The sequence below is a fragment of the Corvus moneduloides genome, chromosome 1 (assembly GCF_009650955.1).
Source record: "Corvus moneduloides isolate bCorMon1 chromosome 1, bCorMon1.pri, whole genome shotgun sequence".
NCBI lineage: Eukaryota > Metazoa > Chordata > Aves > Passeriformes > Corvidae > Corvus > Corvus moneduloides.
The window spans coordinates 123,965,317-124,037,405 of record NC_045476.1 but is presented as its reverse complement, the minus strand read 5'-3'; the positions used below and the strand labels follow the sequence as shown (position 1 = coordinate 124,037,405).

The window sequence follows — 72,089 nt, the reverse complement described above, 5'->3', positions numbered from 1 at the left end:
GCTTTTATGTAGCTGCCCCATAATCATTTGATTTTCTCCATTCAAGTGAAAAAAAGATCTGTGATCCATCTGTTAAGTTAGAGACCATAAGCTCCCATCTGTCATCCATGGACCAGTGGTGGTCCCTGGAGCACTCTGCCTGTCTGCAGAGAGCTGGCTGCTCTTCTAGTGCTTCCTTCTCCTCATCTCCAGCTGTTAAATCACATTAAAAGATGGGTTAAAAAAATGCAGAAGTAAAAAACGTGAGTAACATTACTTTTCCCTGTAAACAACTGCTTTAGCTGCAAAAGGGATGTTATTCAATTGTGAATGCACGAGATATCTGCCTTTCTCAGGGGCAGCTTTGTGCACCCCAACCCCTGCCAGAAGCTGCAGTGAGGGCTGTGAGGTGCTCCTCCAGAAACTCAGGACCCACATTCAAGGGTCACACCATAAACTGGTTCACTGCTGATTGCTTCAACAGAAATATCTACCACTTTAGAGATGAAAGAGCTGGTTTCCCTTGAATAGGCTGGATCAGTTGTTTTCCCCCTCAGCTGTTCATCTGGTCCTGCACCTGAAGCACCAGCTCAGACCACAGCTGAGCAGTCTTGTGACAACTCTCCCATTTCCACAATTTACAGCCTGGGGTAGGAAACACCATTTTTGTTTACTTCTATCTGTTAAACTGATGTAGTTCAGTAATTGCTACAGATTACACTCCAGGAGATGAGGAATTAGTGGTGCATTTCAGTCATTCCAGTTCATTCTGACCCCACGCACACGGTGACATTGCCAAGTACCTGCTCCTCACTATGTCTGACAGCCCACAGTGTGGCCACAGCAGCAGTGGTTTCATCCCCTAACTCCACCTGCCCAAGGCTCCCAATCCCACCCACACCACAGCTGAACGTGCTCTCCAGCCCATTCACTCACAGCCCAGTATGCAAACCACTGCGCCACCAGTTTTGTTCTGTTTTAAAATAGCTCAGACCTTTGAATGCCTCATCCCCAACAGATGATCTGCCAGGGTAACTTCTTCAGCTATCACACCAAAATCTGACTGAGATCCTGAAACCAATAATACAATCCCATTCTTTCTCACAGATACTTGAACCCATCCTGTCCTTCAGTCAGCACCCTCCAGGCTCTGCACACAGTATTGCCATTACATATCAGGCTGGAAACTGAGGATGCAAGAACATCTTAACCAATCAATATTTAATCTCACCTAAGAGTACCTGAAAGGAAGATGGGTGTGGCAGTGGATCTGTTACCAGATTTTACTCATATTTAGCAGAGTGACATTGCCCATTTCAATGTGTGCCAAAATACCTTAAAGAGTTCCTGTGCACCGTGCCAAAGAAATACAGGCAAGACCCACTGGCAAAGGCAAGATTTAGGTGTTTGTGGAGTTGGTACATGATGTTTATTCTCCTCTGCACAAGAGAGACTGACACACATGGGTAACCACCTGCAGCCCTCTGCCCACCTGAATCTATTCCAAGAGCACACCATAGAGTAGTGTGGCTGACACCCATCATGAGTTCTAATAACCCAGCACCAGTTTACTGCTGGGTCTGGTGGGAGCATCCTTACACAAACAGCTGGGATAGGGCTTCAGTTCATACGTGTGAATTTACACAGAGCTCTGCTGTCAGTCCTCACAGCAGCAACGTGTCTAAAAACACACTGATGTGGGAATACTCTGACACAAAGTAAAAATATCGCTTACTTAACTACTCCCAAAAGTACTATTTCAAACCTGAAGTTCTCATTCTTGGAGCACACATGCATCCACTGACTTACTGCCTAGTAAAACCAGACCTACTGACTGTATTCAAATTACTCCATGAGTGAAGATGAATATATTTGTAGATGTCCACAGCAGTAGCCTCTTGGGGTCCACTGTGCCAGAGTCGAGGTTCTTTGGCCACTTCAAATTCAGCATAAAGTTTAAGCACTTTATACAGTTTAATTCTGGATTCATAGGAAGCCAGAATATTCTGCACACTAAATATGTGGAGCAATTGACAGCCGGTGCTCTCAGTGTCTCTCAGTTATTCACTTAGAACAAAAGGCTGTGCTTTTCCTGGGCTTTATGCTTTGCTAGCCTGGAATTAACTTTTTGCCAGCCCCTAAAGCCCAAATCTGATCTCATCCAAACTTAGGGAAAGAAAGATCTGGCACCAAGCCCTGTATTTCAAGGCCATCTTTAATCTAGAGCTAGCAAAGGGTTGGGAGTTTTTATGCTAATTCCATGCTTTCTCATCAACTAATGGAACAAAAAGAAGGAAAAACTATCTGGGTCCTAGGAATATTATCTTCCCTTTCTTTTGGAAACAGATGATGAACCAATCAGGCTGTGAATGATAAACAACCGCTTTAAATAGATAAGAAGCAAATAGGCAAAGAGACAATAAGGTTATTAAGGGATAAATCTGGGAAACTGAGTGACAGATGATTATCTGAACTTCATTTAATTTCAAATTTAGCATTTCTTTTATGCTCACTGCTATAATTTTTCTTTTCCCTTTTGTTCACATTCACTTTCTGGGGGGGAAAAAAAAGGTAGATTCAAAATTTGTCATCATCTAAAGCAAAAATTAAATGACTCACAAAAAATCTTAGTACCTTGCCACAGGTCTCCAGGATTACATGTAGGGGCTTTCATGGATAAGCCAGCAGTGGCTGATACAGGAACAGTTCAGTGCAGTTGGTAAGTCCTGCCCTGCGTTCCTACTTTTGAGACTTGCTCTGGCTCTGTTCTCTGCAGCCCTGGAACATGGGCAGAGGTAACGTGTGGTTTTCTATCCCAATAATGCAGCCATCACTTCAGAAACTTTTGCTTGAAAACACAAATGTAAAGATAAAAAGTTGCACTTTGATTTTTTTCTTTAGTTAATAAGAGGAAACTTACTTGTGAGACAGTTCATTTTGCTCTTCATTTCCCCCAGAGTAAACAGGAAATTTGATTAACTGAGATAGTCTTAGCCTCATAGGCCTGATTAGTGAGGTTCTCTTTTATCTGCATACACAGGAAGGGCTAAATGCTCTTATGAATGATCTTGCTAGTTTCTGGGCACCAGGGAAGAAAGAAGGGAGGACCAATTGTGCACCAAAACCCATTGAAGGAGCAGCAATGCCCCTCTCATGTGGAAGCTGCCAATTTTAAAACTGCTGACCTGCATCTCCATAAATCTCTCATACACTGCTCCCGAAAGAGCTGACCCCAAACCTTCACACAGTTCTCTCTCCTCTTCATTTGGAGACCCCAAAACCATCAGGTAGCTTCCAATCAAAAGTACAGAGCACCCTTTGCTCTAAATTTTATCACCCTAAGCAAAAAGAAACCCTCATCATCTTCTTCACTATCTTCACCTTACTCCACAATGTTTGTCTGTTCAGGGATGAGTAGCTTACAACCTCATCAGCAAGCAAGCTGATGTGAACAGCCTGCTGTTCATTATCCTCTTGAGAAATATGTTCAGACCATCATAGCGCCAGAGATATTGAAGAATCAGTAATGCTTTGACATGTCTCTACATTATCCTGCTTACAAAACAAGCACTGTTCTTACTGCCAGTGAAGCTTGGAATTACATTTCCAATTATTCACTTTGCCTACCAGACAACAATAAGGTAGCAGCTTATTACTGTAAAGCTTGTGCAGAACTAGTATCTAGTGTAAAACTAAATCATGAAACTACAGTATTATTTGTGCTATGGAACTACATTTTCTATCAAGTACAGGTACAGGAATGCAAAGAAAACTAGTCCATCTGCTCTCTATATTTAATTAATATAGCAAAAAGTCTAATCTGCACATTTTGGTATGAATTTTACTTTTACCCTACCATGTCTTTGTAAAAAAAGCATACATCTGAGCCCATATGAAAACCAAATTTGAATTAATTTGTGTTTGATAGATGTCTTCCGAAGAACCAAGCCAATGTATGGAGCAAGAGCACCGCTCATACGCCTCTCAACATGGCTGCAAGCAACAGGAGTGATGGTGGCAGTAGTACACAGCAGAGGGAATGCTACTGAGCCATGCTTTCTTGTACACATACAATGTGTGCAGCAGTCTTTAAAAATATCTCAGCCCAGAAGAAGGAAAAGATGTCTTCAGCTTCTAAGCATATAAACAAGTACTTCAGAAAGCAGATAAACAGTTGCATGATTAAATGCTGTTAGACACATGCACAACTTTCCCCCTGTACTCCTAAAACAGCTCTTGTATATCCTCCCAACATTCACACCCATGACTTCTTAAGGCAAATAGGAAAGCCAAAACTAATGAAAACATCCCTATAAATGTTATAAGAGGAAAACTTTTCTGTATAAATCCATGGTCCATCCACACCATTAACACAACACAGTTCTGACCTTCTCATCTTTAAGAAATATACAGAACTGAAAAACTTTCATAGCAGGGCAGGAAGGGGAATCAGGTTCAAGATCAGTTTCTCTGTGAGGAACTGTTTTGTAAACCAATGTGTTTACATTTGGGAAATGAAATATTAATGGAGATACAAAAGAAAACTGCAAAATCATTAGTGATCTGGAAAAGACAGATAGGATTCAACTGTTCACTGCCTCTTCTCATATCAGAACTACAAATGAAGCTGCTAGGAATCATCTTAAAAAGGGATTTGGATTAGGGGAAGCTGGTAGTCCCTTATATGTGGAGTAACATATCTGCAGAGCTCCTGAGAGATGACCCTGTGAACACTAAAAACTGATAAAGTTTCCAGGGAAGCTGCTCATGTGAGAGGAGTCCTTTGCTATGGGACACGCAGGAACCAATCCAGCTAGGAGGCACCCATGCTGAAATAACTAAATGCTAAGAAAATATGAGAGGGAACTATTACAAATGCTTGGCCTGCTCTTACATTTTCCTAGACAGTGATGTAACTGAGTACTTATGGACACAGTGGGATACTGGATGTTGAACTAAATGGGTTGTTAGTCTAAGCCAGAACGACTCATTTTATTAGGATGAGAGAAGGAAAATGGTTTTTTTTTTCAACAGGAAAAAAAATATCCAAAAATTAGCTTGATTTATGATAATGAATTCTTGTGCTTCGCTTTAACAAAGAGAAAATGCATCAGTGTCTATCCAGACCCCTGCTCTTTTTTAAAATTTTTTCCCATCAAAATGTCACCAGTATTCAGGTTAAACACCTTTCTAGTTCAGAAAACCAACATTTCACAACCACATCTTATCTTCAGCTCCTATTGATTTCAAGGGCTCAGCAGTCTTGAAATTCTGATTACAGTATTGCAGATGTAGGAGGCAATCAAGTTATTTTCTACGAATGTACTAGAAAAAGAATAATTATCAAGACTGTCACAAAATAGGAGTTACTTCATCACAAATCTCTACAAACCACAAGTATTTTCTGGCCACCCCCCTTCGAAGAATAGAATATAGATGCATAGAATATTCTTAGTTGGAAGGTACCCACAAGGATCATCAAGTCCAACTCTTAAGTGAATGGACCATACAGTATGTTGTGATACTGCACTTTGAGAACCTTTCTCAAAACCATTCTCCATGATTGTTTCCTTTCTCTCAAAGGGCTGGCTAGGGAGCACACAGGATGCTGCATGTCCCAGGCTTTAAGACAGATACTGTTCTCAGATCAGTGAAGTTCATTTCCTGAGTTGGTTTTGTTCAATATAGAGAAGCATTTATAAACTTTCTGCATTTTTCATCTCTCAATGAATGCTATAAGCTTTTTTTTTTTAGTATTTAAGTAGCAAAAACTGTGCTTAGGATCTTTCAATCTGACAACTGTGTAAAATGATTGTGTAGAATGTTAAGTACTTGGAATAAAATCATTAATCATCTTGTTAACAAGATAGCCATCATCTACCTGGACATGGTGCCAGTGGATCGGCATAAAAGAGAGCTTTCAATGGGCTGGGGAGAAAGAAACAAGAGAAATACTCAGGCTCTGTTCTAATTGCTTCACTATTAAAATAACTGCAAAGGGAGATGAGCATGAGTCATTTTCTTTGGGGCCAAATTTTTCTAATTTCGAGTCACGGGCAGTGTGGTGCTGCATGTGTGGTTCTGAAGAAATCAGTGCAAATCTCATCAAATATTATTCAGTGTTAATCAGAATATCTGCAACTGGCTTGTAGAGTTTGAGAGTGAATTTTGAAACTAGTTTGGGATGAAGAAATACATAGAAGCCTTTTTCTCCTTTCAGTGCTGGCATCAGAGAGGGTTCATATCTCATTCCTATCTCTGCACTTGCTTTCTAAACTTGCAGATTATCTGCCAAGTTTTCACATAATTTAGATCATCTTTCACAAAAAGCCATCCCTCTTCCTGCCCTGAGAAAGGGGTTTTGACACACTTGATTTTAAGACATTTTTGGGAGAGGTGAAGTGTTGAAAGAGGAAACTAACCACTTTTTAAGGGAAACTTGGAATCTGTAGACAGTTAAGCACTTGCCATTCCCAAGAATATTGGAGTGGGAAAAAAAACCATTGGTTATTTGATTTATCATAAATATTTGCTGGAGTTCCTGTTCATGCTAGAGACAGGGAGAGTATTTCTTCAGGTATGAGCTGAAGTAATTGCAGATTCAATAGAAAACTAAGTGGCATTGACCAATAAAAAAGTAGCTACACTTGTCAATGTCACAAAAGAATTATGTCAAAAAGGTCTTATTTCCTTCTTTAACATAACAACATTGATAAAGATCAGTGCTGGAATGATTTGTCCACTTCTGGGATCAATGCTCTCTAAAGGCATTAAGAAAACAAAGAGACTAAAAAACCTCTTTGAGAGTTGGACAAAATCCTTTACTGTGACAGACCAGACAAGACAGATCTTGGTAACTCATTTGAAAAAGTACATTTAGAAAAGATCTGATTATAGTGCATAAATACTACCTTGGAAAGAAAACATCAGACAGAAAAGGCTGCATAATATGCAGAAGGAAGATTACAAGGATCAAGAGCTGAACCCTAAGCAAAACTAATCTAAATTAAAAATTAGGCATCGCTACTTAACTATGGGGAAAGAGGTTAATTACTGGAAAAAAACTTTGAAAATAATCTGAGCACTCTATCCCACTGGATACCATTACAACAATATGCTTCTTCTAAAGCCAAGGTGTTGGCCGTGTTAACAAGACAACTGGGTGAAGTTGACTGCCTATGATGACAAGAAGGTAGGATTAGCCTTAGTAGTCAATTTTGGTCTTAAAAACTGCAGAAAATAACAAGAATAAAAATTTAGAAAGCTGAAAAATGTCCTTAAGAATTACTCTGCAGACTTGATGGAATCCCCACTCACCCACACAAGCGCTGCTATTGAAATACCACAGTACTTAGGAGCAAAGTCATAGCCTGAAGGGCAATCTGCTGTAGTAATGCAATGCAGAAAAAGCAAACAAAAATGTTTTTGTTGTAAATGTAAACAAGTTCCCAGATATTTTGCAGGGCTCACCTTCAGAATAACAGAATAACAGATTTAAAAAAGTTAAATAACTTGCATTCTGAAGTCCTTTCAATGAATTTATGCATCCGACTGACAGTTCTTGATGGATGTACACAGGAGTGGAAAGTACTTCAAATAGAATCTGAGTCTTTCTAGAACTCAGGGAATTGAAAGAGGAAATTTAAGTAGACAGTTTTGACTATATGTAACAAGATGCAAAAGGAAATGACATGGAAAGTCATTTCACAAACCCCAGATTTAACACTTGAGGTTTTTAATGAGGTTGTGTCCAATTTCATTTTAACAAGACAACACATATGCGCTATTTTCATGGAATCTACTGGAAGGATATGATTCAAGCAGATACTTATTAGACCTTACCATTAATTTATATGATGATTATTCGAAAATAAAAATTTCTATGCTTGTGATAGCTTGAAATGTCATAAATGTGACCTTTTTATTATTGTTAAAATTAATCCTTCCTGATATCTATGATACGAGGACATTGGGTGTTTTTTCTTCTTCTATTGCTATCATACCTCATTTTAAAAAAATATGACTCTTCATCATCTGACAACAAAAAATAGGATGACTTTGCTTTTCAGGGCAGAAGAATGAGGGTTGAACTTAAAAGAGAATCTAACATTTCGATTTGGTATTTCATAATGAAAAGGACTTATTGAGCATGGCTTTAGCCCCATTTATTTAGCAGCTGCAAAGGCTTTGTGTCTTTAAAATCCAGCTAGTATGAACTGAGCTGAACATGGGATTCAAATAAAAATGCAAGAACTAACTCCTTGGTTTAATACCTCCTTCATTAAAAAAGAATGTAAATACCTTTATGTATATTGAATAAAGATAATGATGGCAAAAAGCATTAGCTGAACACAGGGATGTGTGCACTGTTTCTTCAGGGAGCAGTATACAACAACCAGCCACAGACAGTTCACACACAAGAGCACCACCTCACCCATGGACTGCATTTCAGAGGGAGGAAGTAATTGCAGTATCTGCAGCACTACACAAACAGAACTGGATTGGAATTTCTGGCATATTTGACATAAACTACTAAAATCTATGAAAACTAAATAGAAGTTGGATGAAACCTAAATTCTTCATGAATTAGAAATGATAAAGATGCTCCTGAGCCACAGAACTCCACAAAAGCACAATAATGACCATTAAAAATGCTTTAATCTCTGGGTGTTCCTGCACTTTCTTTGTGCCTGCAAGCTGCCGGGGCTAGAACAACATTGTTTGGCCACCATTTCTTTCTGAGCTTCCACTAAGTTGTGTAGAGTATCCTCTGCCATTTCATCACTCCAGCTTACAAGAAGCTTCCCTGGTGTTGGCTCAAAAGCGGCTTGTTTCACTAAGCAGCCTGAGCAAGTTGTGGCTTTTTTAACTTTGTCAGTGGCCCATTTATTCCAGCATTTTTCCATGCCAGCAGGACTGAAGAGCTGTTTTCTTTCCTACATATTTGGATGAGACAGGCAATGCTATGTTGCAGACTTCCAGGACTGCATTTGGTTTAAAGACCCACACATGATGAATAAAATAGATTCTCATCCCTTGAAAGTCATCTTTAAAATAAGAATAATCAACATATTTCTGTGACTGAGATTTTTATTGTTAGGCAAGACTTAACAAGATAATGTGCTGCCTAGATCTAGGTCACTTTCCAAAGGTTGTTTCCTTATTGACCTATTTACTCTACAAAAAATTGCTTTTCAGCTTAAGGAGCACATACAACAGGCTGTGATGCGCAGACTGAAATGGAGGAAAGCCATCCTTTGTGAAAGTAACCCTACCTTATCAAATCTGTCTTGCAATAAACCAAGATGCAGGGAGTGATGGATGAGAAATAATTTACTGCCAAGATAACCTTAGCCTGACTGAGCCTTGCAAACTGCAGCTCCAAATTATTCATCAGACTTTACGGAGTTTGTCTTGGATTTGACAAATGTAGACACGTTAGGCAAAGGTCTGATTGCTGTAACTGAAATCTGTAATCACATATATTTATTTTTTACTTCATCTGTTTTGCTTCCTGCTGCCTCTCTGCTGCTTCTGCTAAAATGGAAAAGTTTAAAAATTGTGTTATGAAAAGTTTGTATTTTCTGTCTCCCATCCCTGAGCAGTAAAAGACATCATTGTCTAATCAATGGAAATAAAATTTCATATCCATGATGCTACCAACATTTTCTTGAACATAGCTCTCTTGTATTCATAGACAATTCCAGTGACAGACAGTTAACATTTCCTGATCATTAACTGCCATTACCTACATTTTTCAGACTTTTTTACAGAATTGCTTTTGAAACTTCAAGAAATTGAACTAAGATTTTTCCCTATCAACACGAAGCATGAGGAGTCATCTGTAAGAGAAGCAGTAAAGCTGGAGCGTGATGGAGTAAAACTCAAGCAACAGAGGGCTATAGATTTCTTTAAAATAAATGTAGATACCGATTTCAATATGAAAAATTGCTTTGCTTGTTTATGTATATTTAAAATAAATACACCACTGCAAATTAGCTGAATTAAAATTCAGCAGAATCTGTAGCACATGTATTTTGTGTATAAGACAACCGAAGTCCTCGAAATCTATGCACATCCACACTTAGAAATGTGGCCACATAAACTGTGTTTTGTCAGCAAAGGAAATCGTTGTCTATTCTATAATGCTGTCTGAGATGCAGCAATGTAAATGTTAAATGGGAAATGTCATTCAAGAGGACACAGAAAAAGGAATCACAAAATTCTGGTCGTCTCACTACTCATGAAGGTACAAACCTGAGATAACAAAGAAATGTCAAATTTTTGCAGATGTCACCCCTGAGAGGTTTAGTAACCTGTAGTCATTCTTCAGGTGAAGGCTTCACCTCCCCAGTATTTTTAAGGACATTAGAGAAAATTGACAAAGTAGCATCAGAAAAGTTCAAAGCATATACACAGAAGAAATTATTGTTATATGAAGAAAATTCTGGATAGTTTATTAGGAAGAAAGCAATTCAGGTAACTCACATCAGTAGGAATTACATTCACTCCCAAACCACATAGAGAGTAATGCCATTGTAAGAATGAGATTGACTAAATCAAAGCCTTTGAGATTCTTGGATGGGATGCCTACGGATTTAAAAAAAATTATCAAAATTGTACTGAATTTTGAAAGAAATCAATTTTTTTGTTCTTTTAAGATCTTTGCTGATATTAACAGAATTAACAAGTTTTTCAAGGCTAATCTTCAATGTATAAATATTTATGTGTTTATAGGTACATTCTTATTGAAATAAACTGTGCATCAGAGCATCAAAATAAGAATTGGAGTGACCTTTCCTAAACATCCTTAATGCACTGATATACTTTTCCCAACAGCATAATTAAATCAACTGTCTTAAACCAAATCAAGCAGTAGGGGTGCCACCACTTACCTCATATGCAGTTTAATTTTGGGGGACAATCATTATGTTTAAAGGTTTTCTTGAAAAGTACATCAGATGTTAGCTCGGTTTAATGTCAGTGCTCACCATCCTGCATCTCTCTTCTTCTTTCCTGGTGGTTTTTCTTTATAGTAAAGTAGTTATAAATCATTGTCTGCAATGGAATTAAATCAAATAATGCATAGCAAGTAAAAAGATCACTGCCATAAAAACTGGAAGACTGGAAAAATATTAACATGAGTACATGGCACATAGACAAGAAAAAAGAGTTTTGAACTTCATCAAGAATACAAAATATGGCAGAACTGTAGGTACATGAATTTGGACCCACCAAGATGCTGGCAGTGATTTCTAAAGGGTGACACTTTTTACTCCTCAGACATGAAAGATTCCTCATGGGACTGAGACGACAGATCTTAATTGTTAGGTAGACATTAAGTAAGATTAGGCAAGGAGGTTGCTCTGAACAGGTAGGGAAAGTGGAGTACTGAAAATTTCTTGTTGTTTCATGGGTTATTTTACTAAAGAATTAGTTAAATGCTGATGTTTGGGGTCCACTCAAGATAGCCAGTAGATTACCTGTAACCCTTTCCTCACACTCAAAAAGAAGCAGAACAAAAGGGAGCACGCTGGAGAATAAATATTAGCAGGAGTACTAATGCCATGAGTTTCTTTTCTGTGCTGTAATTGCTGTCTATTATAATATGATGTTTGAGAAGCAACGATCCATAGAAGTGGCAATTATTTAATACTTAGATCACTCTGCTTCAGATACTATTCCCCCACAACTTCCATATGTTCTGATTTGTAATTCAGGTAACTGCACAATAGACATTAATCACAACTCAAGCAAAGTGAAGAGGTTCTTTTCACAAGATCAAGGAGGCAATACATGTTTAAAAGCAAACCTCTGTTTACATGCATGCAAGTCACATTGGGCATCCCATCTGCAACTCTGTTCTGAGTTCAGATATGGTCTTAACAGAAGAACCAGAAGCTCAGCTGCCGAGTGTTCCATCATTCTCCTAATAAAAGCAGAAATGCACCATGGAGAAAAAGAAATTGACACCTCAGATATATTTAGAAGGCAACTGGCCTGCATATTCTGCCAGTGATAAAATCTGTTTCCCTGGCAGGAACCCTTCCACTGTCAGGTAATCCTATATGTTTCTGCACTGCCTAAACAGGGGTAAAATCAATGGGCTAAGGCTCAAAACAACAGCTAGCTCTTATGTATGGGATTAAGTATACACATTGCATCTCCAAAGGGAAGCAAAGCACCTGTGAGACAATACACAGCTCTATCCCCAAGGGGTGAAGCCAAGAGCTGCACAGACAGATTGGTGACAGTGGTTAGCCTTGCCTAGAAGCTCCCAGACCTCTTTGAAAGCCTTCCACCTCCTCCCACTGGTTTGCAGTGGTATTTTTGATCAGTTGAGCAGCAGTACACCACTGCATTTTTGGAGAATAGTCCTCATTACAGTAAATGCTTTATGTCTAGTCACAGAGTGCCATGATAAACTCCACCCCACCCTGAAGATATGGGTGAGGATGAAAGGCAGTTACCAGGATGCTCTCAGAATCAGGTGGAGTGTCTGCCTCAGGCACTGATCAGCACTGCTGCCTGCAGAGAAGTGGCAAATGCACAGCAGGCAACAGCGGAAAAGACAGAGGATGATAATCAGCCTGAGGAATGTTTAATGACATAAACTAGCCTAATCCCATAAAAACTTCCCGAGTGTGACTTTCCCCATTCTACCTCAACCTAGACTCCAATTTTCTCTGAATTTCTGCTTGCAGTAGTCGTTATCTATACATAAGGTGCTGATGCACTTGAGCAAGCTGAAGTACAACTTGTTACTGCTTAAAATACATTAGTATTTTAACACTGTGAGAGTTGTATTCTTTTATATTCCGTCTTTTTTTTCTGAGATCTTAGCACACATCATTCTGTTTACCTTATATGTGTCTGAACATATCAGCTGCTTAAATCCTAGGGTACCACTGTAGACAAGGGATACTCCAAAGGAAGTTCAACTCCCTAAGCAAAAAGTGTGAAATACCTGATTTTTTTTAGTCCTGTCTCAGAGGTATAAATACTATAACTCACACTTTGAATTAACTCAGTCAAAGGCTATGAATTGCATCAATAGCTTTGCCTAGCAAGATGCTGCGAAGCTAGTTATTATCAGGCCCTAACTGGTAGCAGTTACTTTACGTTAGAGGGAAGAGGTGAACTCACCACTTTGAGGTGGCACAGAAAGCTTTTGCCAAGACAGACAATGCTGGTCAGCTGTGTGACAATGTTATTGTGAGCATTTTTATATTAAAAATATCCTTGTATTGTACCTCCACTTTAGCAGTGATTGCCACCCTAATTTTTCAAACTTTCAAGCTGACAAAGGAAAAGCTAGATATCATAATAACAAAGACATAGAACAATCAAAATGCAAGATGTCCCTTTGCAAGTTGGGAAAGGAGTCAACCACAAGGCAATCTTCTCCAATGCATTTATGTCATCTCAAAATAATCAAAATGTCTTATCACATCTGTTTGTTTTCCTTTCTTGTGCACTGTCACTGCACCTACATTTTCACTCAATGTGGTAACTCTTCTGCTTCCAAAGCCATCTTTCCAACTTCTCTTCATTTCAGTCTTCAATCTTCACATTAAACCTAGACCCCAGTCAAATTCGTTGCTTCAACCTTCATGAAATATTTTCACCAGTTCGCTACAGCAAAAGCAATAAGGGCTCAGCTGGCTGAGGTCACTTTTTAGCTTTTGAAGTGTTCAATTATGCAGCAGGAGAAACGAAATTACTTTCAAGTATAAAGCAAGCAGCTTGGAAGAAAAGGAAAATAATCTGAGGAGGGGAAGGTCAGAGTTCAGTTTCCAGGTTTTTTAATAGAAATGCAGAGCACAAAAAGGTACAAAAAATGGCCAGCAGAACAGGTCAAATATGTGTACAATGAGGGAATGTGATGATAATATTTCTTATTTCATTTTTAAATGCTCTCAGGATTCTTTTTATGTCAGCGTCTTCTTCCCCTTCCTAGCTGGATAACTCAATAAATTGAACCTTTCCTTCCCTATGGAAAATAGTTTCTGGAACATATCTGGGGGCCAAATTCGAGTGAAACAACTGAAAATCATTTACCTTGAAAGAAAAATTATGGATGTTTGATACGGTGCTTGTGAGAACCCTGTGTTTTATGCACATTTCCCACTCCATTTTTTCATGAATGTCATCTGCTGGAGTATTTCCAGTTCCATGGGGATTACAACTGGGACAGTAGCTAATCTAGAGTGGACTCTATCTTAAATGAGTGTAAAGTTGCCTTTGTGTCTGAGGAATTTAGCCCACTGTTAGACCAAGTTATGTTGTAAGAGCACAAGAAGCTCGAAGCTGCTTGCACAGCCACGACAGGCTCTGTGGCAGATCCCCACCATGGACAAGGGAATTTCCAGCAGAGGTATAACAAAATGAAGTACGACCCTCATTGGTATCCCAATCACCTCTGTGGGATCCCTCCAGCAGAAGAGGGAGAGCACACACTGCCCTTTGCTGCTCCCTTCATGGCCCGGAGACAGCACAAGAGAGTTCGTGCTCAGGCCCTTGTGGGAGTGGAAAGGAGAGCTCAGTGCTTGGCCAAAAAACACTTCGTGTTGTGCTGCTGGAAATCACAGCAACCACCAGCACTGTTTTAAGCTACACTTCTGAAGCGCCCAAAACACGCGAGTTTCAAGTCACCTCTGCCTGCCCTGCAGCACCAAGCTGTGGCCCACGAGGAGAAACCCAGCCAGCCTTTACCTTGTCTGCATGTAAAGCATCAGCCTCTCCTTACAGCTTCAGTGTGCAAAAACAACTTGCTTTGGATATTGTGCTAAACTGTGAACATAGCACTCCCCAACTGGGCAATAAAATACTAGCAATGAAAATGTAAGGCTGGAACTGGAGAAAAAGCTCCAAGATTCTGCTGCCTCAATGTGAATAATGAGAAAATAATTGAAACTTGTGCTCCAGATATGTTGTTTAGACTCTGTTTGTTTGCTTTTCTTAATATGACTGATCAAAATCTCTCATTTACAGTTTTCAGCTAATCCTTCCACATATGCAGTAGACACTGCAATCCTTTTCATAGATGGAGCCTAATACTTCCTTTGTAATTCATGAACAAGTTTTCTTAATTGAAAAAATTAGGATAAATCGCTCCACTTATGTGGAGTAGTTACTGTCTTAAATAATAATCACTGTGTCTGGATTCCATCACAATTTATTCTGCTACCGAGCACCCTGTTTTCCTCTTATTTTATTGGAAATGTCTCTCCCACGGCCTCTGTGGAAATGAGAAAAAAAATGCTTTTAGAACAAATACGTTTAGAGGGGTTTTTTAACAGTTTGTTTTACTCACTCTGCAGCACATTCTACTTACTGCAGTTCAGGCCTGATCTCAGAAATCTTGGAGTGCACATATCCGTGTGTCTCTGAGAAACAGAGAAGCATGTTATAAAGTGAATCTGCATGTATTTCCATAGAACAGTATAAAATTATTTGCTTCATTCTTGCCTTGTCTGATACAATCACAGGTAAACAAATGCACTAAAAAATGGATTTGCTGCGTGCTTATACTGAATGCATCACTCTTTATTTCACTCAGATAAAGTAGCATGAAGCCTCCTCCTTCATTACAAAGCTGCATGGCATCAACCACTAGACAGGGACTGTCAGTGCTCTTTCAGTGAAAATATCACCCTATTGCCACTAGATCTGTTCATGGGTTTGCCTTCTAAAATAGGTGTAAATTGTTCAAAGGCAAAAATATTATTAATGAGACCCAGCTTCATCTGAGACACAAAGTTTAGCATTCCACTTCTTCACACAAGATAGCCTTCACCAGCTCTGAGCAGGAATGTCTGTGTCATTGAGATCTTTCTTACTTCTTCATATCTTAAATGATACACCTAGACATTTATTAAGGAATACACGGATATCTGGGAAGTACTGGAACATCTCTGTCCTGTAAAGGTACATTTTAGGCAATGCCATAGCAGCTGTAATTGACTATCTCTCTGTATTACAGTTCCTCTCTGCTTACATTGGACATAATTTAACAAAGATATTTCAAAAGTAGCAACGCATGTCTTGTATATACAGATTAATAACCTATGTCTTTTAATGACTTTGATTATATTTGGTATAGGAGAGTTGACCTGCAATATCTTTCTTGGCTGTGATACCAGTTATATACTTTTCCATTAAAAATTAAGCCTATTTAGGCTGAGGTAAATGAACCTGACTGTCTGATCTTAAGAAATACTGTGACCTTTTACACTGAGCTAAAGAAAATAATCAACGTGCTGCTTTACATTCCCTATTCTTCAATTCTATCAAAAAGGCTCTGTGTTGTGAGAAGGATTGGATGAGGTGCTAAAAGCATGTTTATTTCGTATCTATAATAATTAATCTTCATTTAATGACTTTGTAGCAGCTTGATTAGCATGATGAGTATAGTTTGGAAAGGAAAGCTGGTCCTGCAGAAAAGATACTGATGTGAATTCTAAGAGAGACTTCATTTCAAACTCAGCTGCTCATTTTTTGCTACACTTCAGAAATTCCTTCACATTGTGTTCTCAATCAGTAAAATGAAGATGATTTCATCTTTGCTTCACCTCATTCTGCCTTAAGTCTGGGTGTTTGACAAACCATAGGGCAACAGGGCCCTTGGCGCTGTAAGCACGACTGTTGTAAAAACAGTTTTCTTTTGGCTGGTATATTTTCATGACAGATAAAAAGCAGTTGGTGTCTGTGGTAATTCTGGATTACACAAATGCCAAAGTTTTTATCAATACCAGGACATTTTTATTATAACATTAGTAGCAAACAACAAGCCATTGTCTTTACTGCTGTGGAAAGTGGTTTTTTCTGCCTCCCTATTGCTTTGTTTCGCCATTGCTGAGGAAATATTACCCTCCGTGCCTACAGTGAGTAATTTTCCTTATGTAGTTTTTTCTCTGTATTATTTTGGCAAAAATTGCTAGATTCTCTCCTGGTTTCATCTTCTCTCTGCAAAGAATACTTTCCCTTTACAAAACTGAAATCAGACTGGGAATTACAGAGCTTTCATCTGCTGACACTGGAAAAAATGAGCTCCTCAAGAAATATCCTCTGCATTACTCCTTTCTTGTATTGCATCCTCGGTGAATATTAGTATGTTTCAGGAGGAAGGAAAGGATTCTATGTAGAAGGCACTATGGGAAAGGGTAAAACAAGAGTCCAGCTGGCACTTTCTTCCCACTCTCCACCCAGTCAGGCCCTGGGGACCCCTTTACAACCTCCATAAGGATGTAGGATGAGGACCAGTGAAAGAGAGGAACCAGCTAAAGATGCAAACAACAGATAGGGAGAAGCAGATGAACCAAAGAATCAGAGATATCTGTAGTACTTGCAACAGCCACAGCTGGATTTCTTCTGTCCAGTCCTGGCTGTACACGAATACCTCTGCTCTCTCTCTCACTTGCTGCAAATGTCCTTGCAGCTGTGCATTTCACACTAGATTCTTTACATCTTTTCCTCTTCCCTGTTTCCCACTATCAGCCAAAAGGCTTATGCACAGTAAAATAACCCTCTTCACTAGTTCACTTCTACACAAAATTTACAAGCCTTTTATTTGGTCCTTTTATATGCTTTAGTCTTACTTCATCCTTTATCTTTTCCTATTATAATCTGTATTTTACCCACAGGGATTACCTGCACCTCTGTACAGAGGGAGATTCTAGCACTGGCTGGTTTTCATCACGAACAGATTAAGCACGATGGGTGACATTAAACAGAGTACTGAAGGGTATGGCAGGCTGAGGAGCTGAGTGAGCCACCTGAGCACAGATGCTCTTGTGCAGAATGATGAAACAGCAGCCTCTTAGCCCAGGGAGATGGGATGTATGCTGCTGGCGGAACAGTCAGGACGCCTTTGGGGTGTGTGTCCCGTCACACCATGCTGACTGAGTGCAAGCCAATAAATGATGGCAGGGCTGAGAGTCAGTAAGTGACCCAGAGGACTAATGTGTGATGTCCATCACAAAAAAGCTTGTACTGATCAACTTTACAACAAAAGAGACACCAAATGTGTCACTTCTGGAGTTAGTCAGTTCTTCCCTAACCAGCTCAGGAACAAACTTGATAGCAATCCTGCTGATTCAGTGGCAGAGCAATTTGCTCATTGTTCCAAATGCAGATCCCTCACATGCTAACATAAATATACCCACTGGGATGATTTTTAACATGTCTAGCTCTTCTCTTGAGGGTTCACTTACAAAGTTGGCTGATACTCCTGCATAAACAGAGAGCCTGATTCTCTTCTCACATAGGCTGATTACAGGCAAGAGCAATGCCTTTGGCTTGAATTGATGTATTTCTGAAAATCCAGGCACTCATTTGAGCATCCTTAAGCTGAGTCTGATAGCTGATGTAAAGACAAGGTGGCAAAAAGCACGGTTTCCATACAGCAGTAGTACTGGATTTCATCTTACTTCTAAAGGATAAAGATCTGGCTGTATCTCAGTGAGTGTGTGACATCAATGTACTGCAGCATCAGGAAAGGCAAATGAGACCTGGGGAGGTATAAAGTGAGGTGTCTTCTTCCTCCAGGGAACATAATTACGCATTATTGTCCTAATGAAATTTCAACTGACATAGTGTGTTCTGTTCCTATCACTCATGCACAGAAATTATGAACTCCAACCATAGCAAATGCACAGCAGAACATTCAGATGGCATCTTAGGATGGACTGCTTAAGAGCACAGCTTGGTCACTTCAGCAAAATGAGGACTAAAGAGAATAATCTCACCCCAGAAACACACCAGGACGAGGGAAAATGTTCTCTTAACTGAAGAACAATGTTGGAAGAAAATGGAGTTAATATAGACCAGCTAGAAATAAATAATTTGGGGCTGGAAGTAGAAGTTGGCATCTGACAGTCAAAGAAATGCAGCTGAGCATGGCTGGAGCAGAGCCCTCTACAAACAAGAGGTGTCAGGGATCAGTGTCATTGCTCTGTGCCTGTTCCCCAAGATATCAGTCAGAGCACAACAGTGAGCAGCCCCGGCTGCTGTGCTTGAGAACCTTGTAGAGGTGCTTGGAGGTTTGCTTCTATCTGGTTCTTTCCTATTTGTGTTTTCCTGGTTACCAAAACAGAGACAACAATGCAAATCTACCCTTACTTGTGAATTACAATACTTTCAAATGAAAACCCTTAACTTCTTCCTTGGTCTAGTAAAATCTGCTTCCCCCGAACTGTTTTACACCTGAAGCTCAGGGACAGAGGCAGAAGGCGTGCGGCAAGGACCCTCAGCAGCAGTAGCTTGGGGGTTTGGCGGGGTGGCAGAGAGGGAAGAAAAAAAGAAGGAAAAATCATTAAAAACAAACAAACAACTCAAACAAACAAACAAAAAAAAATTCCCAAACCCAGTTCCACTCCCCGCTTTGCGCGAGGCTCTGCCGGGAACATGCATCCGCGGCCCCGGGGAGTGGGGCTACCTCCGAGGTGCTGCCGCCAGCCTCGGGGCGCCTCTCCCCGTCCTTCACGCCCACCCCCGCATGACTCACGCGATGTCTCATTCCCCGCCCACCCCCGGTGAAAACTTCCCCCGGTAACTTTCCCGGGGCCGGTTCCCCGCTCCCCCCTCCCTGATGGCAGGGGCACACACACCCCCTCATCCCAAGCCCCGCTGGAGTCACTGGCGGCGGGGCGGTGGTGCCGGGGGGGATGTCGTAGTCGCCGCGTCAGCGGGAGCCCGGCGGCGATTGGGGGAGGCCGCCGTGTCCCCGCGGTCACGAATTATAAAGTGCTGCCTCCGCCGCCCGCACACGCTCCGCAGCGGTGCGCCCGGCCCCGGCAGCGGGCTCGGCTCGGCGCCCCCTGAGCCGCCCTCGCTGGAGCTGCCAGCAGCCCCCGGCTGTGCCTGCCTGCCCCGGCGCTTCTGCAGAGGCTGCTCGGTCTCGCTATAAATAATAGGGGCTCTGACGCCGAGGCTTCAGCAAGGAGCAGCATCTTCCTTGGCAACTCCCGGGAGCCCCGAGGGCAGCGTGTGTGTGAGTGAGCTGCTCTGCCCGCGGTCGGGACCGAGGGAGGGCCGGAGCGGCTCTGCAGGGGCTGGTGCCGGCGTCGGGGCGGTTTCTCGGGGCGTCCCGGTGGGAAACCCTTCCCGGGATTGACCAGGATCCCGTCCGTCCCGCTCCGCGGTGCGTCTCTTCTCCCCCTATGGTGCCGGCTTTTGCGGGCAGGGAGGGATAAAGTGTTTGGGGACGAACACTTTGACCAGACGGGATCTTCCGGGCGCTTCATCCTCCGGGTCCGCTCCTGTTCCGAACGCAGGTGTGTTGTCTTGCAGCTGCCTAGTGCCTGCTTAGTTTAAGCTCCCGGTTACCTGGCAAGGGCAATCACCCCGGCTCCAAAAAACGTGAGTTTAGCGGAGTTGGTTTGAGCCCTTTCACGCCGCCTTTTTCTGCTCCGAGCCTGGGGGAGGCAGTGCCGGGGGTGGGAGCGGGAGGAGGCTGACCGGGGGTGGGAGCGGGAGGAGGCTGACCTCTCCTTCTTGCAGCCCCATGGCGTTGCTCCTGATACTCGGCTGCTCGCTGCTGGCCCTCAGCACCTGCCTGCTCCCGAGGGCGCGGGCCGACTGCGGCCGCGACTGCGCCGCCTGCGCCTACCGCCTGGGACCCCGCGCCGGCATCCACCCCCTGGTAAGCGGCACCGCGGCCAGGGCCGCCTCAGCGCCCCGGAATCCCCGCGGCCGGGCCGCCCCCGCTAACTGTGACGGGAGGAAAGGGGAGCGGGGAAAAGCAGAGAAATAAGAAAAACATATAGTGGGGGAAGTGACCGGGATCGCTTGGAAGACCTTTTTCTGAAGGGGGGAGAGAGGTAGCAGCGGGCTTCGGGGAGCTGAGGAGAAGGCGAGGCGGGAGCGGGGGGCGCCCATACAAACCCAGAGCGCCCCGAGGAGCCCCCTCAGCCCGTCTGTCCGTCCGTCCCGCTGCCCGACGGAGAGCGGCGGCTTTCGGGGACGGGGACAAGCGACACCGCGCGCCGAGCAGCCCCGCGGGGGGCAAGGAAAAGGCCGAACGAAAACGTAAAAAAGAAGGGAAGTCCGACTGGAGAGGGCATCTCTGCAGGGGAAGGAGGGGTCGCTGCCGGCCCTTCCAGCACTGGCAGGACGGGGGGAAGCCGAGCAGAACAGGAGGGAGGGTTCCGACCTTCGGCCGCTGGCTCCATGGTAAGACGAGCTCTCTCCGAGCAGGATAGCTCTCAAGCTGAAAAGATCTGCCTGAAATCTCACTAAAAAAAAAGTGAGTTTGAAGCCTGAGTAGCATTACCTTCACTGCTTCTCCTCTCTGCACGTGCTGCACGGCGTTAGGAATATGCCTGTGAAAGACGTTGGCTTCTAAGACAAATCATGCTAAGTCCAGAATGAGGGGGACTGGGGGGTGGGGGTTATCTGTAATTTTTATTATGTTGAAATTATTTAAAAGAATAATCACAGAGGCAACTCAACTTGAAATTTAAAGATCGGGATCAGTGAAAGTCTGGGGTCCCTCAGCCCTCTCTGAAGAAGGTGGGAACTCTGGCTGCCAAGTACTTTGCCAGTGGCATCAGTTGTTCCTGACCTCAAAAACAGGCACATTGAGGCATGATGTGTCTTGGCATATCTAAATGATCTGAAAAGTTTTGTCCCTATCATGTCACTCACTGGTTACTTGGGAGCATGCAAAAGGAAGGACTTGGCTCTCTATCCTTACACAGAATTAGAAACCATTGAGTACTCCTACTTATTCCAGAAGCTCAAGAACTCTTAACCATAGCAGGCACAGAAGGGCAATATTCTTTGGACAGCTGGCAGAATAGTTCTCTCTACTTTTTTTTTTTTTCCTCGCATTAGCTTTCAATCAAACTTTAGCTTGAATGTCAACTAGGATAAAAAAAGTGGTAGTTTGCCATTATGGAGAGAGGGATATGTGCTTTTTGGAGTATATGTTCTGCATGTCTGTATTGATCGTCTCTCTTGCACACCTTCAGTAATCATTAAAGAAAGAATCAAAGTCCTGTTCTGTAACAATGTTTATTAGCTAAATAGGTGAAGAACCAATGTAGCATACCTTGTATTTGTTAAACATGTATGAACAATTCTTGGAAACTATTGTTTCTACATATTAGTGTCTAGTAACATGATAACTGAATTTATCGCCTTGTATTTGTAAGATACGAGACTTTTCACTTTGTACCTGGTCGTTCACACCTATGGAGTATGTTCATCTGACAGCAGGAGGTTATTAAAACTAACTGAGAAAGGTAGAGACCTATTCTTGCTTTGATTTACAGCAATTCCAGAGTCAGACTGAAGCTGAAATCTTATTCTCTTTACAGCATGACTATAATATATGGTAATAAGCATGTTAAATTATTGTGTTACAAAATACATCTCTGCCTCTAATTTTCTTGTGATCATGAAAAAAAATCATATTTAAATTTTTCAGACTAAAGTGAGGCTCAAGAGACAGGTAATGAAGTGGACAACGAGCTAGAACACATCAGCTATAGTCAGAATGAGTGTTTCTCTTATTGAAAATATTGATGATTTTTACTTATTGTGGTATGAAAAGCATGGACAAAAAGAAAAAATACTGGATTACCTTTTTTTTTACAACTGAAGAAGTTTTTTACAACTCCACAAGAAGTAAATTCTCCTGACACAAGAGAGATAATAGTAGCTAATATCTATGTTATTATCATCACAATACAGGTTATCAGTATGCATAAGGTACTGAAAGCTTTTTTTATGTCTTTGCCTGAAATTTTTTCAGTACATTCAGAAACAGCACAGCTTAGGATTTTTTCCTTCCCTTTGATGGTCGCTGCTTTCCAGCTAGCAAAAATGGAACTTTGATCCTGCCCTAAGAGAGCCTGTTCTTCTACATTCTATTGGTACAGGATGGAGTGATCTGTTCCATGAAGAGAAACTAATGGCAACACGCAGCCTTTGAAGCTATGCAGTGCATTGAAACACTGAACAGTACAGTACAGCTGGCTTCTTTGCAGTGACCATGCTGTGCAACTTCTTTTCTAAAATTTTTGAATGATACTTCTAATTATGAAGATTGAATACACTTCTACACCTGCATTCTGAAGCAAGCCACAATTGGTTTTTAGCTTTCCAGTAGTAAATAAAATAAAAAAAAATCATAACTCGCATAAGTGTATGGGGGATACAGGAACTGTACTTGTGGCTTCATTTGAAGCAGAATCATAGGGGCAGCCTTGACATAGAGGACCCACAATTCATATTATCTGGTAGTCTCTTTCCTAGAGTGAAGACTAGCTTGTCCTTCAGAGAGGGATATGAAGAACTTCAAAACAGGCAGGTACCAAATCAGCTGTTCACAAAGAGCAGTTCTTCCAAGCCACTCACAAAGAGAGGCTCACTCTTGCTCTTTTATGAACAAGTAAACCTAAGATGAGGTGGTAGTGAGGTGATTGTTACTATCAAATCATTCTCAGTAAACCACATCCATTTTTCAGGCATGTACACTAGAATGTGAAGGAAAACTGCCTTCTGCCAAAGCCTGGGAGACCTGCAAGGAGCTCTTGCAACTGACAAAGCTGGATCTTTCTGAGGATGGCAACATTTCTCCAGGAGACAAGAAAGAGCTGGATGAGAACCATTTGCTTGCGAAGAAGTATGGAGGCTTCATGAAAAGATATGGGGGGTTCATGAAGAAAATGGATGAGCTCTATCGGGCAGAACCAGAGGATGAAGCTAATGGAGGAGAAATCCTGGCTAAGAGGTACGGAGGGTTTATGAAGAAAGACTCGGATGATGATGCCCTTGCCAACTCCTCTGATCTGCTGAAGGAGCTTCTAGGAACAGGGGATAACCCTGAAGCGGCGCACTATCGAGAGATAAATGAAAATGACGGCGATGTCAGCAAAAGATATGGAGGCTTCATGAGAAGCATAAAGCGCAGCCCTGAATTGGAAGATGAGGCCAAAGAGCTGCAAAAGAGATACGGTGGCTTCATGAGAAGAGTGGGCAGACCAGAGTGGTGGCTGGATTACCAGAAACGATATGGTGGGTTTCTTAAGCGCTTTGCCGACTCCATTCTCCCTTCAGAAGAAGATGGGGAAACTTATTCCAAAGAAGTCCCAGAGATGGAAAAGAGATATGGTGGTTTTATGAGATTTTAATACCTTTCCCTTTATCCCTTTTGTCCTAAATGAGAAAGACTGCCTTATTTGTCATAACTTATTGTAATGTGTTGCTTGTACTGTACAGTTTTTTACTGTCCTTGGTTAATGATGCAAACTGCGATTTGTTGTTTCAGGTTCTGTGTTCTTTCGAGTCAAATAACTAATTTCTGGTTTACTCAAGTTTCAGTCTGTATTGTAGTTTCCATGCTAGAACTATTTTGATTACTGTATTCGTTTTCTTTAAAGAGGTACTACATCTACAGTAGAGTTGCTTAACTGTACATACAATAAATTCTTCATCCTAACAGCAAAAATCCTGAAGTGCTATTTTTTCTCTGTCGTTTAATCGAATATCATCTCAATTTTTCTTTAAGCCACCAGAGCAATGCCAAACTTTTTTTCTGTAATTACAGAATTTGCAATGTATGCACAATAGCTGAAATATATTTTTGTCTTTAGTTTTCTCAGTTTCTTAGAACACCAGAATAATAAATAATTTTAATCAGTTAACATAATAAATATTTAAAACCTAAATTTATAATTCATAGTGTTCAACAATCAACATAAAAAAGGAAAAATCACAAGTGTGTTTGACTTTAAGCACTAAAATAATTTCTCCAGTGCACAACACAGTGGTATGTTTGATTAGTTACATCTTTTATATACATCCAATATAGGATTGTACACTTGGCCTTAAAATAACAAACACTAATTAAAAAAGTGTTAAGACAGTTTGTACAAAATAAACATGACCCAAAACTGCATAAAAATAAACATGACCCAAAACTGCATAAAAATACCAGATTTTGCAGGGCACCTGACAAATGGTTTTTCATGGAATTGCTTTGTGTTTGATTCCTCAGCTGCTATAAATCACTTTGGCACAACTAAAATACAGGAAACTGCTGGTCGGACTTCTCTGTTCCAAACAAAGGCAGTATAAGTAAATCTGAGAACAAACAGAGAAGCCAACACTAGCACTGTAGATCCTTTGGCATTTACATAGGTGGCACTTACATCAACGGCCAGATCCCATCCCAGTGTAGAATTCCTTCCATAATTCTGACTGTACCTCTGTATTCCTAGTCTGTGAGCACTTTTCCCCCACCTACTACTACTAGTTACTGGTCACTTCCCACCTAAATTAACATGATGAAAATTGCCTTGACCACGGCACTGCCTAAAACTGTCCCTGACTGCATTCAGTAGCTGTATTTCAGTTTTGCACAGTACTACCTATTCACAAAAGGGCAAATTAATGATCTGACTTCTTTAATTTCAAGGCAATGGGATTGTCTAGGTACTTGTGACTTGTAAAAATTAAGATCTATATCAAAATGCACTTGAAAGTCTCATCACATAAAATTAGTTATGATGATTTTAGGCTTGGCCCTTAGAGGATCATATAGGTGGTCTGAAGTGGTCAAAATCCTGCTGAAGGCTTGCTAAAGTGTAAGGCATTCCTTTTCCTTCAATAAAAAACAGGGCATCTATTTTCCTTTTCCTGCTGTACAGAATTGATAATACGAAATTTTAAAATCCAGAAAATACAGGTGCCTATAGAAGCTCCATGGCCTCTTCAGGATTCAGTTGTGTTCCCTATCACCTTTCTACAGAGTTCTTAAAGATGCCACCAGCCACAGGAAAAGTCTTCCCATTCTTTCCTTCGTTGCACCTGCCTGTAGTGGCTGGAGAACCACACACCACCTGAGTGGTTTCATCCACAAGAACCTTGGGTTGTGCACACTGAGCCTGTTCTGGAGCACAAACCCATGCATGGCATGCAGGCATCAGCAACAGGTTTGCTTTAAACGTACAGTCCAGGAAGAACTAAAATGACATCTTTAATCTTGCACTTCAACAGTTATTCACTTCTTTTCCCAAAAAATATTCTTACCTGTAATTTAGCCAAAGAGGGACACTTGCCAGCCTCCAGGCTAAAACAAGCATTGTGTGTACTTGATGATGCAAACAGTTTACCAGTTGTTTTTACCCATCCTTCACAGTTAACAAAAACTTGGTAATTTAACAAGGAATAAAACCCCCACATCTTGAGAGATCTAGTATGTATATTGAAGAATAAAGTGTTTTGATCAACTAAAGCTTTATATCAATATGACACCTTTGACACCATCTTTGTTACCTTTTGAGCCCTAAAATCAAGAGCCAAGCAAGGTTAGGTGATAAAATGCAGTTACCATTTTAATGAAGGTCCCTCCAGGTGCACAACATGCCGAAAATGCACTGAAGATGCACACATGATATAGGGCACATACAGTTTTATAAGTTGCATATAAATTAGCATAATTGACAAGAATCCCCAATTAGAAACACAGGTGATGAAGTAATTCCCCCTCTTGGTTCGACCCCTTCTGAAGCCCCACTTCCTTGCTAGTTGTTTACAGCAAAGTGTCTTGGGAAGGTGTCTTGACCTTGATTCCCATAAGAAGTGAGAGTTGAACAAGCCTTCAGGAATGTTTGTCTAATGGGAAAAGAACTGAAGTTAGGAAACTGTATAACTATATAATAACAGTCTACAGAGCTATGAATATATATGAAGAATATATAAAAGCAAAAATCATTTTGGCATCATCTTCCATGGCATACTCCTGGAAAAGCTGGCAGCCCACATCTTGGACATGTGCACCCTTTGCTGGGTTAAGAACTGGCTGGATGGCCAGGCCCAGAGAGTGGTGGTGAGCAGTGCTACATCCAGTCGGCAGCCAGTCACTAGTGGTGTCCGCCAGGGATCAGTGCTGGGGCCAGTCCTGTTTAGTATCTTCACTGATGGTCTGGATGAGGGGATTGAGTCCACCATTAGCAAATTCATAGACAACACCAAGTTGGGTGTGAGTATTGATCTGTTGGAGGGTAGGAAGGCTCTGCAGAGGGATCTGGACAGGCTGGATAGATGGCAGAATCCAATGATAGAGGTTTAACAAGACCAAGTGGCAGGTCCTGCACTTCGGCTACAACAACACCCTGCAGTGCTACGGTCTGGGAACAGAGTCACTGGACAGCAGCCTGGCGGAAAAGGACCTGGAGGCTCTGGTTGACAGCTGCTGAACATGAGCCAGTGTGTGCCCAGGTGGCCAAGGCAGTCAAAGGCATCCTGGCCTGTATCAGGAATAGTGTGGCCAGCAGGACCAGTGAAGTCATTCTTCCCCTGTGCTTGGCACTGGTGAGGCCACACCTTGAGTACTGTGTCCAGTTCTGAGCCTTTCAATTCAAGCAGGACATTGGGGTGCTGGATTGTGTCCAAAGGACTGAAATGAAGCTGATGAAGGGTCCAGAGTACAAGTCTGATGTACATCTGAGGGAGCTGGGGTTGTTTAGCCTGAAAAAAATGGAGTCTCAGGGAAAACTTTATTGCTTTCTACAATTCAGGAGGTTGTAGCCAGGTGGGGTTCAGCCTCTTCTCCCAGGCAACCAGCAATAGGACGCAAGAATATAGTCTTAAGCTGCACCAGGGGAGGTTTAGGTTGGATGTTAGGAAGAATTTCTTCAGAGAAAAGGTAATTAGAGATTAGAATGGGCTGCCCAGGGAGGTGGGGAGTCACCATCCCTGGAGGCGTGTAAGGAAACACTGGACGTGGCACTCAGTGCCATGGTCTCGTTGAACATGGTGGTGTTGGGTCATAGGTTGGACTCAATGATCTCAGAGGTCTTTTCCAATCTAATTGATTCTGTAATTCTGTGAATTCATATAGAAAAACAAAAGTACTTGGTACAAACATCTAATTGGGATATATGCAAGCAACCCAAAACTGGACTAAGGCCATCCAAAGAGGAATAAGTCTCTTCCAAGGCTGAACAGGCAGGAGGCAATGTACATGGAAGGGCGATGTGTCTTTGATTCTCAAGATGAAATAGTAAAGCCCAATAGTCCCCATTCCTTCCATTATAATTGAAAATATCTCCAAACACTGTTTTGCTTTAATAATTACAATTTAAAAGATGTGAAATTAGAGTAAGATTCTAATTTCTTCTGTTCACGCAGCATTTCTTATTTTATGACTTTCAGTTATGCCATCATTCAGGCACTCTTTAATGCTAAAGTGTTCTAACATTTCCAGTAATTAACATTTCTGATTAAATCAGCTCAAAATGTGCCAGTGAATCAATCAAAGTTTCCTGAATCACAAATCAAAAATAAGGTTAAAGATAGGATCTACTGGGCTGGGAGATGAAAAAAGGCATCTCTGTCTCAGTCCAAGTTCTGAAAGGCTCCACTAATTTTCCCCTTACAATACATTCCTAAACTATCACTTCATCAGAAGATTATTGAAATTGCTGTATTGCTTTAAATAAATTAAAGCAGAAAGGAGGAAAGCCTGATGTCTAGAAAGAAAATTAATTGCAAGAGTATTCTGAAGAAAGAAATGTCATTCTGAGACCAAAAACAGAACTCTACATTTCCCTTTCCTGGCTTTTATCATTGTTCCAGAATAGCACCATTGGTCTGAATACTGAGTAAGTATGAAAAATAAATTAATATGAACAATGTATGCTGGAAGGGTCCAGACCAGTCAAAGAGATTAATGCCTCTACATTAGGAACAAAAGGAAAAAAAAGATAGTCTAATTGAGGCTAGACAAGGATGAGTTGGGCTTTTTAATAGGAACTAATTACAGGAAGGAACAACAACAAAAAAGTATTTCCTGAACTAAATGGGGTTCACATACAGTAGAGAGCCAGAAGCTGATGAATACAATGATTTCTGAATACCAAAGTGCTTGCAGCTGAAGCTCTGCCTGAAAACCTAATCTGAAGTCTTGGGATAATGAGCAAAGGCCATAAATCTATTCCCACATTTCAGCTGAACTTGGCATATTCTGTTAGCTGAAATGCGCAGAGCATAATTTTGAATTTCCTGTTTGTTTTTTTCTGGTAAATTAAAATGGAATATGATATATAATAAATATAAATAACTACAAGGTTATTATTATAATCATTATTTTGTAGTTATTTCTAAATAGTTACATAATTTATTTCATAATTGTTTATAACTATATCATAAATACAAGTAATTATAACATCTAATGTTGTTAGCTGTTTCAGATAATGTCTCCCAAGATAGAATCTTTATAACAGAAACATGTTCTAATTTAATATACTGAAATAAGTATTATTATACTGTGTTCAACAGAGACTCTAAATATGCACTGGCTCATTTTAATTCTGAAGGGAACTTAATTAAGAAGAACATAAATTTTCAGTTTATGGTGTATAAGGGTCTCTTTGTCTTTAAGGGGGATTTTGGAGGCCTACATGTAAGGCAAAATGACAAATTCATAGCACAGCTCTGTAATTTATGTATACATCTCAGTGCCTCAGAAAGTTTTCCCTATAGCTTTCTTCCTCAACCACTGCAGAGATCAGCTGGACACAAAAAAACAAAATTCCTTTTTATACCAACAGTACCATGCTAGAATTTTCAACTTAAAAGGCAAATGAATGGTTAAGTTCTCTGAGTCGCTGTGAGAATGAAGAAATTCCTGGTACAGGTTAGCTGGCCCTGAATCTCGTGACACTCCAAGGAGCATACTGTATTTCTGGTCTTTTAAAGCGCAGAGAGGGACCTAAAATGTCACACAGAAAACAGTGTAACCACTTCCCTATCAGAGTCATAAAGCTTCCATCCTTCTCTTCAGTTCCCAACAAGATGAGAGATTCAAGCATCACCTATGAGACTCCGCTACATGGCTAAACTTTGCAGTCTGCTCTCTTTCTCCAGCAGCAGATGCTTTGGCAGTGCACAGACTTCATCTCTTCCACTCCCTATGAAATCCTACTACCTCTTGCAGAAATCCCTTTGTCAGCCTCCACTCACAGCCTTGGATTTAATTTCACCACCCACCCCACTGGGGTTTGCTTTCTGACTCAAACCATAAAAGACAACTTTAATTGGAGAGTGACTGAGACCTTCAGTTCCAGCTCCTAGCTGTGGAGGTTAGGTGGCTGTTCTTAGAGTTTTTGCTTTTAACATTTTGATCATAATTCTTTGCTTCCCCGCAGTATTAAAAATAGTTCTATGTGTCAACAGGAATACACTGGCTACATCAAACCTGTTTCATACCTCTATTTCATACTACATAACTACATTGCAGTTATAGACCACTATTCTGTCCATCTGAGAAGGATAGGGAGCTATCATGAACATAGCTGTAAGCAAGGAACAGGGCAGCAAAACCAGCTGTAAATCATTAATCCAAGCATTCAATTACTAATCCCATCAGCCTCATTTAAAGCATTTAAACTGACAGTTGCATATCCAATTAACTGTTGCTATAGAAAATGAAAACACTTAGAGGTATTTGACAGACAAATCTTTACTGGCCCAGCAGGGATTTAGACTGAATTTGTTTAATTAGATTGTGACTTTACCTAAATTGATCATTTACTGCAATCCTTGCTGAAACCATGGAATGAAATCTCTCAAGGTTAAATTGTTGTCACAAAAGCACATCACTCCACTAAAAGTTTAGTTAAAAGCTCAGTGCTGTACTGCTTCCTCAAGGAGAAGGATGGCATTTCCTTATACACAGATCATGAGTGCTAAACCTTTTTAGAGCTGTCCATGTCTGTCAGGACATACACAACCTTTGCCTCTTGCCTCTCTGGCATTACTCTGTTTCTCAACACAGTCTTCCCTAGCCCACATGACTGCTTTCAAGGGACCCTGTATTTTCCTACTTTTTAAATGTTTGCACCGTTTAAATGTACGCACTGACTTGCACTCCAATTGCAGTGAGATCTGTGTGCATACGTCTGATCTGAGCTCATCACAATTCCTATACATATAAAATAACAGGATACCAAGTTAGGAAAAGCACTCCCACAGTCCTATGAGAATCTACATTTTAACTTTTAGACTTAATGCCCTGGAAAATATTCTAAAGCACTTATTCAGGCAACACCACACCTTTTTTTTTGAGCAGGAGACAATGGCAGCAACAACACAAATGATTGGCAATTTTCTCTCATAAAAGCAGTTGAAGCAGCTAAACCACATAAGCCTCTCTTAGTACATATAAACCATCATTTTCCAATCATGACCTGCAGTATAAATGGGTTTTACACTGGGACTTTCACATTTCTCTACATTTTTGTCTCTGCAAATAACTAGCTGACAAGGGCTGAAATTTCAACTGCACCACATTTCTCTATCCAGAAAAATATTATGTGGAAGAATACCTTTTTTAATTTTTGTTAATACGGCATAGCTGTCATTCTATGACAGCAAATGACATAGTTAATGTGACAAAGTCATTCTCAGAACATGATTAACTGATTCTTTGCCCATCAGCGAGAAAAAAAAGCTGTCAGCTTCCCTCTGAAGAGACACAGTGGAAATTATTCAAAGCAGAGAACTTCTATGGGAGTCAGTGCATGCTTAAACTTTGCTAACCAAGCTGTTGATCAGCAGACTGAAGACAGGAGATGTGTTTCACTCCCAAGTATCCATCAAACTGAATTCCTCTGTAGTAACTGAGACAAAAAGTCTGAAACGAGGTTCTCAGGCTAGACAAGGTTCAGAAGCAATATCTTCTCCCTCTGCACTCTTCAGCGACCCTTTAGACTCCAGGAGTTTCACTATCACTGCATAAAACGAATCTGTTCACAGCATCATGACCATTCTGAACATGTGATGCCTGCAAAAACCAACCTCACTGCCCCAGCACTAAACCTTTCAGGCCCTCGAAATGCTAAGCTCACTGGTGGAGCATGACCAGAATGGTGACAGTGAATCTGCTCTGCCTACTTTGTGTAAATGGGAATACCATCGTCATGCCGTTTCTCAGTGTCTTAATGAGAAGAGCAATTAAATTACTAAATGACCTTAACCTGAGGCAAAATGAATAGGCATAGCAGTAGGTAAAGAAAAATTCTTAGAGGAAATCCTTTTCCAAATGATATCCCTCACTACTGAAGTTCCAGTTCCGCTCCAGTTCTTGCACTGCTTTGAGATCTTTTGTGGTTTGCTGGCACTGCTAGAGTACTCCAGCTGTTCTGGTCCCCTGGTTGCACTTCTTCCTGGCACAATTATTCTCTGGTTTGTGATTTTCAGACTATTTGATTATTCAAGTTCAGCAGGTGCATTGAGTCACACCTTGAGGAAACTTCAGCTATTTTAAAACAGCATGTTGTCAGCCTAAGGGCCCAGACATCCATCAGCACATTCCCTTTGCCTTCTGCTCTGTACTCTTGGAGTACAAAGTCCTTAATCCAGCCCAGTCTCTGATTTCAGAAAGCGGTCTCAGGAAAGGGATATTTCCTGAGCAGGAATACCATCTTTCCTTCCCCTTACTATTAGGCTCCCCAGCACTACTATTGTTGCCCCATCACTATTAGGCTCTACAGCTGCACAGTGACACTGAACACTGTATAGTCAGGCTAAAAGAGATCAGGTAACCCATTTCTGTAGTCCTCAGAACTACCATCACTGAAATAAGAACTCATTTTCTTCAGTATGTAAGAAAAAAATGTAAATTATTTGAGTACATTCAAGTGCCATTATACCAACATGTAAATAAACAACCCATCCTAGTAAAATAGTCTAAATACTTGTCATTCAAGTTGAAAAGAGTTCAAGAGGGTTATTTCACCCTTTCAATTAATTAGGAGGAAGGGAATACCATTTGACCGGAAGAACAGGTCAGACTACATACAAAACAACTTTGTATGTCTGACTAACAGAAGACAACATTCTCCTCCCTGGCTTCTTTTGGGGAATATGATGTTTCAGCCTGGGAAGCAAAGCCAGTTTTCTGCATATGATAGAAAATTTTATCGTTTTGTCATCTGCTCATTTGCCTAAAATTGTCCCCAAGATACCCTTGTGAAGAGCACAGTCAACAGCAGCTTTTCCCAAATGCGTCACATTTCCAGGGATGTGAGGCTCTGCAGATTAAATTCTTAAGTGTCTTTAGACACAGTAATGACAGGCTCTGTGCTCTGTGCCCTCCTCCTAGGGAATGCACCATGAGCTGTGTGTTTCCATTGGAATGAAGCAGGAGACAAGCCCTGGTGCCCTTACACTAGATATGACTGTGCTCTCACAGATACCACACCTGGATACCGCCAGGTCACAAACCTGGAGCTGGCAAGGCACATACTCCAAGCACCTTCTCAATCACAGGGTGGATCTGTCCTTTGACTGACACTGTAATTACCAATTGGCACAACATTAAGCACCTGTGGGGTTAGATGTGGATGCAGATAAGCAACATCTTCGAAGATGAATGTGGCATGCACGGGCCTGCAGAGGGATCTCTGCACATCTGCACAGCTCTAGAGTTGCAATGTCTCTGTAGGCTTATTGTAGGATGGCTTAAATTCTTTAGCTAAGTATTTTCTTTACAGTATTGAAAGTTTTTCTTACATACCTTTAAGTACAAACCCTCCCATTGCTGCAGTAGCCTATAGTTATCCCCCGGATTATGCCCTAGCAGTATTACAACACCTGTCTGATACAGCAACTACTAATTTTTAGTTCAATGGAGATTAAATTCATTTGGCTGACTGTGTGATGAAGTATATTGAACCAATTAGAAGCAAAAAAAACATAGGAAAGGAGCTTCTGTGCTCCCTACTTATTCCTTGGAAAACAAGCAACTCATGCTTTGATTCAGGATACAAGCTCCAAGTTTTGTGAGCTGGAATTCCTTTTCTTCTTCATTTATAGCTTGTACAGCCACTTCCTACATATCTCTGATCAACTTCATCTTGAGGTAGCATGACAGGTTCACTGAGATTCGCTGCAGAGTGCATTGCCTTCTGGATGCTCCATTGTAGTCCTGAGTTTTGGCCAAAGCTGTTAGAAAGAATATGCACAGATCCAAGGGATACATTAAATTTGTGCTGAGGATTTTGTTTCGTTCTGATGAATTAATAAAACTACTAATTTGATTTCATTTAACATAAGACACAGCTATCTGGTGAGACTTCAGGCTGATGCCTTTGACCTCTATGGATCAGAAGCATGTTTTGACACTGTTAGGAAACAATTGGAGCTTTTCCTGCCCTTCTGAAAGTGAAAATTATTTAAAATGGAGGGTTAAGGTTGTCACATACACTGTGTAGTAATGGATTTCCACCTGTCATCTTGTATTCAATATTGGATTACTCTTTAAAGTCAATTATATGACTTAATTCAGGAAGGATGTTGAGATGCTTTAACGCATCCAGAGGAGGGCAACAAGGCTGGTGAGGGGCTTGGAACACAAGCCCTATGAGGAACAGCTGAGGGAGCTGGGGCTCTTTAGCCTGGAGAAAAGCAGACTCAGAGGTGACCTTATCACTCTCTACAGCTTCCTGAAAGGTGATTGTAGTCACGTGGGGGTTGGTCTCTTTCTCCAGGCAGCAACTGACAGAACGAGAGGACACAGTCTTAAGCTGCACCAAGGGAAATTTAGGTTGGATATTAGGAAAAGGTTTTTCACGGAAAGAGCGGTGAAGTACTGGAATTGTCTGCACAGGGAGGTGGTGGAATCACCATCCCTGGATGTGTTTTAAAAAAGATTGGATGTGGCAGGATGCCATGAAGATTTTTGCCTTTTCTTTTTTTACCCCTGTTATACCTTTTTACAACTTCTGTATTCCTGGTGCTTTTTCCCTACATTCTTGGACTTGTTTGTCAAGCTAAGAGACTAAGCATTTTAGAAGCTTCATAGCTGGGGATCAGTGTTCCCCAGACCCCAAGGTCCTCTCCAGAACACATTCTGTAAACCAAGATAGGACCATCCAGGGGAAGGTTCCTTGGGGAGGGGGGCTCACTTGAGCCTCTCATTGGGGAATCTTTGATAGATATGCTAATTAGTAAAACCTATAATGTTATACCCAATGTTGAGAGACAGAGACACAGAGATAGACTCGGTGGGGTGCATCTTGATGCATATGACCTGGATGTGTACACCTAAGGATCCTTAAAATAAATACCAAGGTAAAATCCCTTTTCCCCTTCTAACCGTGTATGACTCTTGATTTTATGACCAGGAAAAGGCATCACAGTGCCATGGTTTAGTTGAGGTGTTAGGACATGGGTTGGACTCAATGATCTTAGAGGTCTGTTCTAACCTGGTGATTCTGTGATTCTGTGATTCCATGTGAATTCACTATCACAGACAGACACTATGTACTTCTTTCTGGGTCCTTACAAACCTGGACATTCTGTTTTAATGATATCATTTCACTAACTTCAACAAATACTAGTGACCTACAGAGAGCTTCTCTTCCTCACCAATCTTTACCAGTGCTGAACAGTTCATCTTTTGAGGAATAATGTATATTTGGGAGTGGTTTTGTTCCTCCAATTACATGAATGCAAATTGCCACATGATCTGAAGAGGTACATTAATAGTTAGCACTGATACAATATCAAACCATTTTGAATGTCAAATAAAATTCTTCCACAAATTCAGCAAAAATTATTGGAGACTGCAGAAATGAGTTTTGTCAGAAAGTGTTAAAATATCACTTAATTTTTCTGTATTTATCAAAGCTTTTTTTTTTTCACATCTGTTTGGAGTATGTGAATGGATTGTATTTTTTAGAAAGATAAACACAAGTCATTCAGCTGCCCAGTAAGATAATTATTCATTGAGCACTTGTATAAAGTAATCATATTCTACTAAACTCATATTTTTCTTTTTGGCAGTAGAGTTTTAAGTTTTACATGCTGACAATACACATATGTCTTATTAGTATATTGATAAATACTTGACCATTTATTAAAAGCAGTGAGATATAATAATTACTAGTAATTAATAACATGTATTTAAAGCACCTATTGCAGCTCAGCAGTGAAGATACTTTTCAATACCATTAATCTCAGCACCTTGCAAGTAAGCATCTTCACATTTTTAGTAACAAAAAGTATTGTTCAATGTGTAATCCACCAGAAATCTTCAAAAGGTCCAGTGGGCTTGAGGACAAGAGTAATTCTCTAACCCTAATCTTTAGTACCAATGAAAAAGCCAATAAAATGAATTATACTTTCATTTACTGCATGACCATTGCAGTTTTGACAATTTCATGCATCACAACAAGCATACTCACTGAAATACTGTCAACTTTATCACCTTGACAACTGCAAGTATGCCAAAGGATTTACACCATGAGAAAATCTCAGCCAAATCCCCCACTACATGGGTGGAGTTTAGGATATGTGTTTGACTGATGCTTATGCACATGAAAAAAGGATAGTGAATTATTTTAATAGACTTGCTTGATAGACTTGATAGGCTTAATTTGACATGCCTCTGTGCTGGAGTAATTTTCTTCACAGCAGCTGGTGTGGGGCTGTGTATTGGATTTGTGCTGAACACAGGCTGATAATGTAGAGACGCTTTTGTTGTTGTTGAGCAGGGCTTGCACAGAGCCAAGGCCGCCTCTGGTTTTCCTACTGGCATGTTGGCATGGGATATGGGAGGGTGGGAGGAGGCACATCCAACTGATCAAGGTGAAATTCCACACCATATGGCATCATGTCCACTATATAATGTGGGGAGAAGATGGAGGGGGGGACCATTTGGAATGATGGTGTTTGTCTTTCCAAGTAACTGTGCTGAGGCCTTGCTCTCCTGGGGATGTAAACACCTGTGTGCCCATGGGAAGCAGTGAATTAATCCCTTGTTTTGCTTTGCTGGTGTGCATAGCTTTTGCTTTCTGTATTGAACTGTCTTTATCTCATGAGTTTTGTAGGTTTTGCACTCCCAGTTCTCTCCCTGATCCCACTGGTGGGGAGTGAGCGAGCGGCTGCATGGGGCTTGGTTGATGTCTGGGGTTAAACCACGACAGCCTCTTGTGACGTCTTTTAACTTCTCGTAACATGGGGCACATATAAAGTGTGCAGAGGCAAACGAAGATGCTGGTGAACTGTCATTATTGAGCATTCTTGGTTGTGTGGTTACCCCTGCTCTTGATATTGTTAGTGATGTATTTTTAAATTTTAGACTGATCTATCTGTGCTTTTGCCCTGTTTCCTATGTTTAATAGCTTTGTTATGATTAAAACAAATGCCAGACATGTGAAGATTTGTTACTGGAAGGTCAATAATAAAAATACCACTCACAGAACTGTGACTCCGTGGCTTCTCTAGCTGTTGCAGGTTTTTTGGATTTTTTTCAGTGCAGTCAAATGTTATGGACAATTTCATTCCTCTGTTTTTACTATTACTTAGAAAATGGAGCTTCTGGTACCAATTCAAAGTTAATTGCAGAGAAAGGTAAGTGTGCGGCTAGAGACTAGTTACAGTGCATACATTAATCAGGAGAATAAGTTTTCTGTTTGATAACAAAATTCAATGTTTTGAAACACTGAAAACTGAGACAAAAAGCCACACAAATACTTAATTTCAAAATGCTAAATAATTCTCTAAAGGAATCATCAAATCTAGCTGGCAGTGAGTGGAATGCAAGCTATCCTAAAACACTCTGTGTTTCCCAAGACCCTTGTCACTTATCACATCCACTCTTTACCTAAAGATAGCAATGAGCTGTAACATTCCACCACCACACTGAAGCATCTAATTTAGGTATATAAATTATTAATCATCATTGTCATTTTCATCACTTATAGAATGGTAGCTGGCTGCTCCTTAGGTCAGTTCAGCATAAGAGCAGGGAAGTCATGTGCTTTCATACTTGCATAAGCACAAGCTTTGGAAACAGGCTCCTCCTGTTAACTCACAGCTTACAAAGCTCTGGTTGCAACACCATTCCTCACCGATGTTGTTCACCTTGAAATGTCAGCATAATAAACAAACATCTTCTCTGGTTTGTTTCATAAGCAAAAATTCATTGCTGAATCATTTCAGCTTCCCCTCACCGTAATCTGCTGCTTTTGCCATGTAATTACCTATTACAACATGGGACACCAGCAGTTAGGATACCCACCTATTTTGCATTTCTTGGCACCTTGTTTGGAACCGCAGCTCATTGAGGCTTTGAGATCCACCTTCATCCTCAGTGGGGCTATTTCAGCTTCCCCTTTTGCTGGTACCTAAATAGAATATTCAACAGTTAACTGTGCATGGAAACATATCCCTTCAATACAACTGTTCACACTGACAGCATACCGTTTTCCACCATATTTCCTGGTGTAAATTACATCAAATTTTGTCAACTATCATTTTATCTCAGCTTAACAGAAAAATATCTCATGGACCCCCATAGACTGTAGTCTGAGTAGTGTATACAACATGGATATGTGCAGCAGAGCGCACTGTGAATATATTCAATTTTTTTCCTTCTATGACTTGCCAATAAACAAGACCTCTAGTGTTACTTATTTGAAATGCAAAGCACAGCAAATAAGTAGTGTTCTCTTCACTGCCTTTTTACATAAACTGCTCGTGGACAATCTCATGGTGATTGAGACAAGCTGATGTCACAGGAGAAGCATATTCTTACAGACCTAAGTATGTGTGTGGCTTTCTATTCAAACTTGGGAAAAAAATATGGATGATACTGTGGTGCGGGACTGTAGTTTTAGAGTTGGATAACGCATGTATGGGAAACTGAGGACCCACAAATGCTGCTTTAAAGGTGTGATATATTAATAGGGGTATTCGCTGTTTTAGGGGGCACATTTAGTATCTTTATCTGCCTTTTTGGTCCCACCCCGGCAAGCTGGAGAGCAGTCATTTATGATATAAATTAAGAGTGTTTAACTGCGTACCTCCAGCGAGGCAGCAGCAGAGCGAGGAGAGAGCATTAGCTCTCCTAGCCCTCGGCCGGCTGGGATGGAGCCTGCGGGCCGGCCGGGTGCGGGAGGCCACCGACGTGGCAGCAGCAGCAGCAGCGGGATGTCCCGACGTGGGAGAGGGCGCTGCCACCCAACAGGTGCCCTCGGGAAGCCGCCCAGGCTTGGTGCTCCGTGCCGCCGGCAGCCCGCACCCGCCCGGCCGGGAAGAGCCGCCTGCCCGGCCCCGCACCTCGCACCTCCCCGGGCCGCCCCCGCACGGGGCCAAGCCCTGGGGGCGGGCAGGGCAGGGCAGGGCCAGGCCACTCCTGGTCCCGGCGGGTGGGCAGGTGCGGGACAGTCGGGAGCCCGCGGTGAGTGCGGGGGAGCGGTCTCAGGGAGGGGGCGAGGATGTGACTGCTGGGCAGGGCCGGGAGGGGCCAAGGGGCTGCGGGGGCTCGGCACGGCTCGGCATGGCATGGCATGGCATGGCATGGCATGGCATGGCATGGCATGGCATGGCATGGCATGGGACGGCACGGGACGAGTCCGCCCCCCCGGGTCCGTGTGGGCGCTTCTTCTGCTGTCCTGTCTCAAGCACTGTAAAGGGAGCGGTGCTGCCTAATGTAGGTTGAAGACCAAGGCTCATAAGTGCCAGGGCCGGGGTTTCCCCTGTGGCCGGTCAATTGCCGGCAAGTGGGAATACGTGGTGTGATTTCGGCGGCACGGCACTGGAAAATACTCACGGTGTGGGAACGTTCCGATTGCCTGCCTTCCGAAACAGGTCATGTTTCCCGCTAAGGAGGACACCTTCCTTCCTGAGGTTGATATCGCACCAGTGTGCTCAGTACTTTTTTGTTCAGCTAACGTCACCGTGCTGTGACAACAAAGTGCTCTACAGCCATTGCCGCAACATACCTGCCTAGAAGGTATGTTACTGAACCTTTTTAAAAACAGAGCTGGAAGCGGAGGAACCCAGGATGAAACAGTCCATAGCATCTAGAGGAAGACAGTGGCTTTAATCTGACTTGTAAGGCAGCTTTCACAAAACAAGTCTTTAATAATGTATTTTGCACCCACGGAAAAGAATGCTGGGAAAGAACTTGCTGTTTGAAATTTTCTTTCTTTCAGTCAATATCCCACTGTTGTAACGTATTGTGTTTCTGGGTTTGCACAACAGAAGAGTGGTGCTTGTACCTGAGAAATCATGTTCAATTTCAGAAGCATCCAGAAGTTACTACAGTACCTGAAATTTTTAATTTTTTTACTCATCGAGAACACCTTCTGTATATTTCCTCTACGCAAAAAAAGTTTTGCTGGTGAAATAGTACTTATTACTGGGTCTGCAAATGGGATTGGAAGGCAGGTTGCCTTAAAATTTGCTCCTTTGGGAGTAACCTTGGTTCTTTGGGACATTGATGATGAAGGTAACAAAGAAACAAGCAGATTAGCCCAACAAAATGGAGCCAACCGGGTGTTTGTCTACCATTGTGACTGCAGCAGTAGGGAGGATGTCTATGAACAGGCAGACAAGGTAAGATCTGCATTTTGCTTCTTTTTAGTAGAATATCCTACTGAATTTATTGCTTTTTTAGAAAACATACTATTCCCTAGAAGGAAGCAATCCTGCAGGACAATGTCTTTCACCTTTTCAAAAGTAGTTTCTAGATGGAACTTAAACTATGGTTGCAACAAAGTAACTGGGTTTAATCAGTTCTATTGAGATTTATCCATTTCTAGTCTTCATTGTGAGATGGTAAAATTTAGATTAAGAGTATGGTAAAGCATGCAGCAGAGATTATCTCCACATATTATCTTATGTAGGCTTTAAAGGTCCTTTAAAATATCAATAAATAATTTTAAAATAACAGAACAGTCAGTGGATATTGTACAAGGGGGATTCTTTCCTTTGCCTATTTGTTAAGGAAATCATATTTCTTTAAGGGTGATATGGGATGTAATGTTTTCAGAAATGTCATTAGGATGTGGCTGATCTCCAGCCAAATTGATGATTCCTCTTCAGTTCATTTTTTGATCAATACAGCTGGAAAATAAGATAGAGAAGAGCTCCATTTTCAATGAAACTCTTCTGCTGTGCTGACCTATGCTTTGTGAACTATTACTTTATTGTCATAGCTCAGAAATTGGACATTGAATTAATATTATTAATTTTCACTTTTCCTTAAGCTGCCTGAAAACGCTTCTCAGTGTAACTTCACTTATAATCTTATAATCAGTTAGCCACTCTGCCACTTCATCCAAGTGTAAGCTTTTGTTAAATTCTCAATGTACACACTTATATACATGACTCACAAGTCACATCTTTGACATTCTGTGTCTGAAGACATATATCAGAGAAATGAGCTAAATTATTTCATGATGCAAATGTTGGTAGATTGTTTCAGAAGAGACTTGGAATGTCACATTAATTTTCCATGAGTTGTGAGTGGAAAGGTGGGGACGTGGTGGGGCTCGGCTCTTTGTTTTGTAGTTGTTGCTTTTAGTTTTAACCAAACCAGATTAAGTCTTTCTGAGCAAGGTTATGAAGGTTTGGAACACTTTTTTACCTCAAGAAATGTTCTTGAGGAAAAGTCCATCTAAAAGGTAAGTTGGATTCAGGATCTGTAAGTATCTGGAACTGCAATTCTCATGCTTGCAACCAGCAAGGCATTCTTTTACCCACACTCATAAGTAGCATGTGGGGCACAGCTCGCTAACTGTAGAGAAAAAAATTCCACTTGGGGTCATCAGTGCTAGATGTTAAGAACCACAGGTGGTATCTCGGTATTACTTGGGCAGTAATGAGGATATATTTATTGTACCATAATAGTATGTCTGCAGACATGAGCAAGGTGTTGAGTGTTCTGTGCTGTGCTGACACAATACAAGTTGTTCGAGGAGGATGATCTTTGCCAGGGGCTTGGTCAGTACAGATGATGCAACCCCATCACCTGTGTGAGCCATTGATAATGATGAAAAAATTCTGGACCAGCAATCACAGTAATTTCAGCAATCTTAATATCTATTATCACTTTACAGTGAGATGAAATTTCTGTCTGAGCAACTTGGGGGCAGTACTTTAAATGTGACATTTGATCTTTATTTGGAATGATAGTATAAATCAAACAGCAATTTTTCTTGACATTTCCTTTTGCAAGTACAAAAATCCCCACTTATCTTAGAATTTACCAAGATCAAATATCTTTTAAAAAAATACCATTTTAAATTGGCATTAAACCCCTATTCCCATAAATACTATCTGTTCCTTGCAAAGACATGCACCAAAATGACTAATTCAAGCTTATGTAGTTAATTTCTTTGTTGGACTTCATTGTCCATACTGAACATTTTGAAATTATTTGTTTGCTCACATTTTAGCAGAGTCTCAACAGGTTTGTTTTGTGCCCTCAGGTAATTTTCACTTTCTAAACACATTAACCAAATCAGCCACAGGACTCCAGCCTGTGGAATTTGCTGTGCCCACATCAGCAAACACTGTTCTGAAGTGCACAGACTGACCTGCCAACAGAAACTTAAAGAACAGTTTAAAATTTAAAAATTGCTGTTACTGCGTCAAATTATTGTTAACAACACCAATATATTCACAGATATTTGCATGTATTGTTCAGTCATGGAGGAGACAGAAATTTTCTGAGATGCAGAGTTTTTCAACTATGGGCCTCCTCTACTCTTGGAAATTAATCTGCCAATTTTTTATTGGTAATAAGAAAAGTCTTGAGCTTGGACACAGAAGAGAAAGCAATAGCAAGAAAATTAAATTAATTGTTTTTATTTGGTATACTCACTGCAGAAAAACCTAAGTATCCCATAACGTAAGTTTAGTTTCTTTCTAGTAAACAAAAGAGACCATTGAAGTCCCTAAACAAGAGGTTTTAGAACAAACTGGTCAAGTGAACAGCAACTAATTTTCAGGAACAAGCAGTGTCCACCTGGGAATTCTGAAGGAAATCAGACATGGATCTGATGGCCTATAAATGCAGGATGTGTGTTTTACTATAACAGATGATCAAGGAACAAAGCATAGAAAATATGCCAGTCTTAAAGGGCATTTGAGAGCACAAAACCAGACTATGAACCTGACTTACAGAAAACTGATAGAAATTACATTAACACAAGAATTAACAGACACCTAAAAATTTTGAGACCCCAGATAACCATCCACCTCTAGTTGATTCTTCATACTGTAAGTAAATCTTGGCCATCTGCTTTGATAAAAATCCGAATCATGGCACAAAATCTTATGAAAACAAATGCAAATGGAGCTAATGAAAATTTTATCTATCTATTTCATGGTAGATGCTTTTGTACTCAGAGCATTGGTAACCCCCAGTTCTCTGAGCTGAATTCTTTCCAGTTCAGTAAAAATTATATGGAAAGGGGGTTGAGCAGGCTTGGCAGAGGAATGCAGGTTCTCACAATACCAAAAACAGGGGACTAGGAATTTTCTGATTGCAGTTAAAGTGTGCTCACAGTGCACACTAAAGCTTTGTCAATTTTGAACTTAGGTTTTTGTGGAAGTCAAAAGTATTCTGGAGTTCAGGGAGAAATTAGATAAATTTGAGGAGTGAGGCAGGGTGGAGAGTCACTGGGATATATTAAACACATCTATATATGATACAGATACCTTATACCTCTCAAAAGATCCTAAGCTGTAGCATGGGAAAATTGAGTACACTGGACACCTTAGAGCCCGGGTCCTTTTTTCGTTGCATCCACCATGAGACAAGGGCTAGGGGGCTTAGATGGATCTTTGATCTGATCCAATTCAACAGTTCTTACATACTTATGTTTTCATGCACACCAGTTATTGCAAATACTACTAAATGTTTCCATAAATGAAGCACAAGAGGCAGTGATACCTTCTAAAGCTTTCTCTTTGTCCTTTTTCTTTTTATTCAGGTTAGAAAAGAAGTTGGGGATGTTACTATTCTAATCAATAATGCTGGCAGAGCTCTTGGGAAAAAGTTCTGTGAGCTTACAGATGAAGATTTTGAAAAGACCTTGAGAATCAACTTCTTTTCTCAAGTTTGGGTAAAGTTTTTGTGGCTTTTTTACTACTGAACAACCAAAAGGTACAGACAAGTATTTTGGTGTGAAAATCATGATGATGGCATCTACCTTAAAAACTCAGCTTGGAAAAGAGATGTGAAGGACCTTGGTTGGGGGAATATATGTTGTCATAATCATCCTGTAATTGAAGACACACCACACTGACAGTCTCCCCAGGATGTCTCAGTAATGTTATAACACAAACCTGCCTGGGCACTCTGGTAAATCAAAGTCTGTGCAACTGTATGGTGAAACATGCCCTGCCTGTGACAGCTGTGGCTGAAGGTAGTGCTGACATGATGGCATGTGACTTCCCTGCTCCTCATGTTTCCTGGCATCAGAAGGCTTTGCCTAAGAGACTTGCAGCATTCAGGGAGACATGACCATGGTTTACTGGCAGTGTTATGTTTAGAGTTCGACTCCATGATCTTAAAGGTCTTTTCCAGCCTATATGATTCCATGATTTTATGCTGCACATGTTGGTGTCAGTCTTCAGGTTGTGCTTTCATTCCTAGTCACCATCTGACTAAAGAACATATCTAGCCAGTAAGAATTTGTTCTGTTTTCTTACCCCGGAATGAATTTGCAGTTGCTTGTGGTCTCAGCACACTTTAGGAGGAGGGGTTTTTTTGTGAGAGAGTGTTACTATTGCTACTTGTGTTGCTACTCTTGCACTTTTTGTTTACAAGCCTGAGCGAACAGCCTGCCTCAGGGAACAATATAGCATTGCAACTCCTTTGTCAAAAGGCAGCTCTCAATGGAAAATCATTGCAGATAGAAGTCCTCTAAGTATACCCCATCCACACTGCATCATTCTTCCAAATACTTGAAGAAAACGGACTGGGAGAAGTGTTCCCCCTGACAGGTCTGAAGAAACACAGGGCAGGAGGATAGTGATGTATTAGGCATTCACATATGGAGTCTAATAGGATTCCTCAACTATTGAAAAAAAATTGTTACTGCTCTTGTCTGTTTTTCTTATCTTCCCCTTCATCAAACACCATCACTCTTTCCAGTTAGTATCACCCACAGTGGTGTCCTGGAGCGCTGCAATTGTCAGGCAGTTCAGCTTGATACAAAAAGGGCCCACAGGCAGCTGAACTCTCCTTAATGTGTTGACTTCTAGCTCCCTCTTGTGTACCGAACCTTTGGCAATAGTCTCAAACAGACAAATCGCGAGGAACCAGGAAGCAGAGAAAACACAAACTTTGCTGCTTTTAATAAGATGTTTTAATACTGTTAGATGTTCAGACAGACGGTAGTCATTCTAGGAAGTGCTGTCTCTCATTTAAAAACCATTACAGAGATAAAAGGTCAGTTGGGCTTCTTGTATGTTGAAGGCCCAGAAAGCAAGTCAGGTTGTATAGCCTAATTTTGGAATGAAACATTTTTGTTATGCCTATTTATAAAGGGGATTTTTAAATAAATATATTTATGTTCTTTTAGACTTGCAAGGCCTTTCTTCCAGCCATGGTGGCCTGTAACCGTGGGCAACTGGTTAGCACAGCCAGTGGAGCTGGATTACTGGGACTCTACAGGGCGTCAGGTAAGTATCGTCAACTGCCATTACAAATTAGATCTACACACTAATCACTTTTCTTGGACCCTGCTATCGAGGGCTCATACTTGGTATTGATAATACAAGTCATGTTCAGCTTTCACCATATAATTAAGGCTTATGGGAGTGGGCCTGCCCATCCATGCATTATAATCTTTCACACCTTAGAGATGTATTTTTAGGCTGTGTGGTTCCATCATTCACTGTGGGTGAATTCCTGAAGAATAGCAAACTACCTCTTACGCCTGTCTTTGAAGTTAGTCTTTTAGCAAAATTGGATTTCATTGTACGTAACAACTATTTTCACGCACATTTGAAAAAGTTTTAGGAAATGCTGTGTAAGGCAGTATATTAAAACAGTTTCTAACAATTGGAAAATTGTAGAATAATTTGTTTTAGAAGCAATCTTTGAAGGTCGCTTGGTCCATATTTGCCCCCAAAAAACAGGCTCGGCTTAGATCAGGTTGCACAGGGCTGTGTGAGGGCAAGTTTTGATCATGTCCAAGTATGGAGTCCCATACATTCATCAAACAATAAAAATCAGACAAGATTCAGTCTTCCTGGACAAACAAAATGTATTGCAGTTGCAGGGCAAATCAGAAGTAATAGGCTGAAGCAGCATTTATAAGTAGGGTATTTATATTCTACCACTATAAATAGTTCTTTCTGAAATGTAACCTGTGATATTAAAAGTTGAAGACATTCAGAACTGAAAGAATGCCTGGTTTGTATAAGAGTATCTGGAAATGTACAGCAAATGCTGAATAAGCTCATCTTCCTATAATTCTCCATAGTGCACTAAAAAAAAAAAACTCCTCTGAAAGGATTAATTTTATCCTTAAGCAATTGTGTATCATTCATGGGAAGAGCCAATAATCTCCAGTTAGCATCACCAATACGCTTAAAACACTAGCTACAAGACTGCTAACGACAGAATTAAATAATATTGTGGCTTAAATTGTATTACCAAGAATTTGATTCTGTATATCGCTTTTACTGTGGTGCTTTTGACATTTTGGATATTTCTTCTTTCTTCACTTTTTAGATTATTGTGCAAGTAAGAGTGCAGTCATTGGAATGATGGAAGCCATAAATTCAGAATTGTATCACGGAGGAAAGCGTGGCATTAAAATCAAAATCATTTGTCCTTATTTTATTAGTACTAGGTTAAGTAAAGGCTTCAAAAGCAAGTAAGTAAAACTTAGATTTGTACTATTTCATATGTAAAAAAAAATCACCACTCACCAGGTATATCATATACAGTTTTTGGTTGGTTGATTTGATTTTCAATTCAGTATTTTTGCCCTATTGGCACAAACAACTACGTCTTTTGATGTAAAGAAATGCCAGTGTTGCATACAGTTAATAACAGGGACTGTGTAATAACCTCACAGTCAAGAAACAGTTAGGAATGCACAGCAGTATTTAAGGATTAATGGAACCTTATTTGTCAGGAGAGTGGGCACTGAGGATATTCTCTGCCCCAAGTAAGTAATCTTACAGTGTAATTACAGTTATGGCTGTCGGGATACCCATGACCTGTCCTTATTAATTGTGCCCCACTGTCTGTACTGGCAGGTATTGTACTTCTGAGTGAGAATGGCTGTGGTGATGGTGTCTGCTGCATGGCTCTGTGGCTGCAGTGATGGGAGAGGCTGCAAGCTCTGAATGAGCAGTTGCAGGAGTGCAGGACCAGTGATCTTGGTTTTTCAGGGCTCTGCTCCTGCTTGCACCATCCATCATCGTGCAGCAGCGTATGTGAGCAGAGCAGAGCCCTTCTCCTGGCTGGTGACAAGCCTGGTCCTGTTTAGCTGTCACCTCAGCATTTACAGCAGAAAAGGATTGCTGGAGAGCAATGATGCATAGAATAGCATATGGTATGGCTAAGCTTGGAAGTTTCCAAAGCTGGAATCACTGTGGGCATCAACTTCATTGTGGTCATCTTACAAAAAAGTCATTAAATTCACAACATCACCAAAGTGCTTTCAATTTATTTTGATGATAGCAGAAGGAAAAAGGTTTGGAGATTCCTTTCCAAGAATACTTGAGGGGAAGGGGGAAAATGCATAAATTTTTTAATTATGTATGTGTGTGTGTTTACCTCAAAAGTAAAGTTTCATCATTCCATAACCCTTTTTTCTTGTTTTACAGAAAACCCTGTTTGTTTCCTGTTTATGATCCAGAGTATGCAGCCAGCAGGATCGTGGATGCAATTAAAAAGGAAAAAATTTATTTAATCATGCCTCCAGCTGTATACTTTCTTGGTCTGAAAATGTGAGCATGTGACTTGACTTCTAGCATTACCTTCTTTCCTTCGCCATATGCCTGTAAAATCAGTTTAGTCAAAACAGTCCTTTAGTTAATATTCCTGCAGTCAAGTCAGTTATATTTACCCAATTTTAAAGAAACAGTGGGTTTGATTTTTTAATAATTTAGGTGAATAACATTCCTCTGGCCCCTTCTGTGCCTAATAAGTGTTTTAAACTGCAGTTCAGTATAGAAATTTCAAAACTTTTCCTAAGACAGTACACTGGGAGCAATGCCTGGTCTGCTTCCGGTCCCTGCCACCACTGCAGGCTGGGCTTTCACAAAACGTCTTGGTCTGTCATTAGTTTTCCCCATTTATAACATTGAAGTGCCAAAAATGTTATTGCCAGACATTAGAAGTATTGAGCACATAAAATGTATTTGTGATTTCTTTACTTACAGAGTACTTTTTTCTTAAAAAAAAAAAAGAAAATTAGGCTAACTTGAAGTTTGTCTCATCAGTTTCCTTCCTAGAAAAGTGGTGCTATTCCTCGAGTCTCACATTAAGTTCCCTGAGATCATGGAAGAAGCCTTCGGTGAGAAGAAAAAGGATTGAAACCAGAAGTATTCTGAAGACCTCAAGTGCCATCTAATTGAACATTTTCAGTTAAAAAAAAAAAAAACCATGTTAAATCATGTTTACTTCTTGACAAAAAATTTATTTCTTGTATGCTATTTTACATTGGTCAGCATGCCATTTAATTCTTCACAACTGTCTTTTATGTTTTGCAATTTTCTGAGTAACTTTTGAAAAATCACTAACATTTAAAATTACATAGGTATTATGTGGGGTGACCAAGTAGCAACTTTGCATGGACTGTACTGTTTTCAGACTGAAACTTCAATGAGGTATCCTAAAGACACTGATTTTTAGTCACGACCCAGCCTCTTATTTCATGATGTCTTGCTGCTTTTGTCAAGGTCTCAATAAAAGTCAGTAAATCCAGGCACAGATGTTTGACTTCATGTCATACTGTCAAATTTACACAGACTGTTTTGCTTCCAGAATGAACCTTAAATGAGGTATCCTGTCTGTTACTGTGGAACACAATTCTGTAGTAAATCACGGGAGAAAGAATATAGACAGGAGGAATACCTCATGTATTCTTGGAAAATCATGGGTGAAATATCTCCTTATATTTGGAGAGGAGTAACACCCATGTTCTTCAACTGTTTTTAAATGAAATTACAATATTAAGGTCCTAAAGAACAAAAATACTCCCCTCTAGCAGAAGTTCAGAGATTTGTTACACAAAATATGTGCTGGTACTTAATTGATAGAAATCAATCCTCATGTAAATTTTCAGAAAATACTGACTTAAAATGTTAATAATTCCCTTAATTTAAAAACAAATAAATAAACTGCATAGCAGAATAGTGAATCTACAAAGCCTAGTTTATTAAACTCTAAGGAATTACAGAGAACATTTAACAGTCATCTATTGACCACGTTTGCCATCATAATTCAATTGCACTTAACTAAACACCAGAGCACCCAGATACAAATACCTATAAGAGTGCACAGCATTTCCAAGGTATGCATGCATTCAATAAAATCTTTCATGTACCTGTAGATAATACAGGGAAAATTTTAGCTGACAGAAGGAGAAAGCTCTCTGAAATTTGGCTCTTCAGAAAGCAAAGTTTATTGATTTATATTTTTTAAAACTCTCTAGCTGATGAGTAATTAAATATTATTTTCTTCCTATTAATTAGACAGTAAAGTCGAAATTGCTTCCTGCAAATACCAATCATTTTCTCAATTGCAGGCAAATATGTTGAATATTGGGATTCCCTATTCAATATGAATGTTACAATTTGGCTCAAGATCTATGATCATTTTTAAGTATGATTACAGGAGTCAATGCAAATTGACGTGACATTATATTTTGTGAATGTATTGTGGGCCTGAATATCTTAGTGCATAATTTCATTGCTGGTTCTGCAGAGCTTAAGAACAGAGCTCTGAGGTGAGAAAAATGTATTTAAAAATGATTTGTGAAATGAGACTCCCATTTGAAGTAGTGTCACCTGCTAATGACATTAATACATGGTGGACTATCCATCATTTAAATGCCAAAGGTTTCAGGATGAAACATTTTCAGGCAAGGAGCTCACTGTAAGGGCTCTCTTTTCAGGATCCTTTTCTTATTTTCAGTTTCTTTAACTATAGTATATCGACCTTACCACCTACATCTGCAGTTATAAGTTCACCAATTATATAGGTAGGACATGAATAGATTAAGACTAATGTAAAGGAAATAAGACCCTATTTTCTAAGCTATACTTCACCTATTCTTCACAGCCACCCTGCAAAACCTTATTCTGTATTGCTGCGACCTCAGCCAAGGGCACTTTTCGCTCCATATTTATTCTTTTCAGGCTAATCTGCTTGTCTCAAGAAGGAATTTGTAAAGCTTATACTTTCTAAGTCTCACAGTGATCTGTTAGATCTTCTTATCAGTCCTAGAAGCCAGTAACTCATTCTTTTCCATGAAAATACCAGGAAAATAGTTTCAGGTTTTGGGGTTGGTTAGTGGTGGTGGTGTTTGGGGGGGAGTAGTTTCTCTTTTTTGTACAGAAAAGAGGTGTGATAGATCCAGTAATACAATTCTAAAACTGTAAGCCAAAACCTTCCTATTAAAGCTCAGAAGATGCAGTTGGATGGTGTTCCTATTTTTTAATAGAAAATTATCTTTATATTTTGAAATGTAGTGTGCCACCTAAGAAATATCACAGAGTTATCAACAACTCCTGAGAAATGTATCCTTTCTTTCTTTGAGGCTTTCATCTTATTTGTAACTCCTCCATGACAAAAACATTTTTACAGGAGAAATTCTGTTACTACAGAATCTGCAAATGAGACTGGAATACAGTTTATCTTAATTTTTTCTCTTTTTTTCTCACTCCTTGTTCTCTGCAAAACTGATGAAGAAAGACCTGTGTTGCTGCACCAATAGTGAGATAATCTGTGATGTCAGTTCCTTGCTCTTGTTTTATGTCCATTGGTACAGCATACATCTTCAGAACACATTTTTCTTATAAAGGAAGTTGTAGTGCTGGGTATCTTATGAAGAACATTAATCATATTCAAATTATAGGCATTTTGAGAAAGAAACATTTGAATGACTCTTGGTCACTTTGTAATCTAAATCTTTGACTAAACCTTAGAGGCAAGGATATGGAACTTTGATTTCTCATGAATTTCATTCTCTGACAATACTTCGTTCCTTTTACTTCAGAGGTCAATATTTCCACCCAAATTCATTATGTGTTCCCTATAAGTCATTAGTACAGTTTCTCATATATGCTCAAGTTCTTCATTTATATACTTAAGAATGTAACAAAAGCCTCGAGACACTGAGATGCAACTTTCAGCAAATCATAGAAACAACTGGATTTCCCAGAAATTCTGATAGCCTGTTCTGCTCTATCACCTGAATTGGCATTGCCCCACTAAATTTTAAAACATTCCCAGAAAAACCTCACTCTTTCTAGAAGCCTGATCCCTCTATTGAAGGATGGCTTTTATAGAACACACTCTAAGAATACTCAAAGCTAATTTGAGGCTAGGTTTATATACTAAAATGAAAAATGTATTTCCAAATCCTGCAATTGTTGAAGGCTTTTTCATGAGTAACTTGTATTTTCTCAGCCTCTGTCTGGAAAGATGTTTAGTTCACAGTTCCCACAGGTAATGGGACAATTGTGGAGGGATAGATTTGGCACTGGAAGTGCCAAATCAGGCAATTCCCCGTTTCTCTGTCACTACCTTTGACTTTGACCTTACTTGTACCCTGAGAGAAACACAAAAAATAGTGAAAGCTGCATAAACTGTCTCTAAACATACTGTCCGTGTTTTTCGTAATTACTGGTCCTGGGAAAAGGAGACTTCATGCTTTTACAATTTTTCATGGTAACTAGAAAAATAATTTTCACCTCTTTACTTTTACACCTAGAGAAATGTTATTTTCTATATTCCCTGATTATTTTTAATATTTCATATAATTTAATGAGCAAGAAAGGCCTGAATCAATGCAAAGAGCCCAGTTATTAACGGATCAAAATTCTACATTGATTACTATTATGGATTTTTCTAGTTTCTTTCTGCAGTCAATACAATGTCTCTGTTCAATACTTTAGATTCCTTAGGATGTTACAGACTGCTAAAAAAACCCCAACTGTTTAATTTAAAAAATAACTAATATAGCTCTAATTGCCTTCTACCATTGCTCAGAACTGTTGCTGAAGCCAAATAAATGGTCAGGTGGCCTTCCACTTCATTAACTAATCTGAGCTGGCAGCAGTGCCTGAGGTAGCAGTGATTTAAAGCGTCACGAGGCATTGCTCAATGCTTTCATAAACTCCACGCGTCCCAGGTGTTCATCGATCAAGTGCACTGTGTTGGTGGAAGGGGCACTCTAGCAGCTGCTCGGTTGCTTCCTCCATTGCTTCTTTCTCAGAAATGTAGTTAACACATGGAACATCAATAGTTCCAATATGCATTTTGACTGCATTTACACACCTAAAGATACTTTCTTTTCTGCAACAGAATCGGCTGGGTAGAGCTGGCTCAAGAGTCAATCGTGTTGTCTGTCTGCCTGGGATGATATGCTAGGAGGTAACAGGAAATAAGGAATTATTTCCTACAGAACAGGAAAAGAAGCCAGAGAGTGTGATAATCCTGCGAAGATCTTTGAAAGCTACTTAGAGTCTGACAGCACATAAATTAAACATAGGAAATCAGGCTAGACCTGATGTCTACCTCATTATCTAAAGCCCTCATTATCTATAGCTTGTATTTCCCTGGAAGCTGAAGGAATTTCAGTGCCTTGACTACTAAACTGGCAAATCTGAGAGTCCCCACGTAAAAGAAGACTCATGATTCTAACCATGCCTGCCAAAGTAGGAGATGAGAGACCCCGCTGTGGGACCATGCAGGAATGGAAATTAGACGGAAATTCTTCCTCTTCAATATTTAAGCCATGTTACATAAGACTCTGCTTGCCTTACACGCATCTGTTTATCACCTGGTAAACTGGTGGTGTTTATTTAATATACATAATTCTTTAATATATAATTTCATGGCAGCTGATTCCCTGTTTTGCAAAGATTTTACAATGACTTTCTAATCAATTATTTCCTCCCATTTGCATTTTTACAATCTTCTTTCCAAAGAAGGAACATACTTTTACACGGAAGTTAGAAGCCACTGCAATAACTAAAGTAAGAATCAGGAAAATAAATACCACATCTTTATGAAAGGAACAAGAGGGAGCAGACAGAATTCCTACATAAGGAACAACCCCCATAATTTGAGAATTATGCTACACATGCCACAATGGAAAACCTAAATTACTTCAACCACACATAATGGCAACGGATGCATTGTTGGGATAAATTCTCATCACGTATGCTCTGGAAATGAGAGGTGTTTCCATCTTGGAGATGGCATCATATCTAGTGACGTTAATGATAACAACTAGTTTTAGTGATTTGTATTCCACATGCAAAATACCTTTAAAATAGCTCCTTCAATACTATTGCAACACAGATGCATTCAGATACTTCTTAACATAACCTGATAAAATATCTAAAAGGGAAGTGCAGCAGGCTGCTATTAGAAGATTTTGATGATACTACACTTGCAGTATTGTGCTGCTCTTGTACTATTAATAGGAAATGTCCCCTTTCTGGGGAAATACAAAAAAAGAAGCATTTAACATTAGCTGGTACTGCATGCAAGAGAGATGTTGTACATGTTTAATTCTTAAGTGCATGAGCCTTTTTTTTCTCCTAGTATTTTTATGTTTCCAGCTTTTTGCTTCTGGTTTCTTTGCTTTCTTATTAGAAAAATATCCTTAGTATTTTCATAGGCAACTTTAAAATTGTCTCAGAGACAGTTTGGTCACTGGGAATCTTCCTTGAAGCTTTTTTATCATCCTTATTTTCCCCAAAAAATATAATCAGAACTTCAGATTGATTGAAAGGCAGTTTGCCTTAAACTGAGACACAGCTGGAACTACCCTAGTGCTCTAGGTCACTGACAGAGAAAGCAAAAAGAGGAACTTAGGTTATCTGGAGAAAATTATGTGTAAGGAATGCTTGCCTACCAACAGGGCTGGAGGGGTAAGGAGGAAGGCCACAAAGCAAGGACAGGATTTCTTGCTTATGTGTTGTTATTCATTAAAGGACTAAATCTTCCAAAATCATGTTTATTAAATTGTGACATTTGGGAAAGGGGATTAAACAAACAGGTCTGTAATCTTTTTCTAATTCAACCAGGAAGTTGTAAAAAACACTTAAGCCGTGTCTGTAATAAATAGCTTGGAACCTACTTCACTTTAAGCTTGCCCATAAAACATATTAGCTGCTTTGGTCAAAGATCTGAACTAGCTGTAAAAATTGAAGCTTTTCCCTTTGTCTGGCTGAGACTTGGAGCTTCCAAAGGGTACCAAGAAAGAAAAAGGAGCAGGAAACTTCTGGTTTTGTCCTTTATGTTTAATCAAATGTGTATGAGCAGCAGCAGTGCTTGGTATATTGTGGTTTCAGGGTTATTGTGGTTTCCTGGTCTAGGAACCAGGACAGTGTTGGATTCTCACAGACTCTCAGCCTTGCTGCTGCCTTCTGCCTGGGTGGCACAGCAAGGGTAAAGCTCTGCTTGTGGTGTTCACCAGAGCTACAGCATAAAGACCCAGCACACTCTGCCTTCACTTGACTCTTCTACCACACTTCTCATCAGCTTTGCTGTCTGGCACCTAAATGTTGCTAAAATCTAACAGCCAAACAATATTCCACTGACAGCAAAAATGAAAAAATCCATTTTCAAACTCTCATGGCTTGTAAATGATGCCCATTTACGAGAGACAAAGACTTCAAAGACTCTTTCTTATAAGGAATACTTGTCTCCAGATATATTTATTTCAGCCTGTCACAGTCAGAGAGAACTAACCGCTTGGCCTAAAACTGTAACTCACAACAAGAGCAATGAAAAGCAACAAAATAGAAAGCTGAGTGGAAAAATATTTTTAGCACCTTTGCCAAATCAGTGCAAACTCTCAGGTGTGGGAGAGCATTTTTGTTTGGTTCCCTGGAATATGCTTCTAAGCAAAGTACAGCAAGGAATTACTGACATGAGTCACAGCTTTGGTAGAAAGAGCCAACAATTTGGGAGAAAGGGGATTTATCCTGAGTAGATATTGGCAGAATAAATTACATCTGTGATACCATCAACCTCCTGATTCCACAGAAATGTGAGGGAAAAAACCACAGAAGTTTGCAGTCGTTTTGATAAACATATATCAGAAAGGTATTGGATAACAATGTATCTCCAAACAATGCAATGCTTGGCAGAACTATTCTGTTGAAAAATGGCTATTTCACTAGTAATACACAAATCCATTTAAGCCAAAACTCTTCCTATAAGTCTGATAAATGCCTAGCTTATTGCTGGTCCACCGTTTACTTTTCCCATCCTGAATAAAAAGGAACCAAAGAAAGAGTAGGTGACTCAGACGAAGCAAAAGTGCGTTCAAAGTTGGCTGCCACCATTCTTAGCACAAACAGGACAGGCTAGTGCTTGGAAGCAAGGACAATTCCTTGGAAAAATAGTGCTTCACAATACCGAGAAAGACAGCAAAGCTATCTTCCTTGTCATTAAAATTCTCTGACTGAACCAAAAGTGGGCAAAATACAGAGGGAGTTGGTCTTCTTTTTTTTCTTCTTTTACCAATCATTGTGAAACAGATCTAATTAATAAATTTTAAGTGCACTTACAGCATTTTTCTAGATGTCCTATTTCTCCTCACAAAAAACCCCATGGAATAAACAATGCTAATTAAATATATTTTAATCTTTCCTAATTTTCACTTCTTAATAACATGATGTTGTTTGCTTTGCTTGCATATATGAACATCTTCCTTTTCATCACCAACTATCATGTAAGGGCCCTCCAGAGCCTAAACAGCAGAAGGAATACACCTGATGGTGCTTGTTTAAATTCAAAGTACATCACATAGAATTGCAGCACACTTTAAACTGATGATTGAACTGTGCAGCACTTCCTCATTTAAGCTAAAATGTATTCGCTCACCTGAATGATCGTGCAGCAGCAAGTAAGTGATCCATCGCATTTAATTTTACTTGTCTGGAGGTGAGGTGGCAGATCCAAACTACTCATTTCATTGCCTGATTGCTTTCTGAGAGCAGCAATTTATTTCCACCAGTAGATGAGGAAGTTTGGATGGATTTCCTATCCTGAGATGTCCATTTAATTGTTTAAAAATGGGGTAAATGTGTTCTTAGTGATGTCAGCTCAGATATTTGGACATATAATATGCATCATAAAACCAATGGGAAGGATATAGCAAATTTATATCCAAGTTTAAACTGATATTAAAAATTATGTATATACTACAACTATACATAATGCCAAAACATCACATTGCTGTTGATATGTTGAATTATTCTTTCTTTCTTCACTGCATAGATTAGCAATTATTTTTAACTACTAAATTTGTACTGATTGGGCAAGCTGTTAACAATGGATTTTGAGCCAAGTGCAGCAGGCAATTGAAACAACAGATATCTTCCCTACAACTATTGAATTAGCAATAGGTGTTAAAATAAGTGTTTTAGGTAAAAACCTTCTTCTGGTAAAATCTACTTCACATCACTCATTCCCCATGGAGATCAATGTGGAGTGAAAGGTTTTTATGCTCTAGAGGATATTATCTTCCAAAATGCTACTGAGGTTAGGAATGAGTACTTCCCATTTCTAAAGCAGCTTTAGTGAATGTGGTCTTGGCTAAAAGGTTTGCCTTTTTTAATCACAGCTTCAGAAAGGAAACTTTGTTGTGAAACGCACTGATGTAGACATAAAGTTTGAGTTCAAATTCTGATTTTTTTAATCTCTTAATTATCACACAAATTTCCAGGGCATCTCATAAGATTTTATGTTAATTAGAAATGCTGGGTTTCACATCTGAAAACTAAGATGCTATATAACAGAAAATTAAGGCTCTTGTATAGGTAAACAAGGTAGGCTTAAAAGGGAGGGACAACTAGGAAGAGTGAAGAGTTGATTTCCAGAGTGGAGGTGGGCTGTTTGGGAAACCCCAGAGAAACCTGTGCTGTGGGCTGTGCTCATTTCATGCATTTGTTACTGATCTGGAATAGAGGACAAAGTAACACAAGATGTCATCTGATGATATTAAGCATATTAAGGACATTTTAATCATTCATTTTGCTCTTTTCTTCATTTGGTACCTTAGTGTCCCAGGCATCCCCAGTGCAGATGTACTAGTTAGCTCCAACTAAACTAAGGCAAACCTCAGTTTTGTTTTTTTCCCCAAATGAAAACTGGTCAACATTTTCAGGTTAATTCACAGAAGGCGTGACTCTGTGGGGATGGTGAACTGCACTATGGCCAGATTATAGGAGAAAAGAGAAACCAAATGACCCATTACAACTCTGAAAGAGAGGTACATAGGCAAGGGGGAAAGGCGTCATGGTCCCTGTGAGCCTGGCACTGGGACACAGACATAACTCAGTTTTAGGTACCAACAGGTACATGAATCTTCAGAGCACATCCTGGCGCAATGGCACTGGCAGTAACTCCCATCACACACACAGAGATGACTTCATGTTGGAAAAGACCTATAAGATCATTGAGTCCAACTGTTAACCCAGCACTGCCAAGTCCACCACTAAACAATGTCCCCAAGTGCCACATGTACATGTCTTTTAAATACCTCCAGGGAGATGGTGATTCCACCACTTCTCTGGGAAGTTTGACTACTTCAGAGAAGAATTTTTTCCTAATCTACGGTCTAAACCTCCACTGGCACAACTTGCGGCCGTTTCCTCTTGTCCCTGGTTTCTCAACCATACAGTACAGTTCTCGCTGTATTTTCCTTCAGCTCATCAGCTGCTCCCGAAATTACAGAGGGCAGGAGAGACGACAGTTCTACACAAAATTAAACCTGTCCTAAACCTGCCCCGTCCTCCCGTTCCTAGCGGGGCCGGGACGCCCCAGAGCGGGTGCCCGCCCGTGGCCCGCGCCCGGCGGGCTTGCAGCGGCCCGCAGGTGGCACCGGGCACTGCGGGGCTCCCGGCAGCCCCGGCATCTCCCCCTCGCCGCCTGGGCTGGGGGTGACCTGCCCTGTGCGCCTCCGTGCCCGGGCTGCCGCGCCAGCCCTCCCGGCCTTCAGCACCGGGGGTCACTTTGTACTATGGACCCACGCCTTCGTGGTATACTCATGGCTATTTAATTCTGTTAAACTGGCATTATCTGCACCAGGAACTTCACCTACTGATGAAACACCACATAAGCACTTCATCTTTTTTTTTTTTTTCCTCTAACATATCATTCTTAATACGCATCAACTGTTTGGAAAGAAGAGGAAAAACCTTAGAAGCTTGCCGAACCATAAGAGCACAGCCCCCGGCGGCAACACTGATTCCCTGGAGGAAGAAGAGGGCTGGTCCCGGGAGAGCAGAGGGCGGCAGGCGGGACAAAGGCTGCGCTGCCGGGGGGGGACCGAAGTCGCCACCCGATGGGAACCCGCCGGCGAGGGCGGAGCATCGGCTGCTCCGTCCTGCATCTCAAAGAGGCAATTTCACAGACTCTTCACTTACTCCTCGAATCCTGTCGGCATAACTTGAAAGGCAGAAGAGCGCTTGGGCTTAATCTTTTACCTTTTTCCAGATGATGGCGATTTATATTTCACTCTCACACTGGGGGTGTGGTTTTTTTACGGCGAGAGCATTCTGTGGGGTCAGTCCTTCTTTTCACTCCTTTCTTCTAGCCCGGCCTTCACAAGCTCTCAGAATGAGAAGTTCACCTGTCAGTGATACAATAGAATTGTACATCGAGAAAGAAACATGAAGGAAACTGACCCACATACCACTGTTATAAAAGCAGAACATCCTAAATCCAGATGATCTTGCCTGACTGTACTGTGCCATATAAGCTTTGTGCACACAGGAATGCCCTCTACTGAATAACAGTATCTGTATATTGAAAGCAATATTTTGCCATGAACATTTCGAAGTTAAGACAAATTGTCATGGTTTTGAACTGAAAGTAATTTTTTTTCTTTTTCTCTAGAAAATTTTTCTGTGTATGGGAAAATCCATATACACCTTCTAAAACATCTTGTAGTCATTCATATGCCAGAGGCACTACTTTATGGTTTTTGACAAGAGCACTTATAATACCTTAATAATTGAAAGCCTGGCAACCAGAAAAGACAGGGCACAAGAGTGAAATTCTTGCAGCAAATTTTTATGGAAGTACAGCAAGCTGTTTTAAAAGAGATGTGCAGAAGACTGCTGGATCCAAAAGACTAGACATGAGACAGCATGAAATTTGGAAACCCTTGGTAACATGAAATAACAGAAGCCAATGATGTTGCCCAATGTTTATGGAGAAAGAGAAGGATGAACACTGAAGATTTCCAAAGAATTGGGGATGGAGAGCCACAGCTCCCTGGACACTGGCTATGCTAAGAGTAGTGAAGATGCAGTTATGAGCATGTAGTAGAAATTGTGTCCTCCAGGCCATGATAAAGAGGCAAATAAATCACTGGTCTAATTTACAATGAAAACTCATGTATTTGCAGGTTACTGCAGGAGACAGTTGCCCTCATTCACACTCCAATGAAGATTTTCTTTGGCATTACATGGCTGAGATGTCCTTAATGGAGGTTTTTCACTTGCTGTAAACATGAGGACATCCAGGATGAAGAGTAGTGTCAAAAAAGAGTGATGTCCCTGTCATCCAGGTCTGGCACCCAGGAAGGCTTAGTTCCTCCTTTTCATGAAGTAGATGAAGCTCCCCATGGAGAACAGGTACTCAGCAAGTATCTTCACAAACATGAAAAAAAGTTTGTTCTAGTGCAGAAAAACTGTGTAAGAAACTGTGTAAAACCCACAGGCTCTCTCACTTGCTGGCTCTGCAAAGCCTGCACATCATGTGGATATGTTTTACTGGCATATCCAAACCAGAGTGACCCTACAGATAATCTGCAAGTCTCTGAGGCACAGATACACACTGCATGGCTACACACATACGTGATAAAATCTTTGTATGCTCCCTATATGCTTCAGTTTTGAAGAATAAGTGCTTTCTCCCCATCAAGTTTAGATTCAGTTTGAACACCCCATCAAATGACATTGTAATTGTTCATGCTTTTACTTCAGTTTCCATTGGAAAGCACAAGTATTTCACAGTATGTTATAGCTCCTGAAGCGTAACATGGCACAAGAAAGAAAAAAAGTTACTTTCCCAGAAATGCTGGCATCCTTTTTAGTTACCTAGACAGATGATATTCCAAGAAATGTTGATAAGGTTTGTTCTGCAGCACAGCTCATCAGCCATGAGCTTCAGCTTTTAACACATTGTATTTAATGAATTTGCTAGAACTGTAACCAGAATTGCTGGCATGTATTCCCCTTGCAGCCAGTGAAAAGACCAAGAAAAAGAGACTGAAGGCAGGTAAGCAGTCTGAAGTACCACTGAGATTTTGAGCCCTCTTTGTGCATGTGAGTGTGTGAATTAGGTCTGCCTTCCCAGAAAAGTGTCCATACTGCTGCAGGAAACTGCAGTTGCCTTCAGCTGGCCCCGATTAGGTACGCATTTACAGGCACAGAACCCTGAATATTTATACATAGCATGAGTTAGTACATTTGAACAAGTCAGTTACTGTGGGAAAAAGTCCTATAAATTTCACCAGGCTCTGGAAGAAGTGTTATTTATTCATTGTTAAAATCTCACAATGTCTGCAGCTGTTCTTACAGATTTTATTGAGAGGTAACTGTGAGACTGGAGAATCGATACTGAAATAATTTGCTTTAAAATAAGGAAAGCCGAAAGTGAAACTTTACACTTTTTTAAAATCCCTCTTTCTTATTTTATCAGGTGCACATTTTCATTTTCTACTTTAGATGTAGAGTATGCCATCAGAAAGATCAGGCTTAAAGTTCAAGTGGAAAAACTCATGCACATCCTTCCTTAAGCACTTAAGGATGTGTCTTTCCTCTTTATGGTCTCTTTCTTCTCTTTGCCAAATATCGATTAGCAAATACAAACTTGGTAAAACTGTGCAATAAAATAGACTGTCATGTTCATGGTTATTTTCAACCTGAGTCACAAAGAAAAAGTGTTTTCAGATTTTATGCTTTAGACGAATTGGATTCCTACAGAGACACATGCTTCGGATATATTTTTCCAGTCCTATGCATGCATATATTTAGTCCAAGAATTTCCATTAGTCTAAAGCAGAATGCTCTGGCAAAATGCCCTCTGCAGGAGGGATCAACAATTCCCAGTTTCTGAAGCCTCTCTTACCAACTGTTCTCTCAACTACAAAGGACAATTGAAGTAAGGGTTCTTCTTCATCTGCAGCCTGAGAAGGTCAGCCAGATCGTGAAGAACAGTGTCAGAGATATAAGTGCAAGATGGGATCACAGTAATAGCTAAACAACATGTTGCAATAACTATATATAAACATAGATGTTGTGAATTTAATGGGGGGCAGGGGTGTAGATATTATGAGGGGTTTTCAGATATCACTAGTGGGGGGCAACATACAATATTTTCAGGCACAACTAGAAATGTCTCCTCAGTTTGGCACTTCCAAAACTGATGCTCACATCATTCATTTACCTCACAATCTTTCATTGAATGAAATTACTCAGTTTGTTGAAGGTTCACGTGATGAAAGAGAAACGATGAAAGAAAATGGCTCTGAAGATATTAAATGCTAGCAATTTAGCAATTTCTACTATTGCATTTACTCCATGTTCTTGGCCATATGGATTCTTCTACTTTTGTTGCCTCTTGAGCAACTTTGCAAATATAAAATTAATAAAAAAACCCCAGAGACATAAAGAAATACCGTGGACCATGACTTAACCACATTCATTTTAGATTGGTTTACTAGGGATGAGGAAGAAGTAGGTGACTTCAACAGTTTCTTGGGCTAAGAGGAAGTCTGTATTTGCCACCAAGGAAAACAATATTTCTTTTGAATTACTTCGGGATTTTCAACTGCCTAAATAACATCATTGTTCAGAAAAGGAAAGACTGAAACTAGACAGCTTTAAAACATGGCTAATAGTGACTAAAACTTCTTCTTTACTCACTTGCAGAATTAATAAATTACTTATGTTTAATCTTTCTTTAAGTCATATTTTCTGTATGACACTGAAGATTTTTCAGGATGCTATTCTCAATATCTGTTTAAACAAAAGGAAGCTGTGAAAATTGCTCTTTATTCTTTCACACATACAGTTCTGTTCATTATTTTTTAAAAAGCACATAACACATTGATTTTCACAATAAATCTGGCTGGGCAATCATCTCTTTCTTATAAAATGGTAAAAGAAAAGTTATTTTAGTATATATTTGCACATTGCACGTAAAACAGTAAAGGAAGTACTTTCACACAAGATTATTTTTCATCAATATCTGCAGTAAACTCTGTACACTATGCTTTATTTGTCAGTAAATAGTCGGGAATTTGTTGTTTGTAATTTCTAACCTTCTATTTGATGATATATGGGGCTGTGAGAGTGTTAGATAACTGCCTTCAAACAATAGGCCATGAAAATATTTGAATCTAAACAAGATTATAATTAAATGAGGAATTTTTTTTTTTTTTTTAAAGTGATATGCTGCTATGGAGCAAGTCTAATTTCTTTCCTCTCCAGAAACTACTTTTCTCAATGGATTTACGTGTAAAACAAATTAAAAAAAAAACCAAAACACATCCTCAAAAAAAAATTAATTGCCTTCAAGTTTCCTGGCTTTAGTCATATGCTTTTTATTTTGAATGAGTATTCTAAATATGTCTCTTTTTTTCTAATTACTTGTACTTTCTTAAATGACAGTGTGGTACAAGTAAATCACAAAAATAATTCCTTGCATTATGGCATTCAGCTGGAAATTCTGTACCATTGTGTACAGATATGTACAAATTTATGCACATGGTCAAATAACACACACACTGAATTCACATTTCAATACAGAGAATGATAATTCCTCTCACAGGGTATTCTCGATGCATAAAAGTAACTGAACACAATCCCAATGCAATGCACAGTTCACCCCAGAATAAAGAACCAGTATCCCAGATAACTTCTGAAATATATTTTCAGTTTCTCGGTATTTTATTGATTTCTGAAAACTGTAGCAGTGGATGTTTGGAGAAAACGGTCCTTGCAAAAGCAAAATCTCACCTCTGTGAAAGGCAGCAAGCATCTTTTCAGATGTACCTGCCTTTTGCTAACACACAGCTTCTCCATCCCAAAATTAGTGCCACACCTGAAGAGGCTGGGAAGCCAAGATGGCATGCAAACACTGTGGATTGGGTCAGTATGGAATAGTAGCTCCAAGCACATCAGGCAACTGCAGCCTTCATAATGAGACCTGCTGGGAAAGGACAAGAACATACAAAGTATAAAAAAGTGTGAAGAAAGATTCAGTGGTGACTCTGGAATTAACAAGGAATCACAATCAAAATAAGATTTAATTAACAGTGGCTAGACTTAAATATATATGTTTTTAGAGAAAATGTGTTGTCAATTATAATTGGTGTTTTCATGGCACTGTCTGCAGTGGTGAAAATTATATATGGCCTCTAAAAAAAGTTCATACTTAATTATATATTATGGAAAATGAGACATGGAAATTAATTTACTCTTATGTCTTCCCTGAAACTTTGACAGGAATCTCTTTCACAGGGTTTCCAAGATGTTGGTTCCACTGCAAGTATTTCTTTTGAGTGCACATAACTCTATTTGTCACTAAAATGTCTTGCAATTGAAGTGTTAAGTATTTTAAGGTTTCTGCTGAATTTTCAAGAGGTAGAAGATGAAGGAAGATGAGTCCTCATAAAGGCAGAATACAAACACATGGGGACTACCTTCATTTAGTTTTATTGCTCTACTAGTATTTGGTTTTGCACTTTCCTATCAGTATGATAATCACTTTTTTAGTTTGTGGGTTTATGTGTTTGTTAAGTCTGCCTAAGAGCTCTCGTCATGGATAGGAAAGATGTAAGCTTAACAAAAAATTTGGCAGCTGGTAGAGGAAGTAAAAGCTGGAGTTCAGGGGGTTACAAGTCTGCAGCTGAGCACAGAGAACTGGGGTGTTTTTGCAGGGTTTGGGCCTCAGTCACAAAAACTTCGATAAGAGAAAAATGCCAACTTTGCACGTTACATCCTATGACAGTATTGCAAATGTTCAAGTAGCGAAAACAAATGCATTAGAAGAAAAAGGTGTGTTTACTTCTTCAGTGCCATTTACATGTTCCCCAAAGAAGCAGGAATCAAGGTTGCACAAAAAAAAAGCTTACAGCATGGGAACTAGGCTGTGAGCAACTTTCTGTTCAGTTCTGCAAGAGTTCTTTATATGGAACTCTTTATATGGAACTAGCACGGCACTGGAAAGTCATTCCAAAATACATTAAGCAGCATGACTTCCAGCTTGCTGCATGCTGTTTGTTCTCTCCTCTTCTTCCCAAGGGAAGATGCTTGGGCAGTGAAGTCTCGTCTGTTTGGTAGAGTTGGTTTGATTATAAACAATTATGTTGCCTCAGTGTTTTTGCTAGAAGACAAATAAATGTGCCTTGAACTTTGAACAGAAGGTCAGGTTTGTGACTGTCCTTGTATCCCAGGATATTCATTTCACTATCTTAGAGTGGTCTCCAAAAACATTCTGTTTCCTAGACAGACAACTTTTTTGACAGCATTTATGACACCCTACTGAGGTGGAGATAGGGACAAAATGGAATGGTCTTCATGGACAGATGAGTGCAGTTGTCAACACTAAGCTCTATACAGTTTTTTGCCATTGTGGAAAAAACCCACTGCGATGAGAAGAGCCATCTTCTTGCGGGGAGAGATTGTAGACAGCTGAGGACAGGTCTGATAATGCACTCAAAGTAAACAGCATGGCTGAGGGCTTGTTATTGTAGGTGAATTGTTCTAAGTGCTGAAAGCCTGGTGACCAAACACATCAGACTCTTGTAGTCCAGCCAGGAAGCAAGTGAAGCATGAATAACCGAGTAACATGTCATCGTCTGCTAGCATGGGATTGGGTCTTCTAGCCAATCAAAGCTTATAGAAAGCATTACTCATGAGTAATGCTATGTCCAAACTTAGCACAATCAAGGAATGGAAAAGGACTTCTAAATTATACATTCAACTGATCAATTACAGATGTGCAACAACTAACTCCAAAGTAGACTGCACTCTTTAGAACGGCTTTCCTCACATCATGATTCTTGCATGGGTTCAGTTTCACGCAGATGTTTTTCATCCTTGGGCTAACTTTGTCCAAGTACAGAGCCGACAGGGCAGAAACAGCAGCATGGTTGTACGGAGTAAGTAACAGAGAAGTGTCTCATTTACTTTTTTCTAGTACTTGAGTTTATGCTACCTGATGAGTTTCACTTGATAATAAAAAAGATCCAAGAGGCATCTTTCTTGAACACCACATGTGAGCAGCCCGATAATATCTAGCAATTATTCATCCGTGCAAGCCTGCAGAAAGGACTCAGAGCAACTTAATACATTCTTCAGCATCCTTCCCTTTCAGAGGAAACAACTCATTTCCATGGCTGACCATCTCAAGTGCCCTGAATATGGAAAGGATGTGGGAGGGTGTGAACATTCTAGTTCTCTCTAAGTAGTCCTTTCTCTTCATGTTAGTGACATTCAGCCACTCAAGGTCAATGGCTCTGAAGGTCAGTGTCCAGACCTGAGATCAAGTGACCCTATTTCTTCTGTAGAATAAGTACTTGCTTGTGGGAACTCACTGGGGACTGAGATGTTGTCCATGCCTGAGCTCTGTAATGCCTGACATTTAATTTTCTTAAGTTAACTGATCATAATGAAGACTGAAGGTTTAGTATTTAAATACAATGAGTCTGTCAGTATTTTGTTTTTCTAATTCTTTTCCAGCCATGCCAGTCCTTTACTTTCTTATTCACAGCACAGAACAAACTAGTGCTTGGTCAAAACAGATTTTCTGTAGTACTGCTTGCACATCTTCATTGCAATGGAGTAGGAAAAAGTAATATCATCTCTTTTCTAATGGGTAGTTGCCTCTGCATAAGTATTTGGGAAATTTTTGATGGTAAAATATAACTTCCATCAGCAATATTTCTTGACTGAGGAAATTGTGAATGGTAGATGTGCAATGTATACATTGTTGCAATTCTGTCAGAAGATCATTAAAGCAGTGCAAACAAACCAAATTAATTATATATTCCAGAAATATCTTTTTTTTCTGCATGGTTTCAGGTGTCCATTTCCATTCATATTATTCAATGTATCTCTATCTTTACTTAGTGGAGGCAATTATCTGTTTTCTGCAAACGATTGACACCAGAAATACAGAATAAAGGTAGAATTTAATATACTTTAGGAAAGCTACTACAATTGCCTCACAGATCTATCTCTGAAGTAATCAAGAAACCTGCAGACAAGGGAAAAAATTAACATAGTGTATACAGATTCAAAAAGATATTTGACAAGATCTAAAAAATTACACTGACAAGGGGTAGCAGGAAAACCCCTTGTACTATAACAGTTGTTCAAAAAAAAAAAGGAATAAATGTCAACTGCCACAAACTACATGTGTTCTGATTCAAAGTGTTCATCATATCCAAAATGACCACAAAAAGGTGTGACTCAGGAGACATGGTGTGCTCCTGATGCAGTTATTCAGCATCATGAGGCATGAAAATGAACCACAGAAAAGCCTCAGGGGATTGAGTGACTAAGTAAAAAAATACCAGAGGAAATCACTTTTATGTAAACAAATGTAAAATGACACATGAAAACACAATCCTAACTTTGCAAACAAATCTAATTACGAGCCCAACTTCACTATTAGTACTAGAGTGTGATATTTGATAGATGTAATATGTGGTTATATAAAAAATATCAACACAAACATCAGATATCATTGTCGAATAAAGAGTTTCTAATAAAAACTCAGGAAAATGCTATGAATTATTAGGAAATAAATACTGAAAAAGACAAAAAATGTCATTATGCCACTGGGTAAAATCAATTATGTATTATGAATACCAAGACCATGACTGAAAGGGCGTAGCAGAAATGAAAAGGTAGAGAGAAGCCTAGCAAGGGTAATTTTGAACCACAAAGTGGTCTTCCTATAAGAAAGAGGTAAAATAGATTAGGGTTAATAAACCTGGTGAGTAGACAGCTGAGAATATAAGAGGTCAAGAAATCAAGGGTGGCATGAAAACAGTGAATAGAGAATCTGTACTAAAACATCTGGGAAACATCAAATGGTACTAGCAATGAAATCCACTGTAGATACAAATGTGTAAATCATTACAGTTTCTTTTCATCAGAAGAACAGCTGCAAGCTCTTAAATAATTTTAGACACTAGAAGAGCAGTTTTTATGGTACTTGAATCTACTAGCAACACTTCGATGTTTGCCACTGACTGAATCTTCTTTATGTCTAGTGAGACACCTGAGAAACCTCAGTCTCTTATTCGACTCCTTACAGACAGATAAAATCTTCAACATGTTTGTGTTGCAACAAATAATAAGTAGGATGTCTAGTCACTGAAGTCTACAAACCTGAATTCTCCTCTTAAAAATGGGTTGGCCTCAGTGAATGATCCCTGGCCTGTACTGTCCTCAAAACCAAGACCATGGACTGCTTAGGGGAGGGCTGACTGATAAGGACAAAACCCACTAATAATGCCACAGTATAGATAAACATGGGACAGTGGTCAGGCTCTGGTGCTGTTTTCTTAACTAATACAGATGACAGACACTGATGGATGAAGATGAAAACCAAGGATATGATGAATCTTCTTACAGTCCCAAGGGAGACAGGGAAGCCTGCGGTGTCTGATCACTTCCTTCTTGTGACTCATGGGCCACTTGCTGCAGAACTTTTAAAAAAACTCACAGTACAAAGGTGCTTTCTATTCTTATGGAGCACACATCCACAAATAACCTGGGATGAGGACTGTGGGGGTATCATAGATACTTCTGTTATAAATTTGTGCCATATAGACATATATCGGCAGCCAAAGAATGATAGCAGAGATTCTGTGTAACCACTGTACAATCCAGAGCCATGTGAATGATGTCATTGTGTTTGGAATAATTCCTAAATCACATGAAAAATACTCATGGGCTGTACTAAGCACAGCTGAACTTTGCCAGCTTTCATTACAGGCAGGCAGAATTTTCTTTTTCACAAGACTTATCACAGAATCATAGGCACATCAACTGGAAGGAGTCTCTGGGGGTTTCTAACCCAACTTTCCACACAGCACTACAGGGTCAACCAGGGCTTTGTCTGTTTGAAAACTGGAAAGAGATTTCTCCATCTCCCTGGACTCACTCTCTAGTGCTGCACTATCAGTGTAATAAAGAAGTTTTCTCTAGTGTCCATCCGGAACATCCCAGGCCACAGTCTTGTGGTTATTGCACCTTATTATTAGATGAGCAAAATAACTTCCCACAATTTGCTGGCAATGCTCCTCCCAGTGTAGACCACTATGCAATTGGCTTTATTGTGCACCAGAACACAGTCTTGGTCCAAATTTGACTCCTGTTTGTCCTATGTAACACCCAGGTCATTTGCAACAGGACTGCTACTCAACCTTTAAGTATCCCCTTGCTGATAGAGGAGCATGTCTTTGTGTCCATAAAAATGGACAGGTTGCTTTTTCCACCACATATTCAAACAATGAATGGGATCCGGCAGTGATCTTCAACAGTGTCATTAAAACCAGAACCTATTAATTTTATTTTCTTGGGAAGGTATGATCATTCATGTGCTATTTTAGGCCACATATGTATGCACACCAGAGTGCATGGCAAGGTAGAATAACATCAGACATGTTTAACAGTATTATTTCTATTCTAGTATTCCTGTAAGAATTTTAAGATGGTTAATACAAAAATACACATTATTATAAAGCGTGTTATAAATCAATGAGAATTTGCTTTTGCATGGGATTCTTCTTTAAATTAAGAAAACAATACTTCAACCTCAACATTCGCCTTTTAAATGCATAACCTGTTTTGGAATGAGTTTCTGTGGTTTATGCATGAAAGTTGGCCTAATAAATACTAGTTTTATGAAAAAATATTTATGCCAATGGCATGAGGGAAAAGGATAATTCTAAGTAAGTAAAAGTTTATTTTTGCTAAGTACATTTTGAGAAGTTCGTATCAGGGAAAAGCTTTTGATTCCATCAACACTTTATTTTTTTTGCAAAACTGACTGCATATCAGAGCCAACACATTACAGGTGAGATCAAAGCCTATTAGACAAAACAAAATATTATTTCATGAAAAGGCTTCATATTTGACATGCAAATGCTATATTTCAGTGCTGAAAATTATCTCTCAACTAAAACATGAATAATTTTGAGATACAATGAATCAAATACAAACACTAAAAGTAGAAGAAAATTGCCATGATTGGAGTTTTTACCTACAAATTTAAGATATTTTAGATGGTAAACCTTCCTGCATAAGTGTCTGCACTACTTTCATCCAATACTACTTGCAGTTTCAAGGTGTAGTTCCCAAGGTTCTGAAGATTTTCCATGGAATATATTAATCCAGTTCTACTTCTGTATTTTTAAACAAAGAATGAATTTACCACATAAGCTGTGTGAAGTGGGATATTCTCAAACTGTACAAATGTCTAGTCTCCTTATGAGATATCAGATAGCTGTTCCCTGACATGACAATGTATGCTTCACCTAATTCAGAAAGACAAAAGCCACTCATTGATACTATGAGTATTTTTGATTATACTGTATGAGGCTGTGACAATATTACCACACCGATAACTGGTTCCAGAAAATACCAAGTAACACATATGATGAAAGCTAGACTTGCTCTTTGCAGACCAAAGACATATTGTTTTCAGCAGGGAAGAAAACAGAAGAACTTAAATCCACAATCCATTCACTTGGAACTGGAAACTTTTCTGAAGAAAAAATAGTGCACAAAAGATCAGCAATATACTGAAGCCAGGAAAAAAATTGAATACATCCCTGCAATTCAGAAGCCAAGTTTACTGACCATAAATCTGCAGTGAAATGCCTGGAAAACCACACAGCAGACTTTCAGCCTTGACATTGCTTTTCCCTGATTCTGGTGTTTCAGCATCAGCAAGCACAGGACACTGCTCTGATACTCTGGGTGGAAAATGGAGTCTCTCCCTTATCGTTTGTCCAGACAGTATGTGTTTTATTCAGGCTTCTCCCCATCAATATAGCCATGTCTGTAACATACCTGTGTTGTTCTATTTTAGTTGTGAAATAAGCTCTTGAGCTCTGTATTCTTCATTTCTATTCAGTTACAAAACAACCAGAAGCAGAAATCATAACAAGTGGGACCAATACTGTCCAGGTTTTTACTGGAAAACCAGATAGTCTCTTGCCCTATCCTACTGGATGGAAAGCCCTGCTGCTGAATCAAGTTTTTCCTGTCTGACTGAGCTCTGCATAAAGGCTGAAAGAAGGGGATGCACTGTGCTCCCTCCAGTGCCATGACCTGCAGCAATCTCACCAGGTGGGCCTCGGCCAACCCTGTCAGGAAGGCTGGAATTTCTTATCTTCCACAAAGTTCAGTTCTATTTCTTTTCTGAATTCCATCACCCACATTGTCTTGATGTATTCAGCAATGGGCCAGCCTGAAAGTTAACCTCCTTTTCATTGCACTCAAAACCATTTTTCTCAAAACCTACATAGCATTGCCTGCTTCTGCTTCACCCTCTGACACACCAAAGCCCATCTCTGACACTCCCAGTTCCTTTAAAATCTGGCATTATCATAAGACATTTATGACAATTAATTGCTACAGATTGTATTGATACAGGTGGTGGGAAAAGTTTTCTGCTTAGATTATGTTGCACTGTGAATTTTGCACTGAAATCAGTGGCCAAATTTCTATACATTCTTTAGTCATTCACACTTTTCCATACCAACAGAGGGAAGGGCTGTGGAAAGGAAAACGAATGAAGAAGTGCCTAAAAGATAGGTATCTTCTGCTGGCAGCATTCCATCTTCCAAAACCAGTTCACTTCTTAGACAGATTTTTACAAGTGAAGAGGCAGAAAAGATCAAACATCAAGAACCTTCAGCTTGCACAAATCTTTCAGTCTTACTGCCAGGCCACACCTATACCAAGTCCTGCTGAAGGCAGCGCTGAAAGTGTTACAGTTGTTCATACTCCCTTGACTGCACAGATATTTTTAAGGTGCAAAGACTTTCCTGGACTGATGAATTTGCTCACAAACAGTGGTATCTTAAAGCCAAAGAAAAAATACTAAATTGGAGAAACAAACTTCCTTTTAACAGAATTAGATAAGAGCAATGTCTTTTTACAAAGCCTAAGAAGCACTAGCAATGCCAATTTTACTGCCACCTTCTTCTCAAAGCAACTTTGCCTTGCATTGCTATTAACAAATCCAGATACTAAGTTCGTTGTAATGAATAGGTTAAAAGGAATAACATGAGTATTTAACGGTTAGTCATAATTTCTAATATCATACTTCAAGAGATAAAACTGCACTTTTTCTACCATATCATCATAGATATCCTCTACTATTTGGTTTGAATGGGACTAGTTTAAAGCACCAGAATTAATAGCTTTACAAGTGGTCTTCCAGATTTCTTTATGACAGCCTGCTTTGATTTTACAAAAGAGAAAGATGAAGACCGATGACAGCTAGGAGGGAAGGGAAGGGAAGGGAAGGGAAGGGAAGGGAAGGGAAGGGAAGGGAAGGGAAGGGAAGGGAAGGGAAGGGAAGGGAAGGGAAGGGAAGGGAAGGGAAGGGAAGGGAAGGGAAGGGAAGGGAAGGGAAGGAAGGGAAGGGAAGGGAAGGGAAGGGAAGGGAAGGGAAGGGAAGGGAAGGGAAGGGAAGGGAAGGGAAGGGAAGGGAAGGGAAGGGAAGGGAAGGGAAGGGAAGGGAAGGGAAGGGAAGGGAAGGGAAGGGAAGGGAAGGGAAGGGAAGGGAAGGGAAGGGAAGGGAAGGGAAGGGAAGGGAAGGGAAGGGAAGGGAAGGGAAGTTTCTTTTTCTTAAACTTCTTAGAGAGACAAAGATTCAGAGCTTCCAAAATACTGATGTTATGTATTTTTTTTCTTGGGTTTTGGCTTGGTTTTGGTTTGGGTTTTTTTGTTTGTTTTTTTTTGGGGGGGGGGGGGGGTTTTTTTGGGGGTTTTTTTGGGGTGGTGTTGTTGGGGTTTTTTTCATTGGTCTTCCCCTCCTTTCCCACTCCCCCCCCCCTTTTTTCTGTGTTGGTTTGTTTGTTTATTTT

The 72,089-nt window shown here is 40.1% G+C and overlaps 2 protein-coding genes and 1 long non-coding RNA gene across 7 annotated transcripts; 2 read left to right on the top strand and 1 right to left on the bottom strand.

Moving 5' to 3' along the window:
* The first annotated feature begins 19,730 nt into the window (after nucleotides 1–19,730).
* PENK (proenkephalin) lies at nucleotides 19,731–24,437 on the top strand. Of its 4 annotated transcripts, none has more exons than XM_032125946.1 (3): nucleotides 19,731–19,972; nucleotides 20,482–20,623; nucleotides 23,454–24,436. In XM_032125946.1, exons 2-3 carry the CDS (start codon nucleotides 20,486–20,488, stop codon nucleotides 24,117–24,119), a joined length of 804 nt encoding a protein of 267 aa, XP_031981837.1. In that variant the 5' UTR covers nucleotides 19,731–19,972; nucleotides 20,482–20,485; the 3' UTR covers nucleotides 24,120–24,436. The 4 variants fall into 4 exon arrangements, with proteins under 4 accessions (XP_031981837.1, XP_031981846.1, XP_031981861.1 ...); XM_032125955.1 differs by lacking the exon at nucleotides 19,731–19,972 and adding an exon at nucleotides 20,013–20,122 and having other exon boundaries at nucleotides 23,454–24,437; XM_032125970.1 differs by lacking the exon at nucleotides 19,731–19,972 and adding an exon at nucleotides 20,160–20,255 and having other exon boundaries at nucleotides 23,454–24,437.
* A 14,711-nt stretch (nucleotides 24,438–39,148) lies between these two features.
* LOC116451926 (epidermal retinol dehydrogenase 2-like) lies at nucleotides 39,149–50,401 on the top strand. Of its 2 annotated transcripts, none has more exons than XM_032125926.1 (7): nucleotides 39,149–39,181; nucleotides 39,988–40,341; nucleotides 43,728–43,859; nucleotides 45,324–45,423; nucleotides 46,481–46,625; nucleotides 47,587–47,709; nucleotides 48,205–50,401. In XM_032125926.1, exons 2-7 carry the CDS (start codon nucleotides 40,015–40,017, stop codon nucleotides 48,296–48,298), a joined length of 921 nt encoding a protein of 306 aa, XP_031981817.1. In that variant the 5' UTR covers nucleotides 39,149–39,181; nucleotides 39,988–40,014; the 3' UTR covers nucleotides 48,299–50,401. The 2 variants fall into 2 exon arrangements, with proteins under 2 accessions (XP_031981817.1, XP_031981807.1); XM_032125916.1 differs by having other exon boundaries at nucleotides 39,158–39,181; nucleotides 39,939–40,341.
* Nucleotides 50,402–55,465: 5,064 nt separating this feature from the next.
* Nucleotides 55,466–68,427, bottom strand: LOC116451935. The gene is made up of 3 exons (XR_004243367.1): nucleotides 62,986–68,427; nucleotides 58,441–58,586; nucleotides 55,466–56,910 (listed from the first exon to the last, which is right to left on the bottom strand). It is a non-coding gene; the product is annotated as an uncharacterized LOC116451935 (long non-coding RNA).
* Between the last annotated feature and the right edge of the window lie 3,662 nt (nucleotides 68,428–72,089).

What these genes read in the sequence shown, in the direction of transcription:
- PENK (XM_032125955.1), top strand. Translation starts at nt 20,486, where the DNA reads ATGGCGTTGCTCCTGATACTCGGCTGCTCGCTGCTGGCCCTCAGCACC. An exon ending in GCGCCGGCATCCACCCCCTG is followed by an intron (nt 20,624 to 23,453) that starts GTAAGCGGCACC and finishes TCCATTTTTCAG; the next exon opens with GCATGTACACTAGAATGTGA.
- LOC116451926 (XM_032125926.1), top strand. Translation starts at nt 40,015, where the DNA reads ATGTTCAATTTCAGAAGCATCCAGAAGTTACTACAGTACCTGAAATTT. An exon ending in ACTTCTTTTCTCAAGTTTGG is followed by an intron (nt 43,860 to 45,323) that starts GTAAAGTTTTTG and finishes ATGTTCTTTTAG; the next exon opens with ACTTGCAAGGCCTTTCTTCC. An exon ending in TACTTTCTTGGTCTGAAAAT is followed by an intron (nt 47,710 to 48,204) that starts GTGAGCATGTGA and finishes TTGTCTCATCAG; the next exon opens with TTTCCTTCCTAGAAAAGTGG.